The 51673-nt window shown below is 38.4% G+C and overlaps 7 protein-coding genes and 1 long non-coding RNA gene across 11 annotated transcripts; 3 read left to right on the forward strand and 5 right to left on the reverse strand.

Annotated features, from left to right (window-relative positions):
- Nucleotides 1-880: 880 nt before the first annotated feature.
- Nucleotides 881-6833, reverse strand: LOC113330451. Its single transcript, XR_003350301.1, has 2 exons — nt 6486-6833; nt 881-2314 (listed from the first exon to the last, which is right to left on the reverse strand). It is a non-coding gene; the product is annotated as an uncharacterized LOC113330451 (long non-coding RNA).
- A 258-nt stretch (nt 6834-7091) lies between these two features.
- Nucleotides 7092-10048, forward strand: LOC113330724 (adenylosuccinate synthetase 2, chloroplastic-like). 2 transcript variants are annotated; one of them, XM_026577552.1, is made up of 5 exons: nt 7092-7248; nt 7893-8284; nt 8409-9101; nt 9197-9508; nt 9615-10048. In XM_026577552.1, the coding sequence occupies exons 2-5, from the start codon at nt 7988-7990 to the stop codon at nt 9783-9785; spliced, it is 1473 nt and encodes a 490-aa protein (XP_026433337.1). In that variant the 5' UTR covers nt 7092-7248; nt 7893-7987; the 3' UTR covers nt 9786-10048. The 2 variants fall into 2 exon arrangements, with proteins under 2 accessions (XP_026433337.1, XP_026433338.1); XM_026577553.1 differs by having other exon boundaries at nt 7098-7248; nt 7899-8284.
- Nucleotides 10049-10866: 818 nt separating this feature from the next.
- LOC113330723 (protopine 6-monooxygenase) lies at nt 10867-12760 on the reverse strand. The gene has a single exon (XM_026577551.1). It carries the CDS (start codon nt 12703-12705, stop codon nt 11080-11082), a length of 1626 nt encoding a protein of 541 aa, XP_026433336.1. The 5' UTR covers nt 12706-12760; the 3' UTR covers nt 10867-11079.
- Nucleotides 12761-15909: 3149 nt separating this feature from the next.
- LOC113330376 (probable diphthine methyl ester synthase) lies at nt 15910-18319 on the reverse strand. Its single transcript, XM_026577188.1, has 6 exons — nt 17998-18319; nt 17737-17861; nt 17158-17387; nt 17030-17069; nt 16858-16949; nt 15910-16336 (listed from the first exon to the last, which is right to left on the reverse strand). The coding sequence occupies exons 1-6, from the start codon at nt 18145-18147 to the stop codon at nt 16146-16148; spliced, it is 828 nt and encodes a 275-aa protein (XP_026432973.1). The 5' UTR covers nt 18148-18319; the 3' UTR covers nt 15910-16145.
- Nucleotides 18320-18393: 74 nt separating this feature from the next.
- LOC113330375 (T-complex protein 1 subunit alpha-like) lies at nt 18394-20437 on the forward strand. The gene has a single exon (XM_026577187.1). It carries the CDS (start codon nt 18482-18484, stop codon nt 20114-20116), a length of 1635 nt encoding a protein of 544 aa, XP_026432972.1. The 5' UTR covers nt 18394-18481; the 3' UTR covers nt 20117-20437.
- Nucleotides 20438-21556: 1119 nt separating this feature from the next.
- LOC113330388 (protein SPA, chloroplastic-like) lies at nt 21557-22803 on the reverse strand. The gene is made up of 5 exons (XM_026577215.1): nt 22568-22803; nt 22404-22487; nt 22236-22287; nt 21924-22080; nt 21557-21809 (listed from the first exon to the last, which is right to left on the reverse strand). The coding sequence occupies exons 1-5, from the start codon at nt 22703-22705 to the stop codon at nt 21788-21790; spliced, it is 453 nt and encodes a 150-aa protein (XP_026433000.1). The 5' UTR covers nt 22706-22803; the 3' UTR covers nt 21557-21787.
- A 516-nt stretch (nt 22804-23319) lies between these two features.
- LOC113330320 (putative HVA22-like protein g) lies at nt 23320-26044 on the forward strand. 3 transcript variants are annotated; one of them, XM_026577137.1, is made up of 7 exons: nt 23320-23558; nt 23848-23959; nt 24062-24160; nt 24310-24366; nt 24484-24547; nt 24641-24850; nt 25501-26044. In XM_026577137.1, the coding sequence occupies exons 2-7, from the start codon at nt 23928-23930 to the stop codon at nt 25924-25926; spliced, it is 888 nt and encodes a 295-aa protein (XP_026432922.1). In that variant the 5' UTR covers nt 23320-23558; nt 23848-23927; the 3' UTR covers nt 25927-26044. The 3 variants fall into 3 exon arrangements, with proteins under 3 accessions (XP_026432922.1, XP_026432920.1, XP_026432921.1); XM_026577135.1 differs by having other exon boundaries at nt 23326-23558; nt 25498-26044; XM_026577136.1 differs by lacking the exon at nt 23320-23558 and having other exon boundaries at nt 23659-23959; nt 25498-26044.
- An 8618-nt stretch (nt 26045-34662) lies between these two features.
- Nucleotides 34663-35256, reverse strand: LOC113330486. Its single transcript, XM_026577293.1, has one exon. It carries the CDS (start codon nt 35254-35256, stop codon nt 34663-34665), a length of 594 nt encoding a protein of 197 aa, XP_026433078.1.
- Between the last annotated feature and the right edge of the window lie 16417 nt (nt 35257-51673).

Raw genomic sequence — 51673 nt, forward strand, 5'->3', positions numbered from 1 at the left:
AACCAACCACCCATAACACCTCACGTCTCCCTTCTTATCCTACCCCAACCTCAGTAACATCTGCTTTACCATGTAACTTGGTCACAATCCCAAACCATATCTCTGTCAAAGAAATCCAAGACCCATCCCCACAATACGAAGGATTTTTTCTAAAGCTACAAGATTCTCTCAAAGACCACAGACTCTCATTAGAAATTTGGGAAAAGGGGTTGGTATGTACTGATGCTAACCCCATCTATGCATGGAAAGATATTGAACTAGAGTTGGTAAACTCTCTAGAAACACTAGAACCCTTCGACATTATTCCCGTTGACAATCATAGAGCAATCATGTTCTTTTAAGATCAAAAAGTGCGAACACTGTTCTCCAAATCATCATCAGTAACTCTGGATAATAACTTTCTTACTTTTTCTCCCTGGAAACCATCCTCATTAACACCTCATAATCATAACAGAGAAACATTCTTCACTATTGGATTTTATGGTCTCCCAATGCACTTATGGTCCTCTACAATCATCAACGCTCTAGCTAATAAATGCGGAAAACTAGTTGAAGTTGATAAATCAACATTAAATTTATCTGATATTTCGGCAGCAAGAGTCAGAATTAGAAATCTCAAAGGGATTAATGCAATCCCCAAATGGTTGAATTTGCAAACGGCGGTTGGGTTCGCCGGAATTCTAGTTCAAATTGAAGACGTGGTCCCACGCGACCCTTTCTGGAAATGGCCTCTGATCTTAGTTGATCCAATCCAGCTAACAAGGGGCAAAAACAGAAGATCAAAGCATCAAAAGAGACCGAGAAAAGAGGTCAAAGATAAGAAGAATGCGACCCCTCGAAGTAAGTCTGCTGCTTCTCCTACTAGTTCTGCAAAGTTTGGAAATGCATTTAATGCCTCATCAATGAACGTACGCAAAAACAACATTAAAACAAAGACAAGCAAGAGGTCTACAATCAAAACAAAAAATAAGAGGTTTAGGTCTCACATGGGAGACAACAGACACGAATTTTCTCCAATGGACTGGATACTATATCCTTCACCTAGCGTCTCCCTGCAACAACCATCTGCTTCTCCTGGTCAGTCTCAATCATCCTCTCAGACTTTTAATGTTGCTTGTGCGCAAAGTACTAGAAAAAAAGAAGCTTTTAAAATTTCTATCTCAGATATGGACGCATTGGATATCATGGATCCACCAAACCCGCCTTGGTTTTGTTCTCCCCCTTGGGCCATTATCAACTCAGCATCATATTCATTTACCTACCATAACACCTTTAACGGCCCAGTCCCTTTCCCTACAATCCCTCGTAACACAGAAAATCGGTCCGCAGATTACAATCCACCCTCCTCTGGCCAAAATCCTCAGTCCCCTCCTTCAACCTCAAATACTCTTTCGTCTAATCTCGATCACCTCTCAGTTACGTTTAACAATCAATACCCAACACCCCAATCCTCATTATTTACATCCCACATATCATCTCCTGAACTTCTAAAAACTCAAACCTTTAATCATGAAAATCACCCACCGTTATCGCTTTTTGTCTCTCTCTCTTCGCCACCCAAGACAATGTTGCTGCAACCATCACCCACTAATTCTATCTTACCATCTTTATCAATTGGGAAACCGAACTCTAGAGAGCTCTGTGTGTACAAGACGACGAATAGTTCTGATGGAATTTTGGGGCCTTGTCCGGCTCCCAGTTGGTTAATATCTTTGGTACCAAATGTATGTAATGCTGATCGAATTACATCTAATTGGATTAATCAAGAAGCTCTCCGTCTAATTCAATTAGGATCTCGTTCAGGTATTGACTTTGCCTCTTCACCCATGTTATCCAAATCTATTGTCCAATCTCTCTTGGCCAGAGATGGACCAATTGATAAATCAAGCTCCCCTTTACTCAACCTCCTAAAACTTCTCAACCATCTGAAAATTTTTCCTTATCAATCCTAGACCTACCTGACCATAACTCTGAAATTTTTTCGGAACCCCCAATTGCTTCATACAACCCAAACTCTGAAATTTTCTCTGAAGACATTATCTCAGACATCCCTAGCCTTTTCGTTGTCTCCCCTCTACCTGTTTGTGACAATGCCCCAACCAACTCAGAAATATGTGATGCAATTTTCACTCCTCCCTCAATCCCTGACTCCTCACTTCTCCATTCCCCCCTACTTCCCCTGTATCCCCCACTTCTTCTACCCCTTATTCTTTGAATAAATTTCAACCAGTTCTGTCTAAAAAGCTACAAAGGGAATATCGACGACTCAACTTCAATACTCATTCTTCCTCTCTTGTGGACTTACCTTCAAGGTCTGCAAAAAATAAGGGACACAAGAGTTACAAATGAGTACCACAATCATGTCATGGAATACAAGGGGTCTGTGCTCCTCCTCAAAAAGATCGGCAGTCAAGCAAGTTCTACATCTGCATAAACCATCAATTGTAGTTCTCCAAGAATCGAAAATTTCTACCTGCACAAATGTTGATATTGCAGAAATTTGTGGATCACGCTCGATGGGTTGGACTTTTCAACCATCCGTAGGTGCTTCCGGTGGAATCATCATAATCTGGAATCCTATTGTAATCAAAGTTATCTCTTCGTTGGAGGGTGAATATTCACTTTCAGTTGAATGTAGATTTGTGGCTACTAACTTTCATTGGTTCTTCACAGGAGTATACGGTCCAAACAAGGTGTCTGAAAGAAAGTTTTTGTGGCGTGAACTACATTACATCAGAGGCCTCTGGGAAATTCCTTGGGTTATCGGGGGCGACTTCAATGTCATTCGGCGAATTGAAGAAAGAAATACTTCAAGAGGAATTACTCATAGCATGAAAAAATTCTCCCGGTTCATCTCTATTCATGCTCTTATCGACCCTCCTCTTAAAGGGTCCAAGTTCACTTGGTCGAATGGCCAAGCATCTCCAGTTCTGTCGCGAATTGATAGATTTATCTTCTCAACTGATTTTGAAGCCAAGTTCCCATTTGTCTCTCAATTGGCTAAAACAAGGGCGACCTCGGATCACATCCCAATTGTTTTGGACCTAGCTGAACCCTCATGGGGACCATCACCATTTCGGCTAGAGATTATGTGGTTTAATCACCCATCTTTCCTGGAGAATATTAATGCTTGGTGATCCTCCTTCACCTTTCACGGATCACCCAGTACCATCTTTTGGAACAAGCTTCAAGCCTTAAAGCACAAAATCAAGCTATGGAACAAGACTGAATTCGGTCTTCTGGATCATAAAATTCAAGAGTGTCTTCACACTATCGACACACTTGATGGTATTGAAGCTGATATGGGGTCCCTCCCAACAGAAAAATTTATTGAAAGAGCTGAAGCCAAAATAAAATTTGAAGATGTTGCAGTTCAAAAGGAAATCTCAATGAAGCAAAAGTCTCGCAATGAATGGTTAAGAGCTGGTGACCGTAATACCCCATTTTTTCACAAGACAACGTCCGATAGAAGAAGAGCAAATCGGATTAAGCAGATATTCATCGATGGAGTTCTTGTCACCGATAAAGATTCAATTGTTGATCATATCACAAATTTCTACTCCAACTTATTCTCTGAAGAGTTCCCTCACAGGCCAAGAATTGGTGACGTACATCTACATCAATTTCCCGAAGTAGATGCAATTAATCTGGAATCACCAATCACGGAAAATGAGATCTTACTTTCCTTAAAAAGCTTGGTAAATGATAAGGCCCCAGGCCCGGACGGTTTCCCTATAATCTTCTTTCAAAAATGTTGGTCTTTTATCAAACAAGATTTCATGGATATGGTTCATGAATTCTCAAGTACTAGCTACATGGATACGAGGCACAACTACACATTTATAAAATTGATCCCAAAGAAGAATCATGTGGAGACAGTCAAATATTTTAGGCCTATTATCCTTCTTTCCAGTGCATACAAAGTCATCGCGAAGGTATTATCATCTCGTCTGCAACCATTAATGACTCAATTAGTTGATCCAAGTCAATCTGGCTTCATAGCTGAAAGACAAATCATCGACGGAATTTTAATTGCGAATGAACTGGTGGATTCTCGAATCAAGTATAAAGCCACTGGACTAATTTGCAAGGTGGATTTAGAAAAAGCGTTCGATAGAGTGAGCTGGTCTTTTCTTGAGGATGTACTACGTAAAATGGGCTTCAAATAAAAATGGTTAAGTTGGCTGAGATACTGCTATGGCTCCCCAACTTTCTCAATCCTCCTAAATGGCTCTCCTTTTGGAAATTTCACGGCTTCTCGCGGGCTACGACAAGGAGACCCACTCTCCCCTCTTCTTTTTGTTCTAGCCATGGAAGGTCTCTCGAGGATAATTGACAAGGCTGCAAACATTGGACTATTTAGTGGATTTTCGGTGAAACCAGGATCCCCTCCTATTTCGCATCTACACTATGCTGACGACTCGGTATTCTTCATCAACCCCTCATGGGAGGAATTATGCAATCTAATGAGCATACTTAAATGCATTGAAGCAGTCTCTGGACTTCGAGTAAATCCTTCGAAAACCAAGTTAATTCAAGTGTGTCAGGTTCCAGACTTGCATCAGTGGGCTGCTAATATTGGATGCACAACTGAAGCCCTGCCTTTCATATACCTGGGAATGCCTCTTGGGGCTAAATCAAAAGCAAAGACACTTTGGGACCCTATTGTTGAAAAATTTGACTCAATGCTGGCCTCGTGGATGAAAGGTTTTATCACAAGGGCTGGGAGAATCACCCTAGTTAAATCTGTGCTCTCCAGTCTCGTTTTTTTTTACTTCTCTGTGTTCCTTGCTCCAGTTGCAGTAATAAAGTAATTGGAGAAGATCATGCGAAACTTTATATGGGATAGTGGCGGAACTAAGCAGATACACTTGGTTAACTGGGAGGAATTGTGCAAGCCTCTTAAACTAGGTGGGTTAGGAATAAAAAGTTTAAGGATGATGAGCAAAGCTCTGCTAGAAAAATGGGTTTGGAGATTTGGTGAAGAGTCGCATTCTCTTTGGCATCGTATTATTCGAGACAAGTATGGCGGACCTCAATCCGTATGGACTCCCCAGATTCCTTCTTCTCCTTACGGCTGTTCCGTGTGGAAACATATCACCTCTCATGCACATCTGGTAACATCTCTGTCCAAGATATCTATTGGCGATGGCTGCACAATCTCATTTTGGCTTGATAGCTGGGGTTCTGTTGAATGCTTGAAAGACATGTTTCCTGCCTTATACAAAATTGCTGGACTGAAACATGGTTTCTTCAAAGATCATGTATCTCCAGATGGCTCCAGCTGGTCTTTTCACTTTAAGAGACTCCTTAAAGAAGCTGAAGTAAATCAACTGGCCTCTATGTTGACAGTCATTGGTGACTCTCCACCACAACTCTCGGATCATCCCGACAGTAGAACTTGGAGGCCTACACCTACAGGTAATTTTTCCGTCAAATCCACCTACAACTCCTTAATGGAACTTTTTCAATCCCCACTAGTTCCTAATTTCCCTTACAAGACAATATGGAATCCTCATGTTCCCCCGAAAATCAACCTATTCTTTTGGACTGCATCCCTTTCTAAAATTAGCACTCAAGACTCTGTTCAGCGAAGGAACTTCAAACTAGCCAGTCGATGCCCTCTTTGTCTCTCTCATTGTGAATCCACTGAACACTTGCTCTTGAGCTGTCAATTTGCTTGCAAGGTATGGTATCTTATCCTCCCTAGCCATTCTTCTTGGATTCCACCATTATCAATTCTGCAATTGGCGCAAACCTGGTCAAGTAACACCATCACAGGACCTGCTAAACTGATTTGGGACTTGGTTCCTACCGCCGTTCTCTAGGCAATTTGGAATGAGCATAACGCAAGAATTTTTCAGGAAAAATCCCATTCATACTTTCAAGTAAGTGTCGAAGTCAAAGCTTCTCTTCTTGCATGGAGTTTAGCCTTCAAAAGAAACTTTAACTTCAGGTTATCCCACTGCATCTTTTCTTGGGATAACATTTTCGTTAACACATAGTTGTAATACTTTTGTTCCTCTCACTTCCATCCCATTCTGGTTGGAATGTATCCCATTGTTATCTCTTTTCGTTTTCCAGTTTCCCTTTTTGCTTGTATCTTATACTTGTAATTCTTTCTCCTCTTTTTAATAAAATCCTCCTTTCTCGATCAAAAAAAAAAACATATGTAATTATCAAAACCATTCATAAGACATTTATCACAATAAATCCTTGATTTTATACCATGTATTGTTATCAATTTATACACAAGCATCATCAACAAAATAACCACAAGATTTTACATATCAAAATTGACATCAAATTCCATATCAATTTTATGTCCAAAACAAACTCTAAAATCATTTTTAATTTCTAGATATCAATCAACACTACCAATTGAAACATTAATCAAACATATAAATTCATTCGCAAAACATGTTTGGTTTTAATTATAAACAAAAAATCACAAAACATCAAAGAAATCAACTAAAACAACATACCTTGTTCTATTTTGTGGACGCAAAATAGGTTTAAAAGAACCACAATCAACTACCTCTTATGATTTGCCTTCAAAAAGCATCATTAAACCTCACGGATTGGACATGCAATACCTAGGTTTTGTGGAGAACAAAAAGATGACGAAGAGAAGTGAAAGAGATCGAGTATCATGTTTGATTAAGGGGTAGCTGAGGAACCAATGATTTGACGCTCTGACCGCGTTGACTGGATCAAGCGACTAATCATTTACCGCTCCTTTGGGAGCGCCAAACTGTTGTTCGCTCGGCTTCTTTCCGTTTGGCGCTTTCAGAGAAAATGTTGAACCACCTTAGGGCTAGGTGATACTTCACCGTGACGTGACACCCTGTTAAATGTTGAACTTTGAAGCACTATAAGACTAAGCGTTAGACGTCGTAAATAGGAAAAATTAGAGTTGATAATGATTTTATAAATTATTATGAAAGGGATAGGATATAGGAAAAATGAGGTTGAGATATTGGAAAACCGATATGACTTGAACTAGAGGCCACACAAAGACGACGGATTTTGTAATAATAAAGTTGTTCGTGGGGTAAAATGTCATTCCAAATTAAGTCTCTTCATCTTTCAAGTTACCCACTACTCTTGACCATTTTCCTCGTCCTCCAATTTTTTCTTCTTCCTCAGGGTGTACAGCGCTTAAACCCCAAACCCTAATTTGAGCTACACATCGCCTTGATTGATTGTTATCCGGAGATGCTCTCAGCAAAAATATTGATCTTTCAGGTAATTTTAATTACTTGACTTTTTCTTATCATTTTCATCATCTACGATAGCCAACAATGCTGATATTTTTATTTTAGATTATCTTATCAGCCGAAATCTTTTGTTGTTTTCAAATCTAATTTATAGTTATGGATATTAATAATCACTGATTGGCATTTCATTCAAACATAATGACAAACTTTCTGTGAATACTTTTTCCCCGAATCTTAAAAATTGGGTGTAGGATAAATTATTACTACCTAGAAACGGTATTAGTAGTGTCACTTATGAAATCCAAGGTTCTACGTATGAAAAACCAGTAGGTTTAAGAATTGAGCAATTTTGTAATGGTGTTCTTCTGTGCTATAATTCCTACTCTATGTCTAACACGTTATGTTTACAATCTCTCTGTCAATCATAACATAACATTTCATTTCTCTACTCCAGTCTAACACGTTATGTGTACAATCCCTCTGCCAATCATACAATTCCATTGATTACTAGGGACCTAGGGTACCCTTGCAGACTAGACATAAGTTATTTGTCTTAGAGGAGGAGGTAGTCGAAAGACCCCTCTAATCTTTCTTTCTATTTGAAACCCTAGATCTAGATATATTGCTCATTTGTAATTAATTCTGGATTCTTTTTTTCTTTTTCTTTCGAAGCCATAGAAATCAATAGGTGGTGATATTCTCTAAGAAGAATAGCAGGAGTTTGTAGGAGTTATTTGTAAAAGTTCCAAGGAATTAAAAAGCAGGCAATGAACCTCTCTTCTCTCAGACTTGACTCTAACCCTCTTACGGTTCCCAAAGGGAGATCTTATGGCAGAAAGCTCAGTGGTGCAAGGCCTCTTCTTCATCTTCCCTATGAATCTAGAATCTCACTGAGAGCTTCAAGTGTCGTCTCTTCTCCCAAGGCTGTGACTGCAGATGAGTTGGGTCGACTAGATTCTTTGAGCCAGGTTTCCGGGGTGTTGGGTTGTCAATGGGGTGATGAAGGGAAGGGGAAATTGGTTGATATTTTGGCGAAGCATTTTGATATCGTTGCTCGCTGCCAGGTATATTTGAACTTATTTGATTCCCCTCAGCTTCCGTCATATTTTATCTTTTAAGTGAGCCTTTTTATCATTTGATATGCTTGTTTAGTTTAAATTTGAAGTTTTATATATCATTTTGACGTAGGGTGGTGCAAATGCGGGCCACACCATATACAATGCCGAAGGGAAGAAGTTTGCTCTTCACCTTGTTCCATCAGGAATCCTTAATGAAGAAACCCTTTGTCTCATTGGCAACGGAGTTGTGGTGCATCTACCTGGGCTTTTTAAAGAAATTGACGGCCTCGAGGCCAATGGAGTCTCTTGTAAAGGAAGGATATTGGTGTCTGATCGTGCTCATTTGTTGTTCGACTTCCATCAAACTGTAGATGGGCTCAGGGAATCTGAACTTGCTAAGTCCTTTATTGGGACAACAAAGAGAGGGATTGGACCTTGTTACTCAAGCAAGATGATTCGTAATGGCATAAGGGTATGCGACCTTAGGCACATGGATACTTTCCGTGACAAGCTTAATGTTTTGTTGTCTGATGCAGCTTCCCGTTTCAAAGGGTTTAACTATAGCAATGACATGCTCAATGAGGAAGTTGAACAGTACAAGAGATTTGCCGATAGATTGGGGCCCTTCATTGCAGATACTGTTCATTTTGTGAATGATTCTATAGCACAGAAAAAGAAAATATTGGTTGAAGGTGGTCAGGCAACCATGTTGGATATTGATTTTGGTACATACCCATTTGTCACTTCTTCTAGCCCATCAGCTGGTGGTATTTGCACCGGACTTGGTATTGCTCCAAGAGTCCTGGGTGATCTAATCGGAGTTGTAAGTGGATTGCTCCCGTTTGAGTAACTGGCATTGTCAAACTCCATTGTTGAAATTTTCTTTCTGTTGTCTGAACTCGAAATCTTCATGTGCAGGTAAAGGCTTACACTACAAGGGTTGGATCTGGTCCTTTTCCAACAGAGTTATTGTGTGAAGCTGGAGAAGACCTTAGGAAAGCTGGGCATGAATTTGGTACCACTACTGGTAGACCTCGAAGATGTGGTTGGCTCGATATCGTAGCACTAAAATTTTGCTGTCAGATTAATGGTTTTTCTTCTCTCAATCTCACTAAGCTTGATGTCTTGTCAAGTCTTCAAGAAATTAAGTTGGGAATCTCTTACAAAACAGTTGACGGGACACCAGTTACTTCTTTCCCTGCAGATCTCTCTGTGCTCGAGCAACTACAGGTTAGTATATGCAAACTCATTTGGAAACGATATTACGACAAAATCAGATTTAACTAGCTCTATTATCTAATATTATACCAACATTAATTCACATATGATTTTCTAGGTTGAATACGAGGTGTTACCTGGGTGGCAGACTGATATTTCTGGAATTCGCAACTATGAGGAACTTCCTTTGGCAGCACAACGATATGTGGAAAGAATAGAGGAATTAGTGGGTGTTCCTGTTCACTACATTGGTGTAGGACCTCATCGTGATGCTCTAATATACAAGTAAGATAAAAAAATGTCGTCGTAATTGAATGACTTGATATGACATCTTCCCCCATTTCCCAACAAGAAGTGGTCTGCCCATTTGTTTCAAGTGACGTCTATGATTGTCGTGCGATCATTTTAGTTCAACCATTGTCATTGATATAGTGGTCCTCCAGGTTCTATTGATTGAAGCTCACAGTTTCATATGTTTGAGAACACAACTTAACTCCCAAGTGCTCTGAAGAGATTTTTTGTGTCTTAATCTTATATTGTCTTCTTTTGCTAGCTCTCTCAACAGGTACATTAAGTAGGTATAGCCGTATAGGTCCTCTATTTATCCACTATCATCTATCCATGTACATATATAAAAGATCAGTGTCTAAGGAGGCCATGCTTTATTAGAAAGTTTTGACTGACGTTTTGAAGAGTTGATTTCTATAGTCCCAGGACTTAAAATCTAATCAACTGATATTCATTATGGGCCATCAACAATTGGAGCTAGACAGTGGATTTGAAGTCCTTTTTCACCATGTGCTTCTTTCTATCTTTGCCAAAACCTCGCCTTCCTGGGCTTGAACAAAAGCTGAAAATTTGCTAGTCTCTGTTTTCTCTGTTCAGTTTTGTGTTTTCAGCGCATTCAAAGTTGACTTATTGACTTGAACAGTTTTGTTGCTTTCCTCGCATTCAAAGTTGACTTAAAATCCAGACTTAAAATGTCTCCGAAAATCCTCTGGAAGTGTGGGTGGATGCTACTCTGTGATGGTGAACTAAATGTTGCCATGAATGTCTACGTTCTACTCTGTACCTGAGCTAATTTTGTTTGACGAGATATGCCAATTTCCGGAGACATGACGTTGGTTTTGTGTCTTTTGAGTTTTTTGTTTTTGATTTTTGTAACCCGTGCTACGCCCTGGGAATTGTTTTCTCGCTGGCCTCCGCTGTATCTGAGATTCTTTTTTCTTTTTTTCCTGGATTCCGGTATATATTAGGTGACAGCACCCAAAGTCTCCCCTCGAATGTTATGTTAAAAAGTATGGGGACAAATTAATAAGGTAAATTCCCTGTACTTCACTCCAGGAATATTATCAATTTAGATTCAAACGTAAAAAATCAGTAATGTTCATCTTCTTAATTAGGATTTCTCCATTCTTATGTGACAAAGCTATTAATTAACCTAAAAACTAAGCATTTTACGTTCCATAAATCATTGGCTTTTAGACTTGTAAAACCCGGAAACTCCACGATCTGATTTCGAAAATTTTCTGGTATTTTATTTCTTAGGATAAAAACTACATACGTATATCGATCTTCAACACTTATGTTTCACAATCGTAAAGCTCTGGGTGAAGGCGAGGAGCAAGGATGAGCTCAAGTGGGGTTGATTTGATGTTAACATGTCCCCCGCTACTAACACTCAAATCAACATCTTCACCATTTAGGGTTTCCATATCATAGCCATGGATAAGACGGGCGAGAACCAAATGCATGAACTGTAGTGCGAAGGACACACCAGGACACACCCTTCTACCAGCACCAAATGGCAGTAGTTCGAAATGTTGACCACCAACATCTATGTCTGCATTCTCTGTTAGAAATCTCTCTGGTTTGAATTCCATGGGGTCTGTCCACACGTTCGGGTCTCGTTGTAACTTCCACACATTTATCAGTAATCTTGTACCACCTTTGATGTTGAACCCGCTAACTTCACAGTCTTCCTTGGTATCGCGTTCTAGAAGAAAACCTAATGGGTATAATCGCATTGTTTCTTTAATGATGGCATTCATGTATGTCAAATTCTTGACATCTGAATCTTCCACTTGTCTATCCTTCCCAACGAGTAAGTCTATTTCTTCTCGAGCCTTATGCAATGCGCATCTGTTGTTCATAAGTAAGGACAAGATCCATGTTAGAGCCACTTCCGTACTGTTTGTTCCACCCATGATCATGGCAAGACAAGTAGCTTTAATAAAAGTATCTTGGTCGTGGCCATAGAGTTGGGTGTCCTTGGAAATTGACAACATAACATCCATGAAATCTTGTCGAGCATCTGAACTTTTCTTGCTTTTATGTTCCTCCAACCATTTCTGGAGTATGGAGTTAAGTTCTTTGCCGTTTCGTTTCATTGCCCTCAAATCGCCTTTGAAGTAATCCAACCAACCAAGTAAAGGAACCATGTCCGACAACATAGTCAAACTAGAAAGACGTGAAAGTTCGTCCATGATTTTTTTATAATGGACTGCCTCTTGATCTTCCCCGAGTACAATCTTGGATCCAAAATTTTGTTTCCCAAAGATTACTCTCATAATTACATTGTTTGAAACCTCATCAAACCATCTCTTCAAATCGATTGGAACTGGAGCTCCGTTATCGTTTTTTTTGTTGGTTAGGTCGTATAGTTCCTTGAAGCATACGCTCACCTCTGAGGTTCGAAGTTGTTTGATCGATTCAAGACGGTTGTTAGAGAGAAGTTTGAGAGTAGATATCTTCCTGAGTTCACGCCAGTAAGGACTATAAGGAGTGAAAGCTATGGAGTCGGTTGCATAAGTCATAAGATCGAAAGCTATGGTGGATGGGCGGTTGGAGAAGAGGGTATCATTAGTTGTAAAACATTCTTTGACGACTCGGGTATCGCTCACAACTAGTGTTGTGTGCTTCCCGAACTTCATTGTAAAGGAAGGTCCATATTTTTCTGCCAACTTTGACAACATCTCATGTGGATGCTCACCTGATCCAAACAAATGCAGGTGACCAAAAACCGGCCATGCGCCTGTTACTGCTGGTGGCCTAGTAATAATCTTCTTGCCCTTCAGAGAAGTGGTTTTGGAAGATGATGACTTCGTCATCCTGAGATTGTAGACAAGAACTAAGGCAAGAAGAGCAGCCATGGAATAAGCTGAAATCCATGTGTTTAGAAGTAGTAATAGTAGTGATGAGAAATCCATATTGTTAACTGAGAATGGAAAAGGTTGATATTGAAGAAAAGAAAGATATCTAAGCAGTTAGTTAGACTTAGATGTGGGAGTGAAACTGACTATTTATAGGTAAAGCACGGGATAGGGTTTTGAAATTTTGAACGCCCATCCATCAAAACGGTCATGCTACGCAAGGTGTAAAGTGGGTTTGACAACTAACAGTAGAAGACTAAAATGGCTGTATATGTAGATAGACACAGCCATTGTTCCGTGTTGGAAATCATTACAGGGAAAAACATCGTTTGGTACTTTTTTAGGTTCTGTTTGGTTTTTTGGTCAAAAACCTTTACTGTTTGGTTCATAATTATTTAAAAATATTAAACTGACAAAAATATCCTTCCGTGTTAATTTTTATTTATTTTCTTGTAGCAGTTCATTCCAGAAATGAAGTCCATACAAAAACCTAAAAAAAACAGACTTCATTCCAAAAATAAACTCCATACAAAAACATAAAAAAAACATAATTCATTCCAGAAATGAACTTCATACAAAAACCTAAAAGAACAGATTTTATTCCAGAAATGAACTCCATACAAAAACCTAAAAAAACAGAGTTCATTACAGAAATGAAGTCCATATAACAACCTAAATAAACATACTTCATTCCAGAAATGAACTCCATATAAAAACCTAAATAAACAGACTTTATTCCAGAAATGAACTCCATATAAAAACCTAAAAAAACACAGTTCATTCCAAAAATGAAGTCCATATAACAACCTAAATAAACAGACTTCATTCCAGAAATGAACTCCATATAACAACCTAAATAAACAGAGTTCATTCCAGAAATGAAGTCCATATAACAACCTAAAACAGACTTCATTCCAGAAATGAACTCCATATAACAACCTAAATAAACAGAGTTCATTCCAGAAATGAAGTCCATATAAAAACAGAGTTCATTTCTGGGATGAATTCCATATAAAAGCAGAGTTCATTTCTGAAATGAACTGCATCATCATCATCTTCATCATCTTCGTCGTCTTCAACAACAACAACAACATCTTCGTCTTCAAAAACACCACCGTCTTCATCATCAACGGCAGTAGCAGTAGCAGATCTTGATCTTCTTCATTATCATCATCACAATCAAGATTAACACCATCGTCTTCATCGTCAACAGCAGCAGCAACAACATATCTTCATCTTCTTCATCATCTTCATCGTCAACAGCAACAGAAAAAAGAAAATCAAGATTAACACCATCGTCTTCATCTTCTTCATCATCATCATCAAAATCAAGATTAACACCATCGTCTTCATCGTCAACAGCAGCAACAACAACATATCTTCATCATCAACAGCAGCAGAAAAAAGAAAAAAGAACCCTAAAAAAATCGTATTCAACAGTACCAACATCATCGTATTCATCATCTACAACTACCGATCTAAATATCTAAATCGATTTTCACCTTCATCACCATCGTTTACAGCAGCAGGAAGAAAAATAGAAGAAAAAAATGGAGACGCCATTAACAGGAGGAAAAAGAAGAAGAAAGAAAAAGAGAGAGAGATTAGATCTGGAAAGATGAGAGAGAAAGTAAATCTGATAATGATTTATTGTCTCTTACTTTTTGACTATATATATGGTCCTTATCCAAAAGGGTATTTCTGCCACTACAAGGTGATATTTACATCATCCATGACATCACCCTAGGACTAAACCATAATTTTTAGGACCAAATTATAATTTATATTACCAAATAGGACCAAACAGACAATTGATTAGGTCCACTGGACTAGACTGTCTCTAATATATTATTTATAGGACCAATTGGTATTTCCTTGATCATTATATATTAATATTACATGACATATATTTGTTAACGTCAAAGCATATATTAATTTTATCCGCTTTAGTTGATTTTCAAATGGTTATTTTACTTTCTTTTTAGTGAATGATCAAGGGAGCAAATTTATGAGTACCAAATTAAGAACATAAACCAAATTTTCCAGGAAATCAACCCATCACTGGACAGAGCTATTTTGTATATGCGTCATACGTACGATTTAAATTTTTAGCGAAAACAACCTTCAGACTACATCTTAACTTAAAAGTTACATGATAATTCGCAATTCTCTACAAAGCCCTTCAATTTGCACTTAATGGTTGGAATTTGGGAGTTTCAGCTTCAACAGCATGTGCCATATCACTAATTTGTTAGAGACATTTCCTGTGGAATCATTCTGACATTTATGCAAAACAATTGTATATGGTTAATAATTATGTGCTGATTTACGTTAATTTGGCTCTATCAATATCTTTGCACGGAGCTAGTGAGTCAAATTGAGCAAGACCTAAGCTCAAAATACATAATAACATTCCTGATAATCCAAAAGGATAGATATTCGTTGTTGTGCAATAAAAACAATTTTTTCAACCAAAAACATTTGAATGTATATATTTTTATATGATACACCTATGCGTTGTACCAAACTGACGCCACAACCTTCAACCGTAATTGATGTCTTTGCTTCACTATCAGTGCCGGCTAATACTTTGAATACTAAAAAGGACTTTTATGTTTCTTAATGAATGAAAGGAAATTATTCATCTTTGTAACATTTAAATTGGTCAAAGTCTCATGTGTGCTTGACTGACCAATAGGATAAACGATGACCACTATGTCACCATATGGCGCTCCCACTCGACTGAGGCTAAAGTCAGACTCAGATGGGTGAAAGCTTCTTGCTGTTTTTGGCGATTTGGCGTTACCACGTTATACCCGTGACTAACCATGCCGTTTTTCATTTAATTAGCATGTTCTTGTTAGCGTTAAACAGACAAATTGTCAACTTTGTACGTCTGTTTCTACAGGTGCCTCGTATCCATCTACCCAATCTTCCTCTGCGTGACCCCTTTGATTTTTATGCCAAAATCTGGCTCCACATCTCGGAGATTATGATCCATATTAGTCTTCAGCAATCACGACTTTAGTATTTATGCAGTGGAATCTTTTTTCTAATTAAGACCACAAAGTGGTCAGGTTCAAAAAAGATCCCGACTGCAATATGGAAAAAACTCAACATAAAAATTAATCAAAGCTTACTTTTAGTTGCCTTTTCTACGGTTGTGAAGACTGACTTAGTCCTTTCCACTACGCTCATCAAATTTAGAACATAGTTTCCCTAGTTAATGGGTAAACTTATTCAGGATTTGAAGAAGAAAATTTACTACAATGCTCGAAAAACAACTTTTCTATTATAAAAGAAGGTAATTCTTCATTCAAATACCATGCCAGAACTTGTTCTCAATGAACAACCATCATAATATAGTACAAGCAATAACTAATAGACAAAATCTGTTCAACAAATGGTACTTGAGAAATGATGAGGACGACAGACTTCAAGGAGCAAAAACACAGAATAGTGTTGGGGTTCATTTTTTTTGCCTTCTGTAAGCTTCTCTATGCTTTCTTAAAACTGTAAAATTCCAGCATTTCTTCTTCCACAGGATGGGTTTTCCCGACTATGACAAGACAATGTAGAGGTGCTCCAAATTCAACACCTAGTAGTTCTTTCATTGACCCAGCAACTATCATCTGATCATCACTTCCAAGACGGGCTAAACCAACACAAGTGGTTTCTTCACTGTATGCTGCAAAAATATGAAAACCACTACAATAAATACAAAATTCACTTTGCTTATTCAGCAAACTAAACGGAGGTGCATACCATTAGGTTCATTTTCATAATGCCGTTCACTAACCAAACAATGGTAGAGTAATTGGTTGATGATAAGTTTGTGCATATCATAACGGGTACCGGAAGTCAGTATTCTATTTAAATACACACAAACACACAAACATAGTAGAGGAAAGGTTATAGTACAGCGGATCACCTAAAACTAGAAGAGTTGATTCTGACCAAAGTAACCAAACCGAGAAACATAATCCAATACATTAAGATTGCTTCAATTATGCATATATAACAATAACAGCAAAAGAGGACTGCTCAGCGCGTCTAAACTTGGTCTATAGCTAGGTTTGCGAAGTAGTTAGCAGTTGTTGTAGTCATGTTTCTAGCCCAAATTTGTAGCTTTTCAGGCCTTTTTCTTTATAGGAAAAGAAGCAAAATGAGTAACTAAATGCATCTCCCAACAAAGTTCAAGAATAATACCAGCTTGTCCACGTGAATGCTCAACCTCCAACAACTGTTCAATGGCAGTATTAATTGTCATATACCTCGGAGGTTCGTATTGCTTTTTTCCTCTGTAAATGTAGGCACAAGATCAGGCATTACATTGATCTAAGATAAACCTCCACAAAGTTCCAAAAAAAAAAAAACCAACCTGCACAAGGATTCTAGTGAGGGTTCTTTGACACGTATGTCTGTAGATTAAGATAACTTCAATTAAATTTGGAGGAAAAACACCAGAAAGCAGTCTTCAAGGCTAATAAAGTGTGGCAGAAACCTCACCTAATAAGCAGAGAGTATGCAATCCAAGTACACGGTTACTCTGAATCTTCTCATAGAAACTGTCGGGTCTCCATGTGTCGGTAAAAAACGGCAATGAAACTGTCTCACCATAGCGGTAGAGTTGTAAACCACAAAGTCCAACTGCATTCATTACCGAAGCATTGTGTATCACCTTGACTTGTATCCCCAATTTCTGTGCTCGAACTACCAGATCTGTATGTGTTGTAGCTCTGAATTAATTTCATACAAGAAGATCCGACGTTAGACAGCATGTGAAATAGTGTAACAAAAAACAGGACTTGTTTGAAAGAAAACTAGAATTTAGAGGCTATGGGTCTATTGTATAACAATTTAAATTTTACAATAAGCAACCACAAGGGAGAGGTCAGTTATAAGAATTTAGAGGCTATGGGTCTATTGTAAGCTTGCTAGATATGCTAAAGATAGTGTCAACAATCAAGTGTGGTGGTTCAGACCATCACATATGAGAAGTCTCTCACATAACCGAACATTAAATAACTCTTCTCAATGAATTACAATTCACATAAACCTAAAAACCATAGAAATTGAATTGCATACCCAAAAGGATCCCCAACAACAAGGAAAGCAACATTAGACTCACGAGCTTCCGACAATATGTCGTCTGCTTTTTCCTCAACCATCTCTCTGTCTGCAACTATAAGGGATTTACCATACAGCTCTTCCTGCCCAAAATCCCCAAAAACTAAATTAAACCCAAATCATTTCAGGAATCTGATACAGAGTATAAATATGACAATTTACTCTTAATGTCATAATTTAAAGCAAATTTATACAATGTTTAATAAGTTGAGAAGTTACCAGTGAAGAGAGACCATTAGATGAGAGACCAAAAGAAAGGAGCGAAGTATAGGCTTCAATGTAAACTTTATCACATTTCTTCACAGCTTCTAACCCTTTCAGAGTTATATCCTTCTCATCTCCCAAACCCAATCCTATCACATACAACATCTTTCTCTAACTTTCAGGACAGTCAATTAGGAAACGCACAGAGGTGAGAGAGAGATGAAGAAGAACAAAACCCTAGTTTTCTGCCAAGCTAAACCCTGCACTGTTTGCCCTGCACTGAGGAAGACTCGACTATTGTTATTGGCGCCTAAGCTACTCTACTATTGACAGACCCTTTTACTCCGTGACCGTGAAAAGGCCGTGCGTGTCACGTGTGTCTCTCGTTTCCTCTATATTGTACTGTGTGTTCCGAACCCTAATTAAAGAATGCCTTCTTCTTTTGCTACATTCAAAAACTAAACTCGTATCGTGATAGATCTAGGGTTTTCAGTCGGAAATGACGATTTCAGCACAAACACCTGATATCTTGGGAGATCGACAGTCAGGCCAAGATGTGAGAACTCAAAATGTTGTGGCTTGCCAAGCAATTTCAAACATCGTCAAATCATCACTTGGACCTGTTGGATTAGACAAGATGCTTGTGGATGATATCGGTGATGTAACAATCACAAACGATGGTGCTACGATTCTGAAGATGTTAGAAGTTGAGCATCCAGCTGCTAAGGTGCTTGTTGAGTTAGCTGAGTTACAAGATCGGGAAGTTGGAGATGGTACCACTTCTGTCGTGATTGTTGCTGCAGAATTGCTCAAGAGAGCCAATGATCTTGTCAGGAATAAGATACATCCAACATCTATAATCAGCGGGTACAGACTTGCTATGAGAGAAGCCTGCAAGTATATTGATGAGAAACTGGCTGTTAAGGTTGAAAAGCTTGGGAAAGATTCGCTTATCAACTGTGCAAAGACAAGCATGTCTTCGAAACTAATTGCTGGGGATAGTGATTTTTTTGCGAATTTGGTTGTAGATGCAGTACAAGCAGTGAAGACAACTAATGTTCGGGGAGAAATTAGATACCCGATCAAGGGGATTAATATTCTGAAAGCTCATGGTCAAAGTGCAAAGGACAGCTACTTATTGAAGGGTTACGCTCTCAATACTGGTCGTGCTGCACAAGGGATGCCTACTAGAGTTTCCCCTGCGTGCATTGCGTGCCTTGATTTTAATCTTCAGAAGACGAAGATGCAGATGGGTGTTCAAGTCTTGGTGAGTGACCCTAGGGAACTTGAAAAAATTAGGCAGAGAGAAGCTGACATGACAAAGGAGCGCATTGAGAAACTATTGAAAGCAGGAGCCAATGTTGTTCTTACAACCAAAGGAATTGATGATATGGCACTCAAGTACTTTGTGGAAGCTGGGGCAATTGCAGTAAGGCGTGTTCGCAAAGAAGATTTGCGTCATGTTGCCAAAGCAACTGGTGCCACTGCTGTCTCCACATTTGCTGACATGGAGGGAGAAGAGACATTTGATCCATCACTCCTTGGATTTGCAGATGAAGTTGTAGAAGAGCGCATTTCTGATGATGATGTTATTATGATTAAAGGGACCAAGAACAATAGTGCTGTATCATTGATCCTCAGAGGTGCAAATGACTACATGCTAGACGAGATGGAAAGAGCATTGCATGATGCTTTGTGCATTGTCAAGAGGACCCTTGAGTCCAATGTGGTGGTTGCTGGCGGAGGTGCTGTCGAGTCTGCATTATCTGTGTATCTGGAGTACCTTGCAACAACTTTGGGATCTCGGGAACAGTTGGCAATAGCGGAGTTTGCTGAAGCTCTTTTGATCATACCTAAGGTTCTTTCTGTAAACGCTGCTAAGGATGCCACTGAGTTGGTTGCAAAACTTAGAGCTTACCACCATACTGCGCAAACAAAGGCAGACAAGCAGCATCTTTCAAGCATGGGTCTAGATCTTACCAAGGGAACCACACGCAACAATTTAGAAGCTGGTGTTATTGAACCTGCGATGAGCAAAGTGAAGATCATACAGTTTGCAACTGAAGCAGCAATAACGATTCTTCGAATTGATGACATGATCAAGCTCGTCAAAGATGACCAGGGTGAGGAGTAAAGTGGCCGCAGTTACGACAGAATCCAGGTTGGAGCTCTTTCTTCACTACTTGAACACTCTTCCAGGTGTGGCTTTCTCTTCAAGGGTTCTCTTTTGTTGCCTGGAAATAGAACATGAATTTTAGGAGTTTCAGGACTGATATATTAGCTTGGGTTTTAACAATGTATTTTCGTAGGAAGCATATTACTGCCCTGGTTGTGCATGTTTTTTCTGATTACTCTTTGACCTCTACTGTTGCAATTATGCTTTTATAGGTAGGATAGTCAGTGTCAGAATGTGGTTTTGGAATTTTTATGCGTTTAACACCTCCTCTTTATCATCCTTGTGTGATTCTGATTTTCGAATTTAGGCTGCTGCTGTAGATGATACAACTGACCGAGGAATTTTGATGTATTGCTCATAAAATCCCTACCCTTGTCACCCTGGTTTAATTTAATTTATGATTCTGAGCTACTCTGGATGATACAATTGACCAAGGAATTTCCAGGGCCCTTCACTATTCGCCAAACCCCCATCTGTTGAACTATCTAGAGTAAGAGATGATTGGCATGTAACCTTTAGGCCTAGAAAGCCTTCTAAATTTTATTTTGTCATCTTTCGCTAACTTGAGACTTAACACGAATAATTCACAAACTTTTTACGGTAACTTACCTGACAAACCTACCTTGCTATGTGGATTTATCAAGAATTATTTCCCAATATATCTATTAGTTGGAACAAGTAAGATAAAAACGTCTTTGGCCTTGGCATACTGGCCTGTAACTTACCTGACAAATCTACCTTGCTATGTGGTTTTAGCAAGAATTATTACCCAATATATCTATTAGTTGGAACAAGTAAGATAAAAACGTCTTTGGCCTTGGCATACTGGCCTAGCAACCCTTCAAGGTTAGGTCTGAGTATTTCAGTAAACCTTAAAGGCTTGCTTTGTTGTAGCAATGAAGATACACTCACTCGTGTTAATATGTTTCTTTGCACAACAACAGGTTTGGTCCATTTGTAGTTTTCTTAAGGCTTTACAACAGATGCAATTAGGATTTCCACCTACATGTCAGTATTGATATTAATGCATAATTGGTAACTAGAGGGTTTTAATAGAACTGGTAAGCTGTTTCGGACCCGTCGTTCCTGCAACTGAAGCCATTTATCTTCCTTAGGATACTAGTATTGATGGTTATTCTCAAATATCCGCTTGGCTTCAATTGTCTGTCTTGGCCTCGATGCAAGGCTGGATTGCCCCGCATTGTTCGATCAGGGTTCATCTTACTGCTGCTTTGCCTTCCAATTCTTTGCCTTCTCAGTTTACTACTTTTTCCTTGCATTTAAATCTTGTAAATGTTCCTCGCGTCACTTTGATAGAATTCCTTTCATCTGAAAATTTCAGTTTCTTAATTTTGAATCTGCATCTTAGCCATCACTCACACTACATTGGACAATATGTGAACCAACACAATTAAGCACAGCCCAGAACTTGAATTATGAAATAAATTGTTCTCAAGTTAGTCACCTGTGCAGTTGCGACAAATCTCTATATTTCACTTGACAAATGTTACAACTATGAAATGGTAATAACGTATTACAAGAAGATAAACACTGTCCTTGGGTAGCAATCTTAAACAGATAAATGAATATTGAAAGTCGTAATCAATTTAAGCCGGATCTTTTTCTTCTCTAGTCGTCATCCTTGAATTCTCTGTTTCAACATTGATAACATGTTTATAGGTTAGAAGGAAATCTTGAAGACAAGGTCTTGTGTATCATAAAAGTTTGAATAGGAAAACTTGTAATTTGAGATGAAGATATGTACCTTCGGTCGAGGTAACGCGGTTGAATGCCACTGCCTTGGCAAGTGGTGCAGGTTAAAGCTCCAGCACCATCACAGTTTATACAGTTTGAAACTTCTTTTTCATCTCCCCCCAACTCTACTGTCACATTGCCTGTTCCGATGCAGAATCTACATTGTTCTGAAAAATATCCAAACCAGACCCCCTTCATTTGAGTTATCAATCTACAATATTTACGTTGAAATCAAATTTGGAAGGATTAAAGGAAATCTGTGTTGTTTCCGCATACTAGTTATGTATATCTTCATTGAGTTGAAACACAAGTAACAACTTACGAGAACCAGATCCATTACAAGGGAAGCAAGGTTGATTGTTCTCCCTTGTTGCCTAAACAAAAACAATAAAACAATTTTCATTGAGTTGAAACACAATTAACACTTTCCAAGTTAATCACAGTCATGCCTGGAAGCTGGTTCTACATATGATGTGGTGGAAGAACTTACAGATTTGTCAATTTGAGTTTCATAAAAGACTGGTATCCCTATACCAACTGCTACACTAAGTATCCCAACTGAAATACCCACTATCTGAAAATGAACAAGAGAAATTTAAGCGCACAAGACAGAATAAGAGATAAATTTGGAGTAAATGAGATGCTAAGGAATACCGTGTTTTGGTCAAGTTCCAATGCTCGTATACATGGATAATAAGTCCTGGATGAACGTCGATTTATGGTGGATTTAGAAGTAATAATCTTGAGTCGAGAAGGAGAAGAGAGAAATGAAGATTGAAGTGTAAATGACATTGTTGAGTTGAGTCTGTTTCCCTGTCCCTGTTTGGTTAAGACATTTGCTCTTTGAATCCTGCAGTCCCTCTTTCAAGTCCATTCCACCACATATTTTTGGATATAATCTGGTAGTGGCCTATATGGACTCATTTGTCTGGATTGCCTCTACATTTCAATCCTCTACCAAGACAGCTAATTCCGTCTACTTGTCAATTCATACACCAACAAAAAAAAAAAGATCTGCGAGGGAATAGTCTTTTGTCACCCACTAGGCACCACCAACAGTACCCTCATTTTCTTTCGTGTTGCGGCTCATTTATCTTAAGATTCTTAACCTAGAGGCCTAGGGCCCTTAAATGCACCCAAATCATGAAAAATCAGTATTTTTAAATCCCACCTTATCAGCTGAACGAACATATCGGTCCAGAAGCGCCTAACGGCTAACTTGTTTTGATCGTTCGGGATTAAAATGTATGCGGCACACGTAGAACTTAGCAGACATGAACAGTGGAGCTCACCGACACCGACTTCATAAATCTCTGACTAGAAGTTAGGGATTTGGATTTATCAAGTGGGCCCGGGAGTATAGTTACCTCTGGATAAGAGATTAAACTTCGGTTTTCCATGCGAAAAATCATGATTATATCAGAAACAAGGAGACAGAAAAGTTAGAGTCCAGGTCCGTTACGTTAGGTCAGGTTTTACTGTCTACTCTACTAGTTTCAGTACCGGGGTACACGGGAACTGTTGAATGGGATAGGGAATGATTTGATTTCTTCCCCAAATCCCCTTAAAATTCTCACTGCAATCTATTTATTACTTTCCTTTTTTTTTCCATCAATGGCATTCATATTGATCCAATAATAAACAGGTACACTGTAAATTCTGATTATACTTTATGGTTAAACTATTATTAGCTGGTTATTAATTTCAGTGAAGCTTTTTTTCCTGATTTCAGTTTCTTTAGTTTTTCATTCTATCTTCTTTTCTTTAGTGTTTTTGATTAGTAATAAAAGAAGAAAGAGTGAAGAATTTCATCTGCATCGCCATTGTTGAAATCCAATTTTGAATCACATTAGTTCAGATTAACAACACAAATATCTCTTATCAGTGAGTGTCTGCATAGAGAAATTCAATTGATTTTGTTTCTTGATTTTCAGCTGGGAAGTGTTTAGGGAGCTCAGAAACTGGCTTTTAGAAGGATTGTATATATCGTGAGCAAATTTTATTAGGTTTAAAGATGATGGGATCTGTTTTTACCAGATTACTTGTGTAAGTTAGAACTACCGAAGATCAATTCTTTAAGCTTATAAAGTTGGAGTGTGATTTCATTCACTTTTAGATTTATGCAAACACTTGTATCTGTATTTGCAGGATGCTTTTTGGATATGCATATCCAGCTTTTGAGTGCTTTAAAGCTGTGGAGAAGAATAAGATGGATACTGAACAACTTCTCTTTTGGTGTCAATACTGGTATGGATATATTGCCATTAAAACAATAATTATTACAAGTATTGCTTTTCATATATTAAAAGAGGCAGTAGGTGTAAACCGCAATGCTGATGGCGAGCACGCAACTATCCTATCTTGTTTGCTATTAAAGTTTCGTCTGATTTTTGTAGGATTTTAGCTGCCATGTTGACAGTATCTGAAAGGGTTATGGACGTTTTTATTTCCTGGTAAAGAAAAACTGTACTTGCATCCATTTCCCAATATTTTGACGAAATATACCTTGTTCTTTATAGCGACCCTGATGTTTGTTTTCGGGACTATCTTTTACATGGGTATACTTGAAGGGTTCCGATGTATTTTGAAGCTAAGTTGGTGTTCTTCATATACTTGTGGTATCCAAAAACAAAGGTATGAAGTCGATGAACGTCAAGAAGTTGGTTGTGGTTATTAAACTTCTATGGAAGTTGTTATCTGATTGTTTCGATTTTCCTTGTTCTGCAGGGGACAACATATGTTTATGAATCTTTTTTTCGTCCATATCTTGCAAAGCATGAGACAGAAATTGATCGTAGCATACTGGAATTGAGGGCTAGGTTTACAGACATTACCCTTCTGTATGTCCAAAAGGCTACCAGCTATGGTCAGACGAGGGCTATTGAGATTATGCAGTATGTTGCTGCACAGACTGTGCTAAAGCCTAAACCTACTCAGGTATCTATTGATATGTTAAACCAAGTTTATAACCTTCTTATCTGAGAGTTGCCTTAAGTTATAGTAGGTGTCATCATTTGATTCTTTATCGTGAAGAACCCAGTCTTGTACAAGTATAACCACATGAACCTCATTGTTATTAAAACTTACAACCTTAACTCTAGCTTTTCGTAAATGCTCATGGGGTTACAAGTCAGGGCTGAACTACTAATGACGAAGTACAACTTACTGAACTTTTTAAAACATGTAGATGCATATCTTGAAATGAAGCTTTCATCTAAGAATGCTCAGAACAGTTTGAAAGCAAAAAATTAGTGGAAGTTACAGAATTTACGAGGAATACTAGCTCGCATTTCTTTATATGTAGTGTTAGATGACTTGGAAATTCAAGGCTCTAAAATAGCTAGAACTTCTAAGTTATTCATGCATTGAGGGTGCAATATTCTTCATGCATTGACGGTGCAATATTAGAAGCATCTTACTTGGATTTTTATGACTCTACAAAATCTTATATTTTAAGTGCTTCACGCAAAGAAATGCAATATTAGAAGCAACTTATCAGAAATGACTGCCGGTTTTAGCCAATGATTCAGACATCAGACTTGATCTATGCAACTGACTACTGTATTTGGATAACTACTGAACAGCAGGAGCAGAGTGGTGCAGTCACCAAACAATCTTCTACACTGGCACAAAATCTTCAATCAGTTCCTACTGCAGAGGACAAGCCTCATAAACAACCTTCCACTGTCACCCAGAATATTCATCCAGCTGCTACTCCTGAGGACAAGCTCCAGAAGCAACTCTTGCAAACAACAAGGAGTAAAAATGAAGTAGGAAATGTTCCAGCACAGATGGCATCTTCACTTCCGAAAATTCCAGAACCCACTTCAGCAGAGGATCTTCTAGAAAAGCTTGAGCAGTCACCCTTGCGTACCAAAAGCTCACCTGCTCGAATGACAATTTCCCCGAAGTTCACTGAAGAAGTTACCAGCCAGTTCAAAGAAAATGAAGCAAAAGGAAATCAGGATGCACGTGTTAGGTTGCGGAGATTCCGTTCCTCGGTATACCACTAGATTTTTTTATTTCCTTGATTTAATAACGTGTATAAGTATGAGAGATTCCAGTCATTGTAGTTTTGTAGGTAGGTAAATAAAGATGAATAGATGATGTGGGTTATCCGATTCTTTTCCAGTTACATCCTCTCAAAAAGCCGATAGTAGTATAGTGTTACTATAGATTGGGTTAGGACGTTGTTTGTACCCGGAAATATTTCTAGGCACAGAACATGATTAAACCGGTGTTGATGAGGAAAACAGGGTTAAAAAAATGAAATAGCATAAAAATGAGAGACACGAATTTGACGTGGTTCGGCATGGTTTGCCTACATCCACGGACGAATCCCCTTGGAGAGTGATATTTTATTGATATTAGAATTACAGTCGATTTTTTCTCTCTTAGCTCTTCCCCCTTCTGAGGATTATAATTCCCCTTATTTATATAGTTGCAAATTAGGTTCTCTGCCATGCATGCCTTCTGGCATTAATCTGCCATGCATAACTCCTGGCATTAACCTTTCCTGCATGCCTCCTTTATGTTGTTGACTGTGCCTGTCAAGCTTTGCATGGTGTAACCTGCTGGCAGACTGCCTTGACTGGTTGACATGGATGGAAACTGGATGGAGGCTGGCTGGCAGCACAACTAGCAGCAATGCTGGAAACTAGTTGGCAGCACTGCTGGCGATCTGGATGGAAACTGGTTGGCTGCACTGCTGGCAATCTGGATGGAGGACTTCGCCTGTGCTCAAGGATGGGGAACATGGCCGGGGGACATGTCCGGGGGAGATGGCCGCAACTGGTTAGCAGCATCGCTGGCAACATGACTGGAAATTGGCTAAAAACGCGACTTGCAACTTGACTTCGACAGTTGACCAGTGGTTGACTTTGACCGAGCGTTGACTTCATGGATCACTGGATTAGCTGGTAGCTACTTCATTCGGTAGGCTGGTGACAGGCTTGGATGAGGGCCAAAAGGTGACTTAAGTAGAAATTTGGCCCTTTATGTGGCATTTTTACTCGTGGTACAAACATCGTCCCCTCTTAACCTCCAACTTGTTGGGGGTTAAGCAAATTTTGTTTTCCTTGTTCAATGACAAAACTCTCCCCCAAGTGTGGAATATTGCTGCTGAGGTGATTAACTACCTTCCCTTGTTGTTTGTGGAAATCATAATCAAGACGCCCCCAAGTGAGGCTATCGTGACTGGAAGATCGACGGGCAACAGTTGAGTATGAACCGCTGTCGTATGCAAAAACTAGACTGAAGGCTGAACTAGTCGGCAACGGAAGCGTGATACTGGAGAGGAGTGGTGTCAAAAGTGAGCTATAGCTGTTGATGTAAAAACTGACCTGTGGTAGTTGCGTAGAACTAGACTAGTAACAATTGTTTAGAAAAGATGAGCTATATTTATAGTCACTCAGCTGGAATCTGTGTGAGCTGTTGTTGTAAAAGAAACTTGAATTTGCAGACTGTCAGTAATTTCCGACAGAACTGGGTAGTGGTAACCGTTGGCACTAAACTGCTGTCAACAACATGCTGAGATACGCTAATTGTAAACGAAAAGGCGACGGTCATTGGTGAGATTCCTCAATCGTGGGGATTGTAAAAGAATTTTTGTATTGTTGGGCCTCCAATGGTCTTGGTTGTGCTACTGGATATGATATCGATCTTTATATGTCGTCAATAGTTATATGAATCAGGATAGCAGCAACGATGTAGACTAGATCGCTATAGTTGTTGCGGATCTGGGTTGCAATGATTGCGGTGAACTGGACTGCGACGGCCACAAAAAACTGTCCTTTGCAGTGATGAGAAAAACTGGGTTGCAACAGCTTTGAGCAAAGCTGGTCTGCAGCAGCTACGATCAGCTGGATTGCAGGAGCTGCGAACAGAGCTGGACTGCAGCAACTTCGATCAGCTGGACTGCAGCAGCAACGAGCAAAGATGCACTATAGCAGCTGCGATCATCTTGGCTGCAGGAGCTGCGAACATAGCTGGACTGCAGCAGCCTCGATCAGCTGAAATGTAACAGCGACGAGCAAAGCTGCATTGCAGCAGCTGCGATCAGCTGGACTGCATGAGCTACGAACAGAGCTTCACTGCAGGAGTCGCGAACATAGCTGGACTTCAGCAGATTCGATCAGCTGGATTACATCAGCAAAGAGTAAATCTGCGATCAGCTAGACTGCAGGAGCTGCGAACATATCTGGACTGCAGTAGCTTCAACCAGCTGGACTGTAACAACGACGAGCAAAGTTGCACTGCACCAGTTGCGATCAGCTGGACTGTAGGAGCTGTGAACATAGCTGGACTGCAGCAGCTGCGATCAGCTAGAATGCTGCAGCGATGAGCAAAGTTGCACTGCATCAGCTGCGATCAGCTGGACTGCAGGAGCTGCGAACATAGCTGGACTGCAACAGCTGCGATCAGCTGGAATGCAGCAGCGACGAGCAAAGTTGCACTGCAGCAACTGCGATCAGCTGGATTGCAGGAGCTGCAAACATAGCTGGACTGCAGTAGCTTCGATCAGCTGAACGACAACAGCGACGAGCATATCCGGACTGCAACAGCTTCGATCAGCTGGACTGCAGTGCAGCAGCTGCGGTCAGCTGGACTGCATAAGGAGTGAGCAATGCTGCACTGCAGGACCGACAAGCAGAGATGAACTGCAGCAACTTCGATCAGCTGGACTGCAACAGCTGCTGAGGGACTAGACTTAATCAGTTTGATAAACCTGAGTTTAACAGTTATAAATAAAATCAGACTGCATCAGTTGCGTCCAACTGAGTACATAATTGATGAGCAAAACTGGACTGCATCAGTTGCGTCCAACTGAGTGCAGCAGTTGCTTAGGAACTGGACTACAACAGTCCGATCAACTTAACTGTAGCAGTTTAACATTACTGATTATAATAATTGAGTCAAAATATTAGGGTGTATGCTCGCCCCCTCTTAATCCTGTAACTCGTTGGAGGATTAAGAAGTTTGGGTTACTTTTTGTTTCGATTTTCAGAAGTTGAATTCCGCATTGCATTTAGGTGTTATGTAACTCGCCCCCAAACGTGTGGAGTGTTACGCAGCTCGCCTCAGAAGAGTTACTTTAGACCATGAGGTGTTACATATCTCTCCCCCAAGTGATGGTCAGTCACGTTGAAGTGATATGCAACTCGCCCCCAGAAGATAGTGATTATCATGTTGTTCAATGCTCACACAAGGGTGTACTGCCTTGCTGCATCTTGCTCGCGCATGAAATTTTGATGATGTCTGCTATCTGTAATTCGCGCGGGTGGCTGATGTGTTTCCAAAGTTGTTGTAGTAATATGATTCGTTCAAGACTTGTGAAAGCGGATTTTTAGATTTTTTTTTAATAAATAAAAAAAAAGCGAACTAAATTAAAAAGATGTTGTGAAAATTATGGAGATAATAGGGCTAGGATTCCACCACTGGTTGATATTAGTGATTTAATAAAACAATAATTATGCAACTCAACGTTCAAATTGATTCTAATAGTATTGCCTAGACATGTAGATTTCCAAAAGAATAGATGTTAATCCAAGCATAGAATATCAAAACCCTAAAGCAAGCATATTCTATCAAGAGAAAATACACCTAACTAATCAAAATCATATAAATTTTTTTTAGTTCAATGCAAAAATCATAATAGAGTTGTTATAATTAATTAATAGAAATATATCACTTTTACCGAAACAATGGCTTCCTCCATAACCCCAAAGATTGGGTTTAGCTCATCATGATGTTGGAAACACGCTCAAAAGTTGATTTCATTGCTCAAAGTAGGTGTACAAATGATGAAATGGAGAAAATGATGAAAATTGGGTGTTTGCAACGTTTATAATTGTTTCAAAACACTGTTACAAAGAACGATAGAAAAGAATTGTTGTTGTTGTAACTCTGCGACCCTCGTGTGGCTGTCGTTGTCACTGTTGATAAACGACTGCCTCTGGTGGTCTTTTGTTCTTCGTGTTCTTGGTGCAGCAGCAGAAATAGAGTTCTGAAAACTCTTGATTCACGCCTCCTGAGCTCTCCTCTCGACCCCAAACTCTCCGTCCCCTTTCTATGTGATATCATAAGCCTATATATACCCACAGAGGCCTTCGAATATCACCCATTACTCCAAATAATCCTCATAACTCCGGTAGCAAAGAAAATATTCTCGGGAATATTTTCTTCCCTTTTTCTTCTCCTGCACGTGTCTGGATACGTGCATAGAATCTTTGTTTAACTCCTTCACGTTTCTGAAGCAACCAACGCGTGCGGTACACGTCCAAACTCGCTGTAATCCCGTGACTGTCTCCCTTGTGAACACGGTTGCCCTGTTTAGCTTCAATCCGACGATGCAGCCAATTCCAATCGAAACAATCAACCATACCACGCCTGTTACGCTCCGTAAAGTCATCCCGTGCAAATTCAGCCATTGAGTCTCACTGCAGCTCCTCCAAATCCGAAGAAGAGTATGTTGCAGGTGAAAAAAAATATTTCCCGCCAAAAAAATTAATTCAAACGAGGGAGAAGGGTGTTGTGGACAAAAATGGGCTACATATAGCCGTGGGTGACACTTAGCAAAAATGGGGGTCCGTATAGCAATTGTCCTCCGGGGTGCTCCGAGCAACTTTTCGAGCCGAATTTTCCAACAATATTTATTTCCCAAAAAATACCTACAAACACACAAAACACCATAATAAGTACGAAATCGAGTACTAATAATACAGAACATTGAGGACAAATTAGACACATAAATGCGTCTATCAGTGGCCAATCCAACTATTCCAGATGCGCGCAGAATTGAAATGTGTGCATCTCCTTGTAAGAAAATGCTCGCCACATTGTAGGTGTCTCATTGAATAAAAGTATGAATGATTATATGAAAATATGAGAAAATATGTAAATTATATACGTACCATATTAAAAGATTTATTGCGACTTCTTTTATGAAGTGATTTGGATGTCCACTGGCTATGTTGATGTTTTCCAGCGGTGATGACTAGTGTAGTTGCCTTAGCGTCTCGGCTTGACTCAGTAACTATATTTGTCTGCGGGACTGGAATGCACCAGTTGAATCAAAACTTGATTGAAGACAGTTGCCATGGAACTGTATTTCAGCAGCTGCGATTAGCTGAACTGCAACAGTTATAAGTAAAACTGGACTGAAGCAGTTGCTGAGAAACTGAACTACAGAAGTTCGATCATATTGGACTGAAGCAGTTGTGAGGAAAACTGTACTAAAATAGTTTGGAGGAAAACCAGACTACAAAATTTCGATCAACTGGACTATAGTAATTATACGGAAAAGGACTGCAGCAGTTCGATCAACTGGACTGCAGTATTTGCTGCGGAACTGGACTACAACAGCTCGATCAACTGAACTGTAACAGTTATGATCATCACCGAACATACGTGTCTTGAGATTTGAAAATCTACACAACAAGCACGAACTTTTCATGTTGTGGACTTAAATCGACACAACATCAATCTTTGAGGATTTCGTTATGGCTTCATATGGTGATTTAAAATGCGCCCCTCTTCGATGTCGCCGCTCCAATCTCAAAAATAATTTTTCTTTAAACGTTGAAATTGCTCCCTCATGTTGTCGGAAATTAACACGCGATCGCAACGAGCCAAAAATCACCAAATTCAGACGTGGGATAAAGAAGATATCAAGGAAGCAAAATTGAAGACCAAGCCCAAGAAGAAGAGGAGTGTGCTCAAGCCCAACCGCAAGGCAAATCAGTATGGGGTGGAAATAACCAGTCGCATCGAAGCTTGATGTACCGCGAAGCATAGGATCACCAATTAGGCTCCCAGACGAAATCTGGTATGGCCGCCGGACTTTGCCGTCGCCGGAGAAGTTTCTGCGTAGTGACGACGTGACACCTTGCTGACATGGCACAAAGGCTACACACTCTTCTACTGATGTGGCAGTTTGCTTATGTGGCAAGCGAGCTTCATCCCATTTTCGCTGACGTGGCACCTTGCTGATGTGGCATGTTGACACGTCAGCACCCTGATTGCATGACATGTCACGTTAGCACATTGGTGACGTGGCACATTGACGTGTCATATCTTTGATGATGTGGCATGTTGACACGTCAGCTTCCTGCTGACGGGACTTAACTTTGCTGACATGTCTTGCTGACGTGGCAAGATGTGGTGACACCCTTTGTGCTGACGTGGCGTGATGACGTGTCTCTCAATGCTGACTGGACATGTTGTTGAAATGGCACCTTATAAATGGCCGAAGTTGCTGACGTGACGGCCACTGACCGGACCAATTGCTGACATGGCAACTGACGTGGGTGACAGTCGTCTAACGTGAGTGATATTCACCTCTGATATAAGTGAGACAAACTGAACAAGGGTGTAAGAAACCACTGACGAGGGTGACAGTAATTTAAAGTGGGTGAACACTACCCTGACGTGGGTGATGGGAATTTAATGTAGGTGAACGAACCCCTGAAGTGGGTGAAGGATCTTTTTGCCGGCTCTGTCTGTCGACCCCATATTTTTTTGAAGGCTTTTCGCAACGCTTTTTGTGAACTGTGGCCTTTTATCCTGAAACTTCTGCAACGTTTGGTGGAGTTGTTATCTTTTCTACGAACCTTTTACATCAGTTCACTGTGTGTGGTCTTTTCTCCTTAAACTTTCAGCAACATTTTTCTTGGATTGTTGCCGTCTCTCACGAACTTTTTCTTAGGCAATATATTACACCTTTTGTGATATTTTCTCGAACTTTCTGCGATGCTTTCCTGGACGGATTTCCTAGGGTTTTTACCTCCCGTTTCTGTCGTACGTGCTGTTGGTGCAGGTAACTAATGGATGCATTCAGAGAAGGGTAGGCTGGCAATAGTTTTGATGATGCTTTCACTCCATCTTTTGTTGCGGACCGAACGTCCTGGCAACAATTTCTTAGAACTTTGTGGTGATGCAATTTCAGTGGTTTCCGGAGGTGATAGTTTTAGCAAACCTCGAACTGCAAAGCTGGACTGCAGCAGCTGCGATCAATTGGATTGCAGTATCTGCGATTAACTGGACAGCAGCAGCTGCGATCAACTGGACTGCAACAATTTCAATCAAACTGTACTGCAACAGTTACGATCAACTGGACTACAACAACGATTTTTGACGACGTTCAAACTGCTTTTTCACGGACACGATTTAGAAGCTTTCTGTACTACTTTTCTCAACTGGAAAACACGATTCTTTTTCTCGTAATCCCTTAGTCGGCGCCAATGTTTGTACCCAAAAATATTTCTAGGCACAAAACGCGATTAAACTGGTGTTGATGAGGAAAACAGGGTTAAAAACATGAAATAACATAAAGATGAGATACACGAATTTAACGTGGTTCGGCATGGTTTGCCTACATCCACGGACAAATCCCCTTGGGGAGTGATATTTTATTGATATTAGAATTACAGTCGATTTTTTCTCTCTTAGCTCTTCCCCCCTTCTAAGGGTTATAATTCCCCTTATTTATACAGTTGCAAATTAGGTTCTTACCCTAATTTCATGGTAGGCATAAATTGTATTAAGTTTCCCTGCATGCCTCCTACATGCCTCCTTCCGTGCATAACTCCTGGCATTAATCTTCCATGCATAACTCCTGGCATTAACCTGTCATGCATAACTCCTGGTATTAACCTTCCCTACATGCCTCCTTTATGCTGTTGAGTGTGCCCGTCAAGCTTTGCATGGTGTAACCTGCTGGCAGACTGCCTTGACTAGTTGACATGGATGGAAACTGGATGGAAGATGGCTGGCAACACAACTAGCAGCAAGGCTGGAAACTAGTTTGCAGCACTGCTGGCGATCTGGATGGAAACTAGCTGGCTGCACTGCTGGCAATCTGGATGGAGAACTTCGCCTGTGCTCAAGGCTGGACAACATGGCCGGGGGACATGCCTGGGGAGATGGCCGGGGGACATGCCCGCAACTGGTTGGTAGCATCGCTGACAACATGACTGGAAATTGGCTAAAAACGCAATTTGCAACTTGACTTCGACAGTTGACCGGCGGTTGACTTTGACCATTGACCGCGGGCGTTGATTTCATGGATCACTGGATTAGCTGGTAGCTACTTCAGTCGGTAGGCTGGTGGCAGGCTTGGATGAGGGCCAAAAGGTGACTTAAGTAGCAATATGTGGCATTTTTACTCATGGTACAAACATACGTCATTAGGTTTACTCTAGAATGTCAAATTTCACAGATAAAATTTTGTTATTCAGCGAAATATTTTAGTAGTTGGAAACTTATGTCAAGAACGTTCTTGATCTTGAAAAGACTAAGAGAGTACACAGAATGACAGGGAAGAACACAGGAAGCTTAAACACATCTACACTCAACTGAGCGCAGTCTCAGACTTAATTTCTATTTCTTATCCTTCTCTCTACAATCATTGACTCTTAAATACAGAAGGAAACCCTAAAAAAATAAACCTAGCTTATTACAGCCCTACACGTGATTGCATCTCACACGGTAGTAATTTCAAATTAAAGCATATAACGGTAAAAACAGGAAATGGTTAAATGATTTCTGAGGTTAAAGACAGGCAGTTAAAAGCTAAGGGCGACCCAACTTGGAGACATGACAATACCCTCTTCTTCAGACAATCTTTGTCCTCAAAGATTGAACTTAGGAAAATGAGATGTGACATTAGCAACATCCTCAGCATCCTCCCATGTTGCATCCTCTGGCGTGGTGTGGGACCATTGGATTAAGACTTGAATGACCATTAAACCTTATCGAAAATCCTGGTGAAAATTCAGAGCTGCAACAGGTTTGAGCACAATCTCACCTTCTGCATCAGTCGAGGGGAGTATAGGGGCAGTGGTAGCAGACAACCCAATCTTTTTCTTCAACTGTGAGACATGAAATACAGGATGTATTTTGGATGCAACAGGTAGAGACAATCTGTAAGCTACCTTACCAATTTTGTGTGTCACCTGAAAAGGTACATAGTAACGAGCTAAGAGTTTAAGATTGCTTCTGATTGGCATTGAGGATTGCCTGCAGGGTTGCAGCTTGAGAAATACATAGTCACCCACCTCAAAGAACCTATCAGTTCTCTTCTTGTCAGCAAAAATCTTCATCATCTCTTGATTCTTGGATAATGTCTCTTTTAGGATATCTAGCATAGCTGATCTCTCCTTCAAGAAATCTTCAACAGCTGCTACTGAAGAAGTGACCTCCATAGGAAGAGCTATGTGGGGAGGAATATAACCATATAATGCAGTAAAAGAGGTCATCTTCAAACTTGAGTGGTAATTGGTGTTATACCACCACTCAGCAAGTGATAGCCATTTGCTCCAGTGCTTTGTACTGTGACCTGACATACATATTAAGTATCCTTCCAAGCAAGCATTACCCTTTCAGTTTGACCATCTGACTGTGGGTGGTAAGCAGTACTCATATGCAGCCTTGTTCCCAAAGATCTAAAAATTTCTTGCCAGAAACTACTAGTGAAAATCTTGTCTCTGTCAGAGACAATTGAATCTGGTGGTCCATGCAGCTTGAATATGTTATGCAGAAACTCTTGAGCCACAGTTAGAGCAGTATAGGGATGAGTTAAAGCAATAAAATGTGCATATTTGGTAAACCTATCAACAATTACCATGATGACATCCTTCTTGTTGGATTTAGGAAGACCTTTAATAAAATCCATGGAAATGTGTTGTCAAGCTTGAGAAGGAATTGGTAATGGTTGGAGGAAACCTGGTGATTGAACATACTCTATTTTGTTTCTATGACAAGTGAGATCACAGTGGCTGACAAACATTGTAGTGTCCTTTTTAAGGCCTTTCCAGTAAAAGTAGCTCTTGGCCCTTTGATAACTGCCTTGAATCCATGAGTGACCACCTATTGCAGATGAGTGAATGGATTCTAATAATTTCTTTCTTAACCGATGCTCTTCAGCAACATAGAGTCTCCCCTTGTACCTAATGATGCCCTCAGTGTATGAGTAGTTTGGAACAACAGTTGGATTGAGTAATAACTAAGGTATTAATGCAGTGGATACTTGGTCATTGTCATAGCTTTGAATGACTTCTTGTGCCCAAATAGGTGTGGAGAGTGTCACCGACTTGCAGCTAGCTGAGTGCTCTTCTAAATGAAGCATTGAAAGTGCATCTGCAGCCTTGTTGTCAATGCCTTTCTTGTACTAGACTGTGTAATCAAAGCCCAAAAGCTTCATGAGCCATATTTGTTGTAATACAATGGTGATATTTTGTTCCATGAAGTATTCAATTCTATGTTGGTCTGTGTTGATGAAGAAGTGATGGCCTAAGAGGTAATGTCTTATAACTGCCATGACCACTGCTAGCAACTCCTTTTCATAAGTAGGTAGCCCAAGATTTGTTGGGCCTAAAGGCTTGCTGAAAAAATCTATTGCTTTACCTTCTTGCATGAGTACATCTCCAACACAATGAGAACAAGCATCTGACTCCACTACAAATGGTTTTGAAAATCTGGCAAGGCCAAAATTGGTGTAGTGCACATAGCAGCTTTAAGAGAATCAAATGCATCTAATGCTAATGAAGAACAATGGAATGAATTTTTCTTTAACAAGTCAGTGAGAGGCTTGCAAATTGTGCCATGTCCCCTTACAAATTTTCTATAATAGCCAGTAAGGCATAAGAACCCTCTAAGTTGCTTCAAATTGGTGAGAACTGGCTGGTCTTGCATGCATCGAATTTTTTCAGGGTCATCTGCAACCCCTTGAGCAGTAATGATGTGACCCAAGTATTGTAATAAGAATTAAGCAAAGGTACATTTGGAACTTGGCAAATAATTGATGCTGTCTTAGTAGAGTAAGAGCTGTAGAAAGGTGATAAATATGGACTTGAAGGTTGGCAGTATAAATTAGAATATCAAGAAGACAAGGATAAATTTTCTGAGATGAAGACCAAAAACAGAATTGATTAATGCTGGAAAGGTAGCAGGGGCATTAGTTAATCCAAATGGCATGACTTTGAATTCATAATGTCCATGGTGTGTCCTAAATGCAGTTTTATGGATATCATGAGTACGGACTCTGATTTGATAATGTCATGACCTCAAATATAGCTTAGTAAAAACTGTGGCACCATGTAATTCATCAAGCAATTCATCAATAATGGGGATATGAAACTTATCTTTTATGGTAATGTCATTGAGCTTCCTGTAGTCAACACAAAATCTCCAAGTGTTGTCTTTTTTCTTCACCAGAAGTATAGGAGAAGCAGATGGGCTCTGGCTATCTTGAATTATACCTGCCTTCAACATTTCTTGCACCAGGACTATATTATTGATTTATGAATATAAGGTCATTTGTGTGGCCTTAAAGTTATTGGCTATGGGTTTGAGTTGGATTTTATGATCCAAACTTCTTTTAGGTGGTAGGTGAGTAGGTTCAGAGAAAAATCTTTGAACTCATCAATGAGGTTGTGGACTTGAGGGGGTATGGGATCAGGTATTGTGGTTGTGAAAATGTGAAAGAACTGGCCTACCAATGCAGGGGAGTTCTTCTTAATGAATTTCATCATAGTAGTACCACTCATGAGCATGAGGGATGGCTTGGATGTAGAGCCTTGTAGAGTAATAAGCCGACCATTGTGGAGGAATGAAATAGAGAGTTTGTCCAGATTAAATATCACATCTCCAAATGTGTTAAGCCAATCTGCTCCTAAGAAAATGTCACAACCACCTAATGGGAGCAGTCTTAGATCTCCAAGAAAATCATGTCCTTGCATATGCCAATGTAATTGTTTACACACACCAGTACTAGTAGTTCTTGATCCATTTGCTACTATAACTAACATGTGTGATGTGGGTTGAACTTCACAAGACAGTTGGTTAATAAGTGCAGAGTCAATGAAGCTGTGAGTTCTTCCTGTGTCAACCAATACTGTGACAGCTCTGCGTTTACTGAGTCCTGGAATGCGAATAGTATCAGCACTCATTGTACCTGTAAGAGCATGCAAGGAAATTTCCATGTATGACTCAACCAAGGAATATGTAGATGCGTCATTTAGAGGTGGTGGAGCAGGAGTCTCTGGCTCATCTTCAGTTAGGACCATAAATAAGTGTTGAGGTCTGCATTTGTGGCTAGGAGTATATTTTTCATCGCAATTATAACAGAGGCCTTGAGCCCTTATCTTGTATTTTTGTTTTCTTGATAAGCGCCAAATAAGTGGTGGAACATACAAGGATTTTGGTGGCTGGGAGGTTGTTGGTGGTGGAGGAGTGACAATGGTAGAAGTATGAGTGGTTGGGGAGGTGGATTTCTGTGGGGGGTGAGAGTATTTACTGAAATAAGTGGTGTGGTGGGTGGTTTAGTTAGAAATAGACTTTGGAAATTGCTGATGTTGAGAGGCTAAAACACTCTCTTGTAAATGCGCTAGATAGTAGGCTTGTGATAAGGTTGTAGGTTTATGCATTTCGACAGATAAACGAATAACCTCCTTCAACCCGCTCAAAAAGCTTATAACAAAATAGTCTTCCGTAGAGTGTGGATTATGCTGATGCATTAAGGATTTAAGTGGTTCAAACTTCTCATAATATTCATCCACAGAGTTAATTTGAGATAATTTATTGAAACAGCCCACAAAATTTTCATTAGCTAGATCTTCAAATCGTTCACAAATGGAAGAAGAAAAATCAGACCAAGAGATAAAATCTTTACCAGTTTGATAGTCATGGAACTATGATTCAGCTTCCCCGACTAGGTGAATAGAAGCAAACTGTTTCTGTTGCAGTATTGGCACGAAATTAAGCTAAAAGAATCGTTCATACCGGTGAACCCAGCTTCTAGGGTTATCTCCATCAAATTTAGAAAAATCAATTTTAGGGGCTTTGATGTTTGGGTCTTGTTGGTGGTATGGTACAAAGGTATTAGGAGATGGACCAGATTGGTCAGAGGAAGGTGGTGTTGGAGTAGATATTTGTAGATGAAGCATCAATGCAGTGAACTGTTGTTTTGATTCCTTTGATAAATCAATAAGTGCATTCAGAGATTCTTGTTGCTCTTTTGCTGCTGCAGCACGAGATGTACTCTCTTTGTTATGTAGATCTGTTAAAGTATGCATCATCGTTGTCAGCTCCTTGGTGATAGCGTACACTGCTTTAATAGATGGACCTCCAGTCATTGTAGGATACAAGAAAAATCTTCTGGGTGATACCAATTGTCAAGAACGTTCTTGATCTTGATAATACTAAGAGAGTACACAGAGTGACATGGAAGAACACAGGAAGCTTCAACACATCTACACTCAACTGAGCGCAACCTCGTATTTAATTTCTATTTCTTATCCTTCTCTCTACAATCATTGACTCTTAATTACTGAAGAAAACCTAACAAAATTAAACCTAACTTATTACAGCCCTACACGTGTGTGCATCTCACACGGCAGTAATTTCAAATTAAAGTAGATAACGGTAAAAACAGGAAATGGTTAAATGATTTCCGAGGTTTAAGAAAGGCAGTTAAAAGCTAAGGACAGCCCGACTTGGGGACATGACAACTTTGTTTCAAAAATACACTAATACAAAATGTCTTGTCGGTACAAAATTTGTGATGACTGAAATCATCAAAAAAAGGAAGTCCAGAACTGTGTTGATCAAATATTTTGACACGCTACTCAAAAGTCCAAGCAGAAGTTTCCTTACTGGTTGCACATATAGTTTCTCTTTTTTCATACAATGACTCCAACAAGAATAAAAAGAAACCATAGCACCAAACAGGGGTTGTCCAAATGGTATCATATTCCCCGCGCTTTTAACATAATCCTATTCTCTAAACCAGTGTTCATTTGCTACAACACCCTGTATATTTGGTTTTGAATTTCGTGACGAAATTCTTTTTAATGTGTTAATAGTGAATATCCTGTATTTTTGGTTTTGAATTTCGAGATGAAATTATTTTTAAGGGGTTAATAGTGTACAACCCTGTATTTTTTTAACATGATTTTTACGCTTAAAAATAAATAAATAAAAAGAACGTCTATATTATTTTGTTTAGTTTTTGATCTAAAAGCTAATTTATAAAAAATAAATATTTAGATTTAAAAATATTTATGGTTGCCAAAATAGTATAAAATTTTAAAGATGATTTTTAGTTGTGGTGAATATGTACATTGTGTAGTGAATATATATATGTCTTTGCTAAATTTGGTGTCACTACTATATATTATGTGCTTGGGTGCATGTATTTTGATAGTGGGGTGTGTTTATAAAATAGTGCGTCTCTTATCAAAACTTGAGTGACAAATAATAATTATCTAGGGTTTTATTTACCCAAAACCGTGTGAAGTAAGGAAAAGAAAAAAAGGAGGCGTCCTTTTCTTCTTCTCCAACTTTTCTTCTTCTTACCCAAAAATTCTAGCCATCACTTTCATCTCTCTCTCCTTCTAATTTTTCTCTTTATCTCTTACATGTAACAAAAAGAAAATCAAACCCTTTTTGCCCATCTCTTTCAGTACCTTCAAAATAAAGACATAGGATTTACTATTTTTGGAAAAAGGTGTTCTACTTGCATAAAGATTTTTGGAAGGCTATTTGAGGTAGGGGATTTCTACCTAATATCAAAATCAAAGCTTATTTTAGCATTGAAATTATATTGATTTCTTTTTGATTTTCAAGCTAATAATCATGATGTTTGTTTTAAATTTACTACGTCATTTTCTTTGTATAAATTGATTTATTTGTGAGTTATATATATTAATTATTAACCATTATTGTTAAATTATTCTAGATTTTTATTTTAACATTTAATGTAGGTAGTAATGTTTTTCTCAAAATAGGAAATATATTAATGCATATTTATTGAGTTTTTGGGTTGTGAAAATTGATTTGATGCATTATACTACTAGTGAATGAAATTGAGTTTTGGTGTGTTAAAGTCACTTTGATGCATTACATTAGTGAATGCAAGTGAATTTAGGTTGGAGAAAGTGAGTTTAATGCATTAGTGAATGGGTTTTACTTCGCCTAGTTCTTTGGAATTCAGTTTGGTACACGTAGGATTAAATGTGCTGATTTGAAATGAGTTCTAGAAAAAAAAATGTATATATCTGTTGCTGAAATGTCAGGCCTTTATGGCATCCCACCACTGGTGGAAACCTTGGGAAGACTGTTCGGGGAATAATTTGTTTACCGAAATAACTCTGACAAATAGATTAAGAATTAATATATATGTTTGCTGCTGAAATGTCATGCCTTTATGGCATCCCACCACTGGTGGCTACCCTGGGAAGACTGTTCGGGGAACAATAATGGTTTGTTTACCTGAATAACTCTGATAATTAGATTAAGAATTATTTGAAGAAATGAAAAGAAGACTGTCCGGGGAATAGTATTGGTTTGTTTATCGGAATAACTATGACAACTATATTAATGATATAGATTTTAATGTTGAAGATTTGAGTAAGAAGGTGTTAAATATTTATGGTTAGAATGGCATAAGTATCGTTGTGAGTTTTTATGCATGGTTTTAGTTATAATATCGGTTGCATGTGTTTGATTTTCGATGCACTCTATTATTTTTGGAAACTTCCTACTGGGCCGTGGTTTACTCACCCCTTTTTCTCCCTTTTCTACAGAGAATGAAGAAACACTAGCCGTAAAAGATATTATTATTTATCATGGGGATTTGGGCTTTGCACATTTTGAATTAAACCAGAGTATTGGTTTGTTTTAATATACTTTGATTTTGTAATTATTATCTTACAGTTTTGTAATTTAAAAGTATTATTATATTTCATTTTATAAATTTCGTTTGAGTTGAGTTTTGTATTTTATTAAAATCTTTTGGAACGAAAAATCTGGTCCTACACGATTGGTGGTCTGGAAATTTGGACTTTCTAGCCGGATCGGACCTGACCCGTAAAGTCGAATCCGTGTCCGCTGGAAGTCCGAAAATCCGGGCTGTCACAGTTATCCTGGCCCCTGGGGCTCAACTTCCAAAAGCCAAATATTTCCTAACTTCCGTAGCCAGTTGGTTGAATGGTATCGGAACTCCTATAGTGATGATTATTCAGAATGCGACTAGGTGATTATGTACTAGTTATGTTATAATCACTCATATGGCTGATGATGTTTTTACAGTTTGATTAACATCCAGAGTAACAATGTGAAAGTACATTTATCTCCAAGTGATAGCATAGATAGCAGTTTGATGTTTATTATTTCCTATCAAAGAAGTTCAACCAGTCAATGAAACTAACACGATTGCTTCAAGTACCCAGATTGTAACCCAATAATCCCCACCACACTTAAACTGAAAAGGGGCAATCAAGAAATAGATGCAACATAGTCTCCTCTGTACTTTTTCAAGAATTGCACCTGGGATCAGTGTAATGTAAAAAATTGGTTGTCTTAGCATTGTTAAGGAGAATCCTATGAGCACATTTATAAATATTTTTTTTTATGGCTGGTATGGTGTCCGTATTCATGATCTTACTCTAATCATCCATATTTGCATCTTGATTATGTCCCCCCACCCCCACCCACCCATCTTAGCAGTGTAAAGAGATTTGACAGAGAAATTGTCGTTTTCAGTTAAACCCCGGCTGATATAATCCCTTTCTTTAGTGTGAATCTTAGTTCCTTTGATAGCTTGTATTTTTTCTGATTAAAGTATTTCAGAAGTTTGATGCCATCCCAAATTCCATCACTGGTATTGAGGTTTTTTACAAAAATACAGTCTTCTGGACAGTTGCTTGGTTGGGTGGGATGGATGTTGGGGTCATTAATCCACTTGCTATGATAGTTTTTGATTCATCCCCATCTCTAACCACCCAAGAACTATAGATCTGAACATTTCCAATCCCTCCTAACAATCCTTTTCCGATCACGGAATCTCCAGTATGAGCTTTGGTATCCATATTAAGAATATTCTTGTTTCTTATGTATTTGGTAGAGATGATGTAAGACAAAATGAGACTCTTTGTCTTGGGTGATTCTCCACCCCATTTTAGTGAATATAGCTTTGTTAAAAGATTTCATGTTCATGAATCCGAACCTCCTAGTTTTTTTGATTCACACACAGAATTCCAGGCTTTTGGATGGTATCCCTTAGGATTATCAGGGTTGTTCCCCCAGAAGAAGTCCCTCCGAATCTTGTTGATGTCTTGGAAAGTTTGCTTGGATATTTGAAGCAATTCATCTGATAGATACAAGAGGTGGAGCGACAGAGCTGATGAGGGTTTGTTTTCCAGCAGGATTGAGATGGGTAGTTTTCCGACCATTCAATTTGTGTTTTGAGTTAACCACACAAGGTTTGAAAGAAATAATTTTACTTCTGGTAGTGAAAAGAGGAGACCCCGGGTATTTGTCTTCAGAGTCGATCATATGACCTCCCATACTGGTGATTATGTTTATACTCAGCTGATCATCGGTATTTTTTTACTGAAGAAGATTTCAGACTTATTGAAATTAATGAGTTAACCAGAAGTAGTGCTGAAGGATTTGAATATCTCCACCAGATTATTGGAATCATGCATGTTTTCTTGATGAAAAAACCATGCAGTCATCAGGAAAAAGAAAATGAGATATATATGGAACACCTTTGCAGATAGAAATACCAGTAATTAGACCAAGGTCTTCAACACGAGAAAGAAATCTGGAGAAACTTTCCATGCAGAAGAGGAATAGATATGGAGATAGAGGGTCTCTTTTCCTAAGCCTTCTAGTAGCTTTAAAGAATTTCCCAGGAATTCCATTCACCATAACACGTGGTAATGCAATGCTTTATTTTTGTGGCACCATTTATTATCAAATCCCATTTTTTCCACAATAGCTAAGAGGTTATATCATTTCACTCTATCAAAATTTGTCATGTCAATTTTATGCCCATTGTGCCTTTTACACATTTTTTTCCCTCTTTCATTGTTCATGTTGTGGGTAATTTATTAGCAATAGCCATATTATCAGATATTTGTCTCTCTGGGATGAAAACAGATTGAAATGAAAAGCTGAGTTTATACATCTGATGTTTCATTCTTTGGCTAGAAGTTTAGAGATAATCTTGTAGGTGGTGTTGTATAAGCTGATAAGCCTGAAATGAGTTGGGGATGTCGGAATATCAATTTTGCATATGAAAGAAATGGAGTTGGAGTTCATTTCTTTCAGCATCTAGCCAGACTGAAGAAATTTTGGACCATGTGAATACTATCCTCACATATGATACCCCAGTTGGCTTCGAAAAAGTTTAGTGGGAACCTATTTGGTCCACGAGCTTTATCACCTTCGATACTAAGGAGAATGTTCCTGATTTTTATAGTGTTAGAGCACTGCTTAGTCGAACTCGCAAGCATTGTTATCTCAAGCTTGTTTTTCAAGTTTAGTTGATCAAACTATATACTTGATTTCTAGTCTACTTATATCTATGTCTCGGATTAGGATAAAAGTGTGTAGTTGAGCTTTTGACTTCACGACGTTCACCAATTGAAGAATAAGGTCTACTAAATAGCTTGGAGGAACTTCATCAACAAAAGGTATGTTGAGACTAAAACTTATCTATCACTCAGAAGTCTATTCTATTTGAAAAGGCGAGGGTACCCAAATATACCTCAAGATAAAACTTTTCCTACCTATAAGTCCTTTCTCCGAAAGTGATTGTCTATGGACTGACTCGAGACAATACAACTAATCGGTTCACACTTCGTGTGATCGTCTATGGATACGAGATCGAGATAATACAACAACGAAGTATGTTTACTTGATACAAAGGTTCGGAGTTAACCAAACACAATAGAATTGCTTATCAAGTAAATAGGAATTAACGTCTGTATAATTTACTTTAATTATAATAAAATAATTATAATGCGAAATATAAAAGTAAATGACACAACAAGATTTTCTTAAGGAGGAAACCGCAAATGCAGAAAAACCCTGGGACCTAGTCCAGAATTTAATACTCTCAGGATTAAGCCGCTACAAAAAATTACACTAACTTCGTATAATTGAGACCAAGTAACTAACCCTATAGTTCACCTAGTTCATGTATTCCCACGCCTCTAACTTATAAATAAGTCACGTACTTGGAACAATTCCTTTGGTTTGTATTCCAAACAGTAAAGGAAAAAAAAATTGTTTGGTATCAACTCTATTCAACCAAGTGATATGAGTCGGACAAAGGCTCTTCCGTTTATCTCAACATAAACTCCTTCCTCAGATCCTTAGATCTATCTTATGTTCAATCACCCAAAGGTAATCGATTAATATTAAGCCAACAACACCTTTAATCCAAAGAATCGTGTTGATGCCGATCTACTCAATTAATCAATCCAATCTACCACAAGGATAAATCGATTATTAATTGGATCTTCTTTTACCGAAACAAGTACTGTGCACACCAAGGATTTTAAAACCCAAGTCAGATCTTCAATATCTTCTTTGTCTTCAAATCTTCTTAAATCTTCAATAAAAACCTGCACACAATCACTTAAATCTCTTGTGATCAATCACGCACAGAACAGAGTCTGTTAACAATGGATTATCACAAGATCATCTTTAGAACTAACAACAGTCTAAAGATCCTCGTCGAAACTATGAACTAGTTTGAGTGAATCTTATATCAGAAGAGAAGATTCTCAAGAATAAACAAACTAGGTGCAATCAGATTTCAACCACCGTTAGTCAATCAAATCAATCGAAAACAAAAGATAAACCGAAATTATCTAGTTTCCCACCAACGGGTCGCGCTAGAGCTTCTCAATCCCAAAGAAGACTTTAAACTGCGCGACCGTAAGAGATTTCGCCTAATTAGGTTACTCTCCTCTCCGAATAGGCGGCTACACCGGTAACAACAACAAAAGATTAAATTTGTTGTTACGAAGGATTAGTTTTCTAGAAAGGAAAACTTCAAGTATTTATAGAAAATCAAGTTTGGACACCAAGGAATTTCCAAAACCGAAAATATTCTCAAGATATTCATTAAAGCACAGATTCGGTTTTCATAATTCCTGGAAATGCTCTGTCCAAAAATAACGATCGAAATATCTCGGAAAATCTAATTAGTAAATGCACATTACTAATTCTGTAATTTCCCTACAAAATTATACTAATAACCTTAATTAAAATATTCTTAACTTACTTATGTTTCGATCCTGGAATTCTCTTCCCTTAGAGGTTGAGGAATATCTTTGAACAATTAAAGAAATAAACATTCACAACACGTGTTCAAAGTTTTTCGACATCTTAACTTTGTAAGTTCTCTTTCACACTTACAACCTTGAAACCGATTTTCCACACTTCCAAACAAGTTTAGAATAGGTTCATCTGACTTTCAAGAACTATGTGATTGATCAAACCAACATTCAATCACAATCATGGGTTTACGGTTCTACCAAAACAAATTTCGGTTCTACCTCCATGTGAGTATTGTGCATAGTCACACTAGCTTTCCAAAAATTCGGTTGACTAGGTACTAGGATCGGTTCCCCACATATATATGGTATCTAACTTATATGTGTTGCATATGTCCATAGGATCGGTTCCCCTTTTCCTAAAAACGTGTTGCACATGTCCATAAGATCGGTTCCCCTTTCTGCTATAAACCTTGCTGCACCCAATACAAGGATCGGTTCCCTTTGATGTAATGCACCCCTTACAAGGATCGGTTCCCCTTTCCTATTAATTGGTCAGAAATACAAAATCCGATCATACCATAGGTGATTACTTAAGATCGGTTTTACTAATAAAAGTTATACCAGTACATAAGTCAAGCCTTTGTGAATAGTTCTACCAAGAACACAACAAGTTGTGAGCGGTTATACTCTATCACACATATTGGTTGTTTATAAGATATACAATGAATAACAAAACCAATAACACCTGGCAATTTCATTTTCGATCCACAAATAAGTTTATGAACCTACTTCCTTAGAACACATGTAAACATTGTTCCCTAGGATGAAATCCTCACCTCATACCCATACATAATCACAATAGCATTCAAATGATTATGGCGATGTCTTATCTACAAAGTTTAATGGTTAAGCAATAAACCTCGTATTGTATTCCTTAATACTATGTCTATCTAGAGTTCAAATATGCTTCGCAGTTATGTTTTCATATGCACGACTTGAAAGATATGTTAGGGAATGAAACAGTTCAAGTCAAATATCACTAACCTCAAGTAGAAGGATGATTTTTGTCGTTGTAGCTCCTTGCTTCTTCACATCTTCAAGACTTCGCAATACTTGTAATGTCTCATATCCTAATACTTTCAAGCTAACCTATACGAAGTTGACTCTAGTACATAATCAAACGACTCTTAACATGAGTTTTGATTCACTAAAATATGACAACCAAACTTGACATACCAACGCTTGGTGGGTTCAACCGAGCAATTCTCTAACAATCTCCCCCTTTGTCAATTTTAGTGACAAAACTCTTACATCATATGGATAAACAAAAAACAAGAATTCATTACAATCCGCTTGATTCCCGATTCAACAACACAGTAAAACTGCTTACATTCAATCCTTGAAAATGTCGCTGTTGACATTATAATAACAAAGAAAATACTCCCCCTAAGGAAGATAGGTAGATATTCAATCCGCACGTCTTTGTTATGCCAATTTATATGACATGTTACTCCCTCTTAGTATGTGCTTTCACTCTTTCGTTAGATAAAGCATTCAAGTACCAATGTTATTTTCCCTAGTGATGCCAATCAATATAAAATCAATGCCAGCATCACCTGTTTACTCCATATATTTCTCTCCCTTTTTGTTACAAAAATGACAAAGAAACGAAAAAATAAAGGATAACACAAAAAGAATCTTACAAATCTCAGAATAGACTTGCAAACCTGTAGAGTTAGGCACGAGGGTTCCACACATCACGTTCTGATAACCAATATCAAACTGAAACTACAAGTAGTCTTATTTTGATATGTTACCAAGGAAACAATTGTCCGAAACAATTTTTCCAATTTAGTTTAGCAAACCAAAAACAACTAAGCACATTAGTCCCTTTGCTAAACCGATCGGTCAAAAACAACCGCTTAATTCGATAAGACCAAAATAAAGATAAACTCCATTGTTCTTATCAGGTTCTAATTATCCATAAACCTAGACCTTTCAATTTTAAACAAGACAAGTACTAGGTTAGTTAACTAGCATTCCTTGTTTAGGCATTCTATTAGACTTGAATAACCGAAACCTTACTTTGATAAGACAAACTAAGATCATAATTAACTTAGTTTCTTATCTGGAATCGAATTGGACTAAACAACTCATCCCGTACACAAATTATTTCGTTAAGCCATAAATAATTCATACAAACCAAAATAAGTCAACATGCATAATTATTCACCTCAACCGGAAGCAATTGAAACAACACAGACATTAAAAGCAACGCAATTGCACCGTAATTTTGTAAACCTAAACAATTGACACCACACAATAAAGCAAGATAACAATAGTTTTTCTTAACCGGAACCAATTGAAACACACATCCACACATACATCATGGAATAAATATCAATTGAACCGAAATTTTGTTAAGCAAAAGCAAAAAATATATATAATATAAACTCAGTCTTTTCTTAAACAGGAAAACGATTAACTAACAATATTGTTACCTCAAATTTCGCATCCACTTCTCCAATATGATAGCATCTTCGTCCAGGGAGAATTGATATCGAAATATCACCACGTTATCATCCTTATGCATAAACAAAAGAATAACAACACACCTCAACCTTTACCAGAGAAAGGTTGAAAACCGGTTTTAACAATTGCAAGCAAAAGTTGAAAACCATCGAAACACATATGCTTTTATGCTAAACCAAAACCGATTCAACATATTGTGATTTTTTCACATATTGTTTCTATCAGAACCCCTCATGATCCTTTGATAAAGCCTACCTACTAGGGCTAGAACTTAATCCCGCTAAATTAAAAAGTCACCCAAACCATAAGGTTTCACAATATATGAGATCGGATATTAAGGTAGTAAAACCGAAATCAAACATCCCATAAACATACATAGCAATAAGATAAAAGCAATTAAGCACGTGCTATGTAAACCAAAAAATATCACAAGAAAAATTACTAATCAAATAATTTTATTCATAATAGACCAATACAATCAATGAAAGAAATCAAAAACTGATGTCTATTATTCTTGGATTTCAAAATCCTTCAAAATCTTGAGATTTATTGCGCTTGATAGGAATGATTCTCCTGATTCCCTGAAGCGACCCTTGATTGAAGACCAATTCCTCAACCTTGTAAAAGTTGGATTCTTCCTCGTTTACTCTTTCGGTGAGTACATCCAGTTGCTTGAGAGTTTGAGCTTGAACTAGGAAGGAATTTTCAAGACTACGTTTTAATATTAAAACTTCCAACTTGGTTTCGGCACAAGTTCGAGCCAAATTGTAGAATTATTTTTCATAGTCAATCATACACGATAAAAGATTCATATTCATATTGGAAGAGGATCCGTTTCCATTGAAATTTAGATGACCGAAAGAGTCACTGGTCATTTTTTCAGCATACCTTTCTGAAACTTTTGAAGAAATCCTTGCATACAAATATGATTTTTCCATGATTCCAGGTTTCAGACAGAAGACCGAAACGCACAATACCGAACCATATATAAATCAATAGTTACTAAAAAACTTGTTCATTGATTATGGAAAACAAATATTCTCTCTTAATAGAAAAATCAGAAACTTTAATATTAAGGACTTTTAGGAAAGTGCGATCCTGTGAATATTTTCATAAATATCCCAAGTCTTTTGAACTATTCCAAAAGTACACTGAACTCATCAAACTTAGTTTGAGCACTCTATGAGTCAGTGCATTTCTTCCGGATACTAAGTATTTGAATGAGACAGATAAAGCTTTCCATGGTTATCAAAAAGATGCTTCTTTCCAGATTTATTAAGAACCCTAACCCCTTTTGACGATAAACCAATTTTTTCATAGAAATTACTATCATCAAGATATTTCGGAATTACCTTTGATCTGGAGACTTGATCACCCTCTTTCCTTAGCAGTTTCGTGTCCTTCTTTGGTATCCACTTCCTGGAGTTTATAGCTTTTTGATCCTCCTTTCTTTGTGTTGAACTATTCCAGAATTCTTTGATCTGGGATGATCATGTCTGTGTGTGACTTCTTGAGAAAAATTTCTCGTATTTATCCTTGGGATAAGATTCGAACATGGTAAACGTCGACAGTCCTTAATTACATGACCTTTGTTTCCACAATAAAAGCATCTTCTATCATGATGTGTAAGATGATGTGAAGATCTTAGATGAGAGTAGTTCATCTCTTTATTTTCTGGGAATGCCATGTTCTTTTTACAGACATGAACCTTCTTTTGAACACCCTTAAGGTTGGCATTCTTCCTTCCTCCTGGAGGATGGTACAATCCAGATTTCTTGGATTTTGGGAAGGATGTATCCGACTGTTTTTCAGACATTAATAAACACATATAATTCTTTAGTCTGTTTACATGTTCGGTTACAGTCTTTATCTCAGTGTCATATGAGACTTTTAAGGCATTGTATTCATTCATTGCTGTTTTTCTTAAGACTTCAGTTTTCTTTTCTTGATCAATACTCTTCTTTAACTTGGTTTCTAAGAGATTGATCTTTGAGGAGGAACTAACCTTCCAGGATTCTAAGTCATTTTTATATGATGACAAATCACGTTTGAGCTGATCATTTTCAGCTTTCATATGACCTAAGTCTTTAAGGAGTTTTCCTTCTCTTTTTAATGCAAACGTGATCTCAGTTGCACAGGAAAGAAATTCTTTCTTTAGTTCATCAAGCTGAGATGTTGTTATGTTCACATATTCAACATCTTCTTTATCATCAAGTGATTCAGAATCAGACTCATCGAGTGTGAGTACATGACTTAACTTAACCTTTTCTTGAGAGCATACCGACATGTTTTCAGAAGAGCACGAGGAGCTTATAGAATACATCGCTTCCAAGCATTTTCGGAAGTTCCAGGGCAAGTTTTCTTCAAACCTTGAGACATGTTAACTGAACCGGACATTAGATTCAATTCTTATAGGTTGGATCGCACCAAACACAGATTGTTAGATCTTTTCGTGTTTGCCTGCTCTGATAACAATTGAAAAGGTGAGGGTACCCAAATATACCTCAAGCTAAAACTTTTCCTACCTATAAGTCCTTTCTCCGAAAGTGATTATCTATGGAGTGACTCGAGACAATACAACTAATCGGTTCACACTTCGTGTGATCGTCTATGGATACGAGATCGAGACAATACAACAATGAAGTATGTTTACTTGATACAAAGGTTCGGACTTAACCAAATACAATAGAATTGCTTATCAAGTAAATAGGAATTAACGTTTGTGTAATTTACTTTAATTATAATAAAAAAATTATAATGCGGAATATAAAAGTAAATGACACAGCAAGATTTTGTTAAGAAGGAAACCGCAAATGCAGAAAAACCCCGGGACCTAGTCAAGAATTTAATACTCTCAGGATTAAGCCGCTACACAAAATTACACTAACTTCGTATAGTTGATACCAAGTAACTAACCCTATAGTTCACCTAGTTCCTTCTGTATTTCCACGCCTCTAATTTATAAATAAGTCACGTACTTGGAACAATTCCTTTGGTTCGTATTCCAAATAGTAAAGGAACAAAAAATCTGTTTGGTATCAACTCTATTCAACCAAGTGATATGAGTCGGACAAAGGCTCTTCCGTTTATCTCAACATAAACTCCTTCGTCAGGTCCTTAGATCTATCTTATGTTCAATCACCCAAAGGTAATC

This window comes from Papaver somniferum, unplaced genomic scaffold, assembly GCF_003573695.1.
Source record: "Papaver somniferum cultivar HN1 unplaced genomic scaffold, ASM357369v1 unplaced-scaffold_118, whole genome shotgun sequence".
In the NCBI taxonomy this organism is placed as follows: Eukaryota; Viridiplantae; Streptophyta; class Magnoliopsida; order Ranunculales; family Papaveraceae; genus Papaver; species Papaver somniferum.

Bases quoted from the DNA above. Each gene is read 5' to 3' on its own strand.
- LOC113330724 (XM_026577552.1), top strand. From the start codon at position 7,988: ATGAACCTCTCTTCTCTCAGACTTGACTCTAACCCTCTTACGGTTCCC. The intron at 8,285-8,408 runs GTATATTTGAAC...ATTTTGACGTAG, and splicing joins ATATCGTTGCTCGCTGCCAG to GGTGGTGCAAATGCGGGCCA. The intron at 9,102-9,196 runs GTAAGTGGATTG...CTTCATGTGCAG, and splicing joins TGGGTGATCTAATCGGAGTT to GTAAAGGCTTACACTACAAG.
- LOC113330375 (XM_026577187.1), top strand. From the start codon at position 18,482: ATGACGATTTCAGCACAAACACCTGATATCTTGGGAGATCGACAGTCA.
- LOC113330376 (XM_026577188.1), bottom strand. From the start codon at position 18,147: ATGTTGTATGTGATAGGATTGGGTTTGGGAGATGAGAAGGATATAACT. The intron at 17,388-17,736 runs GTATGCAATTCA...AAATTAATTCAG, and splicing joins GTTGTTGGGGATCCTTTTGG to AGCTACAACACATACAGATC. The intron at 17,070-17,157 runs GTGAGGTTTCTG...CTTAATCTACAG, and splicing joins GCATACTCTCTGCTTATTAG to ACATACGTGTCAAAGAACCC.
- LOC113330486 (XM_026577293.1), bottom strand. From the start codon at position 35,256: ATGTCAGGTCACAGTACAAAGCACTGGAGCAAATGGCTATCACTTGCT.
- LOC113330320 (XM_026577135.1), top strand. From the start codon at position 23,928: ATGATGGGATCTGTTTTTACCAGATTACTTGT. The intron at 24,161-24,309 runs GTATGGATATAT...TGATTTTTGTAG, and splicing joins CTCTTTTGGTGTCAATACTG to GATTTTAGCTGCCATGTTGA. The intron at 24,548-24,640 runs GTATGAAGTCGA...CTTGTTCTGCAG, and splicing joins TGTGGTATCCAAAAACAAAG to GGGACAACATATGTTTATGA.
- LOC113330388 (XM_026577215.1), bottom strand. From the start codon at position 22,705: ATGTCATTTACACTTCAATCTTCATTTCTCTCTTCTCCTTCTCGACTC. The intron at 22,488-22,567 runs GTATTCCTTAGC...GTTCATTTTCAG, and splicing joins TGGAACTTGACCAAAACACG to ATAGTGGGTATTTCAGTTGG. The intron at 21,810-21,923 runs GTACATATCTTC...ATGTTGAAACAG, and splicing joins CCGCGTTACCTCGACCGAAG to AGAATTCAAGGATGACGACT.
- LOC113330723 (XM_026577551.1), bottom strand. From the start codon at position 12,705: ATGGATTTCTCATCACTACTATTACTACTTCTAAACACATGGATTTCA.